This window comes from Parus major, chromosome 3, assembly GCF_001522545.3.
Source record: "Parus major isolate Abel chromosome 3, Parus_major1.1, whole genome shotgun sequence".
In the NCBI taxonomy this organism is placed as follows: Eukaryota; Metazoa; Chordata; class Aves; order Passeriformes; family Paridae; genus Parus; species Parus major.
The window spans coordinates 97,401,031-97,473,119 of NC_031770.1; positions in this window are offsets into that span (position 1 = coordinate 97,401,031).

The following is a 72,089-nucleotide window of genomic DNA, read 5'->3' on the forward strand; positions in this document are numbered from 1 at the left end:
TGTGAGGAACAGTAAACCAGTCTTACTGTTCTGAAAATGAATGGGTAGACCCACTAACATTTGACAGACCTTGGCTAATGTAGACCAGAAACAATAAAAGTCCACGCAATTTACTGCTGCTTTAATGAAACATATTCACACTGAAGAAACGTTACTTCTCTTTTACCGGCTCCACTCACTTTATTACAATCTTCTGTGCCTGTGTCATTAAATCCACCAACTTTCTGGACCATAGCCTCTACAGACATCTTCCCTTGGTTAATGAATATCTTCCAGACAACATTCATTTTATTGACATCCATAAAAGTCCAGGGTTATTTGCCTTGCAAAAGTTAGATTTTATTGGCTTTGTATGCTTCAGTTAGTTAATTAAGAAGTAACCAGCAACAGCCTTGGCTTATCTTGCTTTTAAGAACTTTGTCTGGGTCAATTTCCAGTGCTTTAACACGTCAGTTTAGCATGATTTTTTTCCTGCACATTTTCCCACAGCCTAAAACAATGGCTAAAAATCATTTACTATTAATTCTTTCTATTCTAGTCATACCTGAAGGTTCATACTCTACTGTGTATCTCAGATGTCTTCCAATATGAATTGGAAATGACAAAAAAAGGTCTATGCTTTCCAGAAGCTCACAATACAAAAAAGTGGCAGTAAAAGTTATATTATTAATGAAATATTGACTGATAAAATGACCTACTCATAAATAAAATTTAGAGTCCTTAATCAGAAAACGTTTAAGGGCTTTTCATCATCCAAATGTTGCATGGATTTTAAATCCTGTGAAGAAAGTTCATAATACTGTATCTAAAAAACAGCAAGCATGTTTTAGGCATTAAATATAATTTGTTTGGTGAGGTTTTTTCCTCCCATATTGGGTTTATTCACACCTCTGAGTATTCACATATTGATGATCAAACAAACCTAGTAACAAAGCTCAGCCTTATTGAGTCTTCATGGTGTTCATTCAGTGATCAAGAGACTGAACTAAACAGTCATTTTTGATGGTCTCTCATAATTACAATGTGATGTCATTGCAGGATCAGGCCTCAAGAAAGGTCACCCCTTTCCTTCAGGTGCAGTGCAGGTGATTAGCAGGGATTTTTGCATCAGCCAAGGGCCAGGTCCAGTGTCTGAAGACAGAAAACCTGTTCGTGGCAGGGACGTTTGCTAGCAAACCTACAGTGAGACACAGCACATAGCCATGAAGGATGAGAGCTCATCTATTCATCAAGTGCTTCCAAAGGGTACAGGTGAACAGGAAAGTATTTGTGATTCAAAAATGTTTTCTGACAGTGCAGAAGAAAATACTCCTGGACATCTCTGACCACACATTTTTTAGCAGCTTTTCTATTAGTAACTCCCATCCATATGTGAAATGAAGGACCACTTTCTATCCCTATAAAGTACATAATGAAATATTTGTCTGTTAGGCAGGTGACCCTTTTGCAGATAGCTCTTGAACAAGAGTATTATTTACTGCATGAAATCCTTCGTACTTTGCACATAGTGATCTTTTTACAATACAGATTTTGTACAAGGCTCATGGAGTAAAATAGAGGACATGGGACACATTCAAAGCTCTCCACTAAAACATGTGGTCCATGGTATTCTGCACAGTGTCTACAGCACCATCTTCCCCGGCCCATTTTACCCTGATGATCTTTGCAATGTAGAAAGAATCTAAAGTTTTCCATTGTATCAATCTTGCTCTTATTATTACCTCTTTATAAGAAAAAAGTACATTTGCTGACCATAATCAAAAATCTCCATGCCTCTCCTCCTTGACTTGTTTTTGGAAAGAAGGAACAAAATCAAGCAACTGATTTTCTTGACTATTTTGCATTACTCTAATTTAGAATATTTTGTTGAAATACTGCGCTGAACAGGAAGCCTCTCCCTGTCCCCTGTGGGCATTTGTGATGCATTGATATACATGCTAAAGAAAGATTTGTGTTCCACATGGACCACAGCTTCAAAAATAGCAGCATCTCTTCAGTACAAAAGGTGCATTGCTCTGAGGGAATGTTCTACAGTCAATCTGATGACTTCTGTGACCTTTTTCAACGAGATGAGGAAGATCATAAGACCTATGCATTGCCCTCTCAGTCCCCAGCCTCAAAGCTGTCAATGCCTTGGTGAAAGCTGTAGCTGTACATACTTCCCTTGCAGCAGCTGCTATCTGACACAAAAGATGACTTTGAAGACAGAGCCAGACCAGCCACAGTGCCAAATCAGCACAGGGCTGAATAAAAGTTTTAGACTGATAGCTGTGTTCTAATAATTACAACTATTAAAATATTTCCTGAATTTATCATTAGAAAAAGTAAGGCTAAAAATAATGATTCCTGTGTGCAGTGGTCCAGAATTTTAAAAGGTAACATAAAAATCCCAGTAATCATTGATTGCACATTGAGAGTGAAAGCTGTTTAATGTCTAGGAAGAACAGCAAAGACATCTGGGGTTTCTTCTAAGCTCTGCCACAGATTTTTTGCATCTCCTGGGGCTGGCTACTTAAACTGTAGAAAACTGCTCAGCAGCTGCAGCCTGCAGCATGCTTTGGAGCCCTGGACCTTCACTTACTAAGAATGGGGATCCAGCTGGGACACTCTGGGCTCTCTCATGGCCTTCGGGGAAGAGGAGATTTCATCATCCCACACAGCTTGGAGTGAAAGCAAAGAAATCATCCAGAACCTGGGCAAAGTGTGCCTCAGCTTCTCCAGTACTGATCTCATCTGAGAATACAAGGATAGAGGAAAGGGAAGGCAATATAAGAAAAAATGATAGAAGAAGGAAAGACGGGAAAATCTCCAGCTCCAGTAGGTCCTAAAGAACTTAAAGACTTCACATTAAAATGACTGTAAAAGTGTAAAGAATTATTGTCTCCATATACACAAGTTTAAAATGTCTCATGGCTTATCTGGTTCTTCTCCTCAAGGTCAGGATTAATGAGCGAGAGACAATATTCCTGTTTGGACTCAGACGTTTATTATTTCTTATCTATATTACAGTCTCACAGACCCTGAGTGCCTCAGCACACTAAGCTAACAGATTGGAGCTAACGAAATGGAGCCCCAGGTCTCTCTCTACAAGGCCTTTTAAGTGCAAACTACCTAATTATAAAATTCCAAGTAATTTATTTTTATTTTTAACCCAATAACCAAACATCTGTGTTTTGCATTACGGACCTTTCCACCCAATCACACAATATCCCCCAAACCCACGAAGAAGGAGGTGAAAAAGCAAGACAAGCCCACGCCCTAAAAACTCCATCTTGCTACATAAATATTACTGTCTCCCAAAACCTTAAACTCTAAATTTTCCACTATGTGACATAACACACTTCAATTCAAACTACACACCCACAATCCCAGTTCTACCATTCAATTTTGGAAGCCTTTTCCATGGTGTCAGGTCAAATACAGTGTTCGCCTGTGGGTCAGTGCCTGTCAGCACAGAAAGCCTGAAATTCTCTGTGCCCAGGGTTCCAACACACAAGGTCTTACTGTGTCTTTGTGCTTTATTCTAAGGGAAGAATGTGTTGCCTGAAACACATCAGGAACCAATGCTAAACAGTGGCTTGCCTAATTTGGGAAGCTGGAAAATATAATAAGCAATAATACACCCTCAGAAAATTCCCTTCCTTCACTTGCTTGTTTGAACCGTGCCCCCCAAAACCTGTACAGAGGTCTGAGTAGTGTCTTGGATTCTGACATTTCCAAAGTTTTAACTGACAGAGAGCAGAAATGCCACTGGAAAAAGGAGCATCAACAAATGAGAGAGGAATATGGGCAATTAGGCCTTCACCCTGACACATTTCCTCAGGGAAGCAGGCTCTGGGAAGTCAGAAATGTTGCTTGAGCAGGGTCTAAGACCCCAGTGCAGAAAGCATTTAAACAGGTGCTTTTGATTTGAACAAGACTTGACCAGATACTTAAGCACAGTTTGATGAACTGACACTTGATGAATGAATGCAGAATCAGACCTTTACATTATTCAGTTCAAACCTGCTTTTAAAGACCCTTCACTTCGATGTTTATAATGCTCACTTCTAGAAACATCACTATTTAATAAAAACCTTTCTTTTTTTCTTTTCTTGACAGTGGCATTAACTCCTGAAATTAAATTAATTAGTTGCTAATTTTTACTCTGTAAAAATGTGTTGACACAAGGAGCATAATAAACAGTGGTTGGGTCAGATAAATAGTGAAGCATTTACCTGACCCCAAGCCATTATTATAATTAGCTTCCTCTGACACATGAAAGTGTGTTCTTCAATCTACCACTCACCAAACATCCTAAAGGACATCCACACAAACAGCACCCGTTCGCAGTTCCTGGCATACTGAGGAGAAGTGCTTTCTGTCCCAAACAGCACAGCAGAACGCAGTGCTGTCTTTCCAAGGCTTTAAGCACTGTGGGCAAGGCTGTTCTTTCAAGTTTTACTGTTTTTCTATTTTATTTTTTTTTTTAAGCATCATTTTACAGGAGAGTTGGACATTCAATTTTCTGTCAGAACAAATAAAAAATTTCAACACCTCAGGAGCAACAACAGCAACAAATATGCAGTACTCATACAGAACTGCACCCACAGTGGAATCCTACAAGCCAACTGTGTATCGTGCTTATTGCCCTTTGTCATGAATTTCCTCTTATTTGAATATCTGGCAGTATTGTGGATGAAAAAAAAAAGATTCAATTTAAAGAAGATTATCAGCTGTTCTGAGTTTTTGAGTCAAATGCCAGATCATTCCAGTTTTCCCTATAAAATACAAACAGGTTATTTTTATAATCTGAAGAATTCTAGATTGGTTTTTTCTTTTTTTTTTAACAAAGGAATACATGATGTCATGGACAAACAAATATTGTGTTAGTTTGTTTCTAATAACGGACACATTTTTTAAAGTAAGGATAACAGGAAAAAAACAAGATAAAAGGAAAAAAAGATGAAGTTAGTGTTGAATGAATTAATAGCAGGCAGGTGGCTGGGTGGGTGTCATGGCAGATAAACACTGAGATGAAGCCAAGGTAATTATAATTATAATCTGGCTAGTAATGCTGTCAGCTGAGGGTGTATAAAAACCTCGGTAAGTTAATACAGAGATGATCAGATCAACCTCCTTCCTGCCTGATCCCAGAAAACACAATCTTATATATTCAAACTGACATTTTATGCATTTTTATTTTCTGCATATTTCATGTATGTTTTAAGAGAGCTATTCTGTTGTAACCAGAGTTTAACCAACTTTCCACTCTCCTCATGAAATCCTGGAAAACATGAGTATGTAACCAGCTGAGTCTCTCCTGACCTCCATGTTTTGCTGGACAGAATTCACCACTTTCTATCATTCTCCTTCGCAGGCTTTCTCTCCCCACTGTGCTATTCACGGGGGTATAAAATGCTCAGGCAAACAGAAGTCAATGGCAGATGTGTCGGCAGCACTTCTTTCTGCAATTTTACTAAATGGATGAAGTCCATAAAAGCAGCCTTAATTAATGGAAACATTTTAAAGGCACTTATAATAAGCCGGGAAAACAACAGTTACCAATAGCAAACTTTATTAACACAGAATGTTTAAAAATTATGTTACTGAAGGTGACAAAAGATTTGTGGCGGGTTGACCTTGGCTGGGTGCCAGATGCCCACCAAAGCTGCTTTATAACTGGCTCCTCAGCTGGGCACAGGAGAGAAAGTATAATGAAAGGCACATAGGTCAAGATAAGGGCGGGGACAGATCACTCACCAGTGACCATCATTGGCAAAACAGATTCCACTTGGGGAAATTTGTTTAATTTATTACAAATTACAAAATCAAACCATGGAGAAATAAACCCGTATCTTACAACACCCTTCCCCCAACCCTCCCTTTTTCCCAGGATCAGCTTCTCTCCCAGTTTCTCTGCCTCCTCCATCCCAACAGCCTAGGGGGAGGGGAAATGGTGCTGTGATCAGTTCATCACATGGTGTCCTTTCTGCCCCTTCCTCCTCAGCAGGAGGACTCCTCACGCTCTTCTCCTGCTCCAGCATGAGGTCCACCCCACAGGAGACAGCACCCACAGACTTCTCCAGTATAGGTCTTTCCCATGGGCTATAGTTCTTTATGAACTGCTCCAGCATGGGTCCCTTTCATGGGGTGCGCTCCTGCAGGAAGTCCCAAGTCCTGCCAGCAAACCTGTTCCGACATGGACTCCTTTCTCCACAGGGACACAGGTCCTGGCAGGAGCCTGCTCCAGTGCAGGCTTCCCATGGGGTCACACCCTCCTTCAGGCATCCCCTTCTTCCCATGGGCTGCAGGTGGATCTGTGCTCCACCCTGGGCCTCCATGGGCAGCAGGGGCACAGCCTGTCTCACTCAGCACCTAGAGCAGCCCATCCCCCTCCTGCACTGACCTTGGGGCATGTAGGGTTGATCCTCACATATTCTCACTCCTTCCTCCAGCAGCTGTTGCACCACAATTTGGTGGGGTTTTCTCCCACTTCTTGACTATGTCATCCCCGAGGCTCCACCACCATCACTGATGGGCCCAGCCTCAGCCAGCAGTGGGTCTGTCTTGGAGACAGCTGTCATTGGCTTTGCCTGACATGGGGAAGCTGCTGGCAGCTTCTCACAGAAGCCACCCCTGTAGCCTCCTCCTCTACCTCTACCCTGGCATGCAAACCCAATACAAGATTTTATGTGAGCAGTATTTTAAAAAGGTATTTCTTTATTCAAATACCTTAAAAATCTTATGGGACTTGTGTTTGGGACATGGCATGTTTTCTGGAGAATGACAGTGAGACAGGACAGCTTTCCTGCTCCTGTGTGACAAGCAAGAAATGCTTTTACAGTGTCTCAAGAGTCATTAATTATTTAGAGACCTGAACCTGAAAGGTGCTGAGTGCTCTCAGCTCTCACCAACTTCAGTGTCACCCAGTCCACAATTAGCTTCAATGGGACCTGAGGGAACACCACATCTCAAAGCAGATGTTTACCCCACAGAACCTCTTCTCCATCGCACCCCTAATACAAAAACACCAAGGCCACAATTCAGATCCAACAGAGCTCTTAGATATATGCTTAAGTCTCTCCTTAGCCTAACACAATTCAGCAGGATTTAGCTACATGTCTAAAAATTAGTATGTGTTTAAACATCTTGCATTCTTGAAAGAAGATGGCAGGCTTTTTATTTTCCATGAAAGATGTGACAATATGTCCTTTTAAACAAGTCATATTTTTTAAAAATGCAAAAGAAACCCACATAGTAAAATATATTTTCAGCAGGTAAATAACTTCTTGTCATTTTCTAAAGCCATCACAATCCATTTTTTTTGACATACAGTTTGCTTTGTTTTATTGTGGCATGGATTGTCATGAAGAAAATGAATAAGCCCCATGTTCTTGCTGCACCAAAGGAAAATGCCCCCTCACACACCATCTGACACTGGCTTTCCAATCAAATACAAAAAGTAAAAGCACACTGTCCCCACCATCTGTGACAAAGTCCCTTTAATTCTTCAAACACTTCTCTGTAAAATGTGGCTATTAGTAATAGCCACACATTTTGCTGCATTTGTATATTAGAGCTGTTTTCTTTCATTCCTGATTGAGACAGAATCATTGTATTATTAACCCAGAGAAGTTCTCTGTGCTTTTTAATTCCAGAATAATGAAACTCATTGGAACTTGGCGGCATTGAGTCTTGCTGACTAATCATTGGCATTGGCTAATGGCAATTTTTAATCAAATCTTATTATTAAATCAGAATATAAAAGATTTAGAAAATGCAAGGTTGCAGCTAAAGGTCATTAGTCATGAGCACAAGAAGTAATCAATACAATTATGGTTGCTCAAATTGTGTTGGATGGGCCAGGTGGTGCAGTGTGATAATGCGTTACCCTTTCACCCCGGCTGTCCTGCTTGCACCGCAGATAACAGCGAGTCTGCTGCCTCCCATCTAATCTCTGGTGGATGCTTGAACGTGCAGAAACCATTAAAAGGAATTCAGCAAAGTGGGCTAAATTCAATTCTTGGTCACACTGGTGTAAATTTTTAGTGGAGTTATTCCAGATTTATTCTTGTCCCTTTACAAGTTTTTTTAGCTGTCTCTTTTAAAACTAAGATAATGTTTTGGATAATAGGAATGAGATGGAAATGCGCATTTTACAATGCTATCAACAGCCTAACCTACTGTTATTCACTGTAGTGCCAATATGAAGTAATAAAAATAAAGTCACTGCAGATTTATATTAAAGCTAACGAGTGCAAAGCTGGTTGTTAAGCAGTTTCTTACAGTTCCTTTCTGTTATGAGAATGTGATACTGAGGTTACCTTATTTCCTTTGTTTTAGGAATGTATTTAAGAAAGGATCCTCAGGGGAATCCTAAGAGGGATTAGGAAAGGCTAACAATTTTGAAATTCTAGGTAGCAGGTGGAACTAGAAGCAATCTGTGAAAAAGCTACACTTCATCCTAATAAATTATTTTATCTCAAAAGGATGAGATGGCACAAGAAAAGTTGCACTACCTGTAAATCTGCCCCTACTGGCAAGCATTCAAGCAAAAATACTATCATCCATAAGCATTTATTTTCCAAAAGACATGCTTTTCTTTATCTCCTTTCAGCAAAATGATTGGCTAAACTCCAATCTTAGGCAATTTTTTGAGGATTTCATACATGCATCTGCATGGACAAGGGGTGCTGGTCTCCCACCCCTTTCATCAGAGAACATTAAAAAATGCTTGGTTACTAGCAGAGATTGATGTCTGGGGCATTCACCCATCAAGGGTATTACCTTCTCTGAGAATTGCAAAGTTTTCCTAAATATTTAGTTTGGAGTCCATTTTCTCTAACAAAAATACCATCAGTTTCACTTTGTGTCATTGTATTCCTTGCATTCATCTATATATCTGCCCTCTAATGCAAACAAAAGAAAATTCCAACACTGTAAAAATCCTGTGTTCATATGAAGGTGAGATTTCCTTACAAAAGCCCAATAGAACAAAATAAGTAGACTACTGGTTTTTTTTAACTTTTTTGCAAACAGTGAAAATATCTCCTTTTTTATACATAATGTTTCATCCTGTGAACCTTCTTATATATATGAATAAGAAATAAAACTTCACACAAGCTAGCTACCAACCATATAGACATAATTGCTTTTGGAAATATTGTACTTGAAGACATTTTCATGTCAGCTGTATGTGTTTGAGTATCATCATAACATGGTGTTTACACCAGATTAATACCATATGCTGTGTGGGAATTATGTCAGGTTATAAATGGAAATACAGTATAATATCTGAAATTCAGGAGTGCTTTAAAATCTGATTTCTGTTAAAGTGCTGCTATTCTAGAAGAACATAAGTTTGAATAACATTACTTTTGATTTACACCAGAATAGTACGGCTAGAACCCCATTCCAGCTGCCTTAAATTCCGTTAAACAAGTGTTAAAATTATCACCAATTAAAACTGTTTCTACACACTGCTAGTGGATTCATGACCTCATTAACACAGCCAGGAGTGCTGCCACAGAATCACGGTGAGACCTCAGATCTGATGAGATTAATTTTTCTAGTTTTTCTTCTCCCAAAATGATGCCACTCTCCCATGTCTCTTCTAGGCCTCTTGTGAGTCCTGTCAACACATTTTAGCTCAAAGCTGAAAGCACTTCTTTAATCTGCATTTTACTCACTGCCTGAGTAATTTAACAGTTGTCGAGCAGGTCGGGAATAGGAATAAAAGTACAAAATACAAAAGTGGGGAAAGGTGAGGGGTGTTTAGAACACAGCAGAAGTGAGCCTAAACAGAAAGCAGTAAGAAACAGAAAAGAAAAGCAAATTTAGGAGCAGAGCCAGAGTACCAAAGCCAGTAAAATCCAAGAGATCTTTCCACTGATTTTAATCAGACCCCTTGGGAATGACAGAGAGGAGAATAACAAAGGACGTTAAGCGAGATGGCATCATTACGGTAAAAGGGCTTAGCAAAAGGACAGTGGATGCTGAGAGCAAGTGAAGTTTTACCAGGGGAGCATCTTCCCACACTGCTGAGGAAGAGGCAGCAGGCTCCTTCCTGGGCTAAGCCAACCAACTTCAGGAGCCAAACTGCCAAATTAAGTCAGCATCGTGTCCCAGTCTGGATGCTGCTCTCCATGGGGCTCATTATCCGCGATGCCAGCACAGCGCTCGGGCTCCCACATGGAGAGGCTTCCCAGCGAGCCAGGGCAGTGCAGGGGCACAGCAGGAGTAGAGCTGGGTCACCCCCATGTCTCTGCAGACCTGACCCACCTTTGTTTCACATCCAGGCTGCTCAAAATTAGGCAAACACATGACCCCTTGGACCACTTCTTAAACTCACACTCAACTTCTTCTGACCAGACCACATTACTCAGGTCAGCAGATCGGAAAAAAGGAAAAATAACAGAAAATGCCCTGAGTTTAAATAAAATTACATTATTAAATGTACAGCATTATATGAGAAGCTTTCAGAAAATTACAGTATCTGAGATCACAAAAATAAAGGTTGTATTTGTTCCTCAGAAAACAAAATTCAGGTATAAAGATAATCTTTTATTTAGAGTGAATATGCATACTAGCATCACAGATTCTCATGTAAGGACTAAAGCATCTTCTAGATATTCTATGGAATGTTTTCTGTGTGCTGCAATAAGTTCTCTCATGCATTTTCCACTAAAACATATTCATGTTATTCACTTAAACATTATTTAAATCTCTTAGGGATGACAGATTGCCATTTTGATTAAAAATTTAAGGGTTTGCTGTTGATTTGACCCTGATTTGTACACTGAGTAGGACGTGATATCTTTTGTGCTAATCTAGTTCCAAGCAGATTTAAATATATATATATAAATATATATATATAAACATATATATATATAAATATATATATATAAAACTATGTTGGAGGATTGAATGTAGAAGGAGAGCATTAACTCTGTCTTTACATGGGACCTATTAATATGAAAATTATTGTAATATGATTAACAGCTCCTCTTAACACCAAAGAGAGGGAGTCTTGAGAGATTATTCTGCAAGATGATAACGTTTCCCTATCCAGTTTGTAACCCTAGGGAAAACTGAAAAAATATGGATTTTGACTTGAACAATAATGAAATGGTAAGTGATATAGCTTTGCTGTCTTATAATGACTGTATTAATTTGCAAGCTGTAGTGCTAAACCAGAATAGAGGTGCTCGAAGAGATATGCCTGTTATCTAGGCAACAGTTAATATGATGAAAATGCTATTTAGAAGCAGTTCTGTATTTTTATCATAAATATAAGTTTAATTCCATGAGAGTCTCCATAAAGTCCTGGTAGAATGTAATAAATGGAACATAATCTAAAAGAGAAGACTGTCATTTATAACCATTCCCAATATTAGTTATGGATCTTTTAAAGTTTAAAAGCACTTTCTGTAAGAGAATCTGTCCTATATATTTCATCCCATATTACTTCCCCAGTTTAGAAAAATGACTTAACTGTGATAAAGAGATTCAATTTTTACCTTTTGCTTGCTTTTTTGAGTTAGCATGGCAGACCTTATCTATTAATTTGCCAGGGAGAATTTCTCTTCAATGATGCTCTTTTCCCCAAAAGTGAAAATCTTTTAAATTTTAATTTTAGTGTGGGAAGGAAGTACTCCACAAGCAAATGACAAAATGCAACTATATACAGACTGATGTTTTATCACCTTTCATCAGGCTGAAAGTGCAAAGCTTCTGTGAATGCAATTCTCTTACAATTGTCAGAATTTTATATTACTGATATTTATATATGACTAGGCTGAATAAGCCTTTTTATTCACTGGTGAGGCTGTCTTGTATAGATTTCATGTCATGTTTACTGAAGCTGAACTTCATTTGACAAGACCATAAACCACAGCTATTTTTTATATGACAATAGCCTAACTTCAGCTTTTGGGAAACAATACTTTTAAAGTTTCCTGGAAGGCAGCATCATGGTCTGAGAGCTGTAGGACTGAACCAAGCAATAAAAACAGGGTCATAACGAGTAACATACAATTACACAATATGCAGCTCAGACCTCAGTCAGAGCCTCTCTTGCCTGGCTTCTGCAAGGAACTCATGTTTTGTCTTGTCTCTCCTTGTATCACAGTGCAAATATGCTGGCACACTCTACACACACCTTTGGGCAGAAGCCACAATGATGAGGCAGGATGAGAAGGAGCAGTGGCCTCTACATGTTGCAGTACATCACCTTGTTGTACGATGCTGCACAGGGCTGCTCCCCTTCACAGGCCTCTGCTCCAAGAGCTTCACCCCTGAGGATCCATTTCACAGTGGTATCTAACATAAGCCAACAGTCTGTTGTTCAGAAAGGGGCTGTATTCAAGACAGCATTGATAGGTGTTTGCTCTTGCCTGGATGCATAAAACAGACAACCAGTTATTTTTTTCTCAGTTTTCCTATGGAGTGCTGAATTGACTTTGGGCCTAGATATTGTGGGATGCTCAGTTCAGAAGCTGCATGTTCCTCATGAGAAAGGTGTCTGCAACAGGCTGAAGGATGTGATGTTGTAACAAACTTTGTAGGTAATTGTGATGTTTCCAAATACTTAGTGGTACAATGGAGTTACCTGAGGACTCTCAAGGATGGGGAACACTTAAATCCTTCTGGATAAGGGACAAAAAGAAACCCTGCTTTTCAAGGCAGGATTGGATGTTCTAATTCTACTTAAAGAGAGCTAGAAAGCTGGGGATGATTTGGTTCAGACCATGTCTTTTGATGTTTACCTGTGCAGTAAATTATCAGGTCTTTTCTCTGTGTTACAGGGCCATCAAAATGTACTGACACATTGAAGCAGGCTTCCATCTCTGAAGGAGAAAAACACTAAGGGAAAAAGTATGGGATATGTATTAAAATGTGTATTCTGTTTAGGTTTTCTTCATCAAATATAAAGCACCTCAAACTGTTCATCAGCCAAACCAGCAGCTGATTTATTATAAATGGGAATATTATGAGACAAGATTCTCTCTGCTTACCAACCACATAAGCAGCTGCTCTAATAACAAGTTGTCTTTCTTTCTATATATTCTACATGTTGATGTGATAGCCACAGATTTCTGTATCACTAAACACAAAAGCCTTCACCGCCTCTTCCTGAGATATAACTGACAGAAATTTATTGGGAATCTGAAGGATATTCTCCCCACACTAGTATTTTCCTTTAAACACTCTCTTTTTAGGGGAGCAGGGAGGAAGTTCTTTCATTCAGCTTTGGTGTGCACAAAGTCCCAGTTTCTGTGCAGATTGCAGGATGTTATGGCATTGTCTATGTCAATTTTATCTGCGTGCATTCTTAAACCCTGTAGCTCTGAGCAGGTAGGATTCTGCCTATACCTAAATGGTAAGACTGTATCTGCAATAAGTATAATAACATCATCCACACACACATACAGATGGCTACAAAAGAGTAATGAGACATCTTGTTTAGCCAAATATACAACCTAATGAAAGAAATCAGAGACTACTTTTTAGCTCTTGAGACTTTTAATCTTTAAACATTTGAGTTCAAGTTCCTCCTGGCTCTGAGAATATTCAGCTTTTTATTATACTATTTTTTCCTTCCCCCACTAAAATCCTAGTGCATGGTTTAATTACAAATAAGAATCTTGGCACAGGTTTCAATTTAAAGAGAATTTTTTTTCTGCTAAATTTATGTCTTTTCTTCAGTGAAGGGATAAGTTTAAATTACAAGAGGGAACACAACCATTCCATAAAGGTTTGGAAAAGCCCTCATTTTCTTCCAAAGCTTAAAATACTTTTCAAAAAACCCACTCCCAGCAAGGTTCTTTCAACAGAGCTATTAAAATATAAGTGACCATTTTCATTTAGGTTTATGCAAAAAATAATCCATTGTCATTTAAGTCTACTGCCAATTTCTCAGCTGGTATAAATCACCATTATTCCAGCTTAGTGGAGTAAAAGTGCTGTACATCCAGTCCAGGATCTGGCTTCTGTTTTCTATTAACTCAGATAAAGAGTACCTGGATGAAATTCTCTAGCCCATGTTTTACAGGTAGTTAGACTCCAAGCTCTAATGATCTCTCTTCTGCCTTTGAAACCGATGAATCTAATGAAAATTATGTGCATGTATCAAGGGGAAAATATACCTGTTTACTGCACAAAATTCTTGTGCCTCATTTCACAAGACATAGAAACTTGGCTATTTCTTAAGCCAGGATTTCTTTTTGCAGTATTGATAATTATATTACAAACAGTAATTAGCACATGAAATTAATAAATCTTTTGCTTCCTCATTTACACCAGTTTCCCATATTGTATTAGTAACCACACATTAGCTAATCAGCAGGTTGGGAGGGAAAGCTGCCAAAAGCAGATCTGATAATTGGCAGCAGTCAACAATCATAGCAGGAAACTTTACACTTCCTGTGGACAAGGCTACTGATGGAGACAATGCCGAGATACAACATCAGGGGGAAAAAAAACCTAGGATGTTTAGTTCTTTCATGTTTCATTATCTCTTGTAAAACTGGATTCATATATCACAGGGAGATACAGGCATTTTGCACAGAAACTATATAGATAACCACCACTGGCTAAGGAGAACTTGGTAATCTAGTGATCACCTAGAAACATTCACAGATTTGTCCTCTGCCAAATTTTACAAGCCATTTAAAACACAGTTCTATCTTTTTAAGTCCATACACATACAGTTATTACTAACACATTTCACTGCCCAACATTGCCCTGAGATAAATATCAACAAATCCATCCTCCAGTAAGAAAATTTAGACACACATCAGCCTAATTTTAGATCTAATCCACCATTTTAGATGCCTCAGATAGTATTTAATTCAATATTCTAAATTTTTCTGCATCTACTGCTTAGCCTTTGCACCATCTGAAGTTCTTCAAGTGTTAAGACTAAAGTTTCCCTAGTCATCTCAGTGATTCTCCTTCTAGACATAGATAGAAACACTTCAATTTTACAGTATAAAGAACCCAGGAATCCAAAATAGCTTTGACTCCAAGCATTATCCACAGCTTGGCATCCTTAATTTATCTTCTTCCTGAAGGCATTCTTGCTAATGTTTTATATCAAATATCCCCAAGATTAAATACAGTAATAGTATCTCAAAAAAGCTGAAGAACACCCACTTCTGCTTATACATAGGTGACTTAGTTCCTCTGGGCCTCTTTCACAAGGAGGAACATTTTCCACAGGAAAACATCAGATTTCCTTACTGCAAAATGGCCTTTATCTGGACAGGCAGGACAATCCCAAGAATTGCCCTACAGGCTTTGGCAGAAATAACTGGTATATATTCACTATATAAAGCAAAGGGGTAGGAGAAGGCACAAGGCTATGAATCCTAAGAATTAGCTTTCTATATCTTAATAAACATTGTGCCTACATACCCACAAGGCCGGTATTTAAGAAACACCCTTGGCACCAGCAGTTTCCACCATTTTTCCCTACTACTGAGAGCTAATCAGTGCCTTTCCTTAAACTGTAGCCCCCCTCATTCCAAGCTGTCAAATTAGGGACCAAATCCTAACAAATTTCTGAATGTACAGGAAGCAAATCTCTTCAGGCATCTTTTATTTTCCTAAAGAAAAAACATGTAATTTCATGAAACAAATGGGGAGTGGGAAGGTTAAAAAAATTCCTGAACTTAAAACCACAGCAAAACACAGAATGAAAGAATTTCAAATGGTGAAGGGAGAGGAGTACTAGGTCATATATCTTGTCTGCCTAAACCCATCTATCCTATTCACTGTTTTTCCTGCGTTGTACATTGGTTTTGGGCTTTGTTTCTAGTCCATGCAGATATGGGGTCCCAAATACAGGGTTCTCATCTATACCACTTTTCAGGCAGGGAAAAAAATAAACAAATACAAATCAATATAAACTAATGACAGAGAGCTAACACCTGAAGAACAGTTAGTGCACTGCACTCATTTTCAAGCACCTTGAGATGATAAAGCTTCAAATAAAATATGAGGAGTCCACTGAGATGTACAAAAAGAGACATACAGAGTAGGAGCCAGAAGAGCAAGATCCAGTCCAATCTTTGAAACCAGATTGTCTTTGCTGACAGTGAGGGTATATACACTCCTTGGAAGGTGTGAGTTTGGGGAAGAGATTTGTAATACTTTTGCTGTGTAGGAATATGATCACCATCTGCTCAAGTCTGTTGAATTTTGCCTCTAAGATTTCCTTTACAGATCTAAGATGGAGCTCTTTGGCCAGCAAATTCTGTGACTGCACATCCTACCCTCACCTGTGGTATCTCAAATATATGGAAAATGAGTCCACAAATTTGCACTGCTTCGTCCTACTAAGTGCTGAATACTTTAAGCCCTCAAGCATAACAAGACTTCAAAGGATATTGTCATTACTACCAAGTATCAAAATCAGAAGGAAAATGCAGGGTAAAATGCCATCCTTGATGTAATCCCTAATCTCCCAAAAAAAATCTCAGCAAGCTTTGCTTTCACTTTCAGTGAGAGCAGATCAGGACCCTCTGGTAAACCATGTGTTTTGTGGATTAAATGATCACATTTCCAAGGTCGCAAAGCAAAAGGGAATGATAGTTTTCCCCTACAAATTTCAGATCTACCATTTAATTAATTGACTTTGGCAGTTGGCACGCAACCTTTTTAAAAAAAAAATTCTGAAATGTCAGCCTTGAGCAGGGAAAAAAATAATTTGATGAATTTAATCTAAGTGCCAACCAAAGCACAAATGTTCCCTGTGGACCCGTTACAACACTGGAGTTCACAACTGATTGCTTGGGAATGAGCAAACTAATGCAGCAAAATATTTACTAGCTAAGTAGATGTCGTTTAATATATACACTCTACTTGCCAGATATTTATACCTGTATCCTGTAAAATGCTGAAATTTTCAGACTTGTTAAATTAATTAATTTGATTAAAGTAAATAAATAGAATTACAGGTTGCTCTTTTCCCAAACAAGAAGCTTCTCTGACTGAGGGTATTCATTTATTACTTCTTTTTTTGCTGTTTTGTTGTTTTACAAATGTAAGAAATGACAAAAAAAAAAAATGTTCTCCTCCTTACTCTACATACTTTTCATGTAAATTATATATAGTTTACTGGATAGTCTTCAGAAATGAACTTCAGGTACCATCTGTATGTTTTTCTGGCACTATTTATTTGCAATTAACCAGGGCCTTATGTTTTATCCTCTGCAACTTAGAGTCTTAAATACTGGAGGAGGTAAGTTTTGCAGAAGGGAATATTGAATTCAGCATCAGGCTTTCTAATGAGCAAAACCTATCCCACTATTCCATATTTAAACCATTGTAACTGAGAAAGCCTGTTCTTCCTAGGTAAAAAATTCTCTTGGTAAAAAACAACAAAAAAACAACAAAAAAAAAACCCCAACTATAAAAACCCCCTAGTTTTAATAGCACCTGCAAGTGCAAATTAAACTATTTGTTACGATTCATTAAACTTGATGGCTCAGATACTACTCCAGTGAGAACAAGCTCCGCTGATTTCACCAGAACACAAGGACTTAACTGATAACTGGGACACTGCAGCAATTTACCCCAAGTGACTCAAGGTGTCCAGTCCCATAATAACCTCATCCTGCAAAGCTTCTCCTGAGGTCGGTGTTTAAAAAGCAGAACCTGCAAGAGAACAAATATTCATGAGGCACCAGAAACTTTAGTGATGCTGGAGACCGTTTCTTTTCTTTCAACCCACCACACTCATCCCACTCCACCCACAGAAACCACACATCCTGAAACTTGCAGATGCACTCATCTATCAGCAGAGACACACAGCTTTGGGAGAACACTTGAGCAAAATGCAGCAGGCTCAGAAAAATCCCTTTATTCATAAAATCACCCAGATTATCTGTGTGCTGCTTCCCATATGAGAAGTAGTAGTCAAAGATACAGCAATGAGGCAGAGCTATGAGCCATACCAACATTTTCCAGAAAGAAATGGGCAGAAAAGCACAGACAACTGCATCACCTATTAGCTAAATCACTTCTCTTCTTCTGAACATGGAGCTAAACCGAGCAGGCAGCAAATACTTTGTCACAACATGGTACACTCCAGCTCTTCATAGCACTGCTTTCACTAATGGTATTTCAGTGTCCTAAATGCTGAGTGTTAGGTGCTTTAGCACCCTTCCCAGAAACACCCACCTGTGATGGTAAGATGAGTGGAAATGACTCGTGATGCTGAAAAGAAAAACTTTTCATCCCAGACATTGGTCACATTCTCCTAAGCTGAGTGAAATTCTCTGAAACCTTATAGTATGCAAGTACATCTGTGTGTGAGCATGTATAAAAGCAAGTGAGGGAGTGGGTGGGGAAAATATGTGTGGTACAGAACAAATAAAGCAGAAAACCCCAACCTTATCTCTTGCCGTGCACAAGGAAAGTCTATTTGTGTCAGTGCAAGTAACTCTGAAGCAAACAAACAAGACAAGAAGGAGTAAATGACCGTGTTTCCCTCGTTTTTTTTTTATATCATCCCTGAACATTGGTATCAACACATTAAGGAGAAGGAACTGGTGCATTTTACAAGCAGGAGAACATGAATAAACATCAACATAAAATGGGGAGCTAAGAAGGGATGAGGCTTATTGAATTTGGAGTGCCTTGTTAAATTAAATCAGGACCTGGGGAAAAAAATTACACAAATGTCAAAATATTGGCCTCTCTATTTCATAAAAATAATATTACCATTTCTTGATACAAATTTACTGGAATCAAGTAAGAAACACAGACAGTCTGAACTCCTCTCTCTTCTCAGGCTCATTAACACCAAAGGGCATGATGAGGAAGCTGTGACTGGAAAGAAGTGGCCCTGCTCTGGGCATCTCCCCACTGTGGTCACAGCAACTGCCATCAGCTACCCCACACATTCACATGTGGGCTTTGCATATCATACAGATTATAAAACAAAACAACAGAAAGTACCCTTCAACATGAGAACAGTTTTGCCACATGAGACCAAGAGAACTTCCAGCCTTTTATCTCATTTCCAGCAATGGAGCTAAGGAAGGGCAAAAGAACAGGGCAAATACATACTCATAGTTTCTTGGTTCACTCACTCATCACTTCATGATGTGTTGTCAAGGACTCTCTGATAAGAAGATATTTTAATAGTTCTCAGTGGATTTTTATTCCACAAACACATTTAACAGCTTTCTGTGCATGTCTAAACTTCTTTTTCACTCATGAAATAATGAGTTGCACAGCTCAGCTATGCACCTGGTATTTGTTTCAAACCTGCCATCCAGTGGTTTACATGTGGGCTATGTCCAGTGTTGCCAGAAGGGTTAAATAATAATTCTGTATTCACCTCTCTCCTCCATGATCTCAGGCATTCCCTTCACTTGTTTCTTTCATACCAAAGACCCACAGTCTATTTTATCTCCATCTGAAGGAACTGTTCCACACACTTAACTACCTCTCTTGCCTTCATCACTGTTGAGATCTGGGCTGATGGTTTTGGAGAACTCAGATATTACTTCTGAGTAATAAGAGCCAGTTCAAAAGCCCTACTGTGTATATAAGTTTACCACCTCTTTACACTTCTAATTACTGAATTGTACCTGACATTTTGTCAGTCAGACAGTCAGTATCATCATACTCTTCTGAAATTCTTTCCAGCATATATTTTTTCCAATAGCTTTATATTATTTGAAAACTAGGTTATTTCAATATTTCTTTTGCCAGATCTTTTACTGACCATCTCTCACTTATATCATTGAGGGGCTTCACTGATTATTTTCTGTTGGAAAAGCTGACTGTTTATTCTTATGCTTTTAACTAGTCCTTATGGAGAAGCAGAGATACAGGAGAATGAGATGAAATAAATATTAAAAAACAGTCTGTTATGATGAAGTGCAATTCAAGTTTCATTATTCAAGCTTCCTGTGGTACCTGTGTTACAAGGTTCACAAAATAAAAGTTCTTCCTAAAACACTCCACACTTCGGAACTAAGGACCTTTGATCAAGCGGCTATGCCATAAAGTTAAATATAATATATCTTAGCTGAGAACCCTTTGTTAAACTTCTCATTAATAGATCTGGAAAGGTTTTTGTGTTGGGATATTGTCAGTTTTCCACAAAAACATCTACTTCTTCTGGAAGTACGATATTCTGAAAAAAAAGTTCCCCAAAACCAAAGTGCTTAAACTTGTAAATTATGCCATGGTGGTGACTAATAGCAGTTGTATATTATTTGCCTAATTGTCTTCTCTCTGGACAGGACACTCTGGCTACTAAGATATTATTTCTCAGTGTGTACCACAGCCACAAATTCAATGATGGAGCTTCAATATTCAGACCCTAACTTGCCCTTCAAAAACAGCTGCAAGATACATGTAGAAAAACTCAATCATCTCCCATTATTTTCAATTCTTGTGTTTTTTAATTTATTATTATTTTTGTTATTGTTATTAATTTTTCTTGAGCTGAGTAATTTTGGAGTTCAGAAGAAATCTAATATCTGGGCTTCAGATGCTACCAAGCATTGAAATTAAAAAATAATTTCAATGTACATTTTTATAAATTCTGAATGTCCTATTTCCCTGCTACAGGACATGCAAGGGAATGTTTATTATCCAGACCTTTTCAACAACAGAATATTGGTAGTTATTGATATTGCAAATGATCATATTCCTTTGGAAGCATTATATTATCAGTAAGCTGCATTGCCCAGCCATAAAATGATGTAACATAGATTGCATTTAAATAAACATTTGTAAATGCAGAGGATGTGCGTACTTTACCAGGTTGTTTTGTATTTTACAATATCATTATTCTGTTTTCCTTTTCATTTACAAGGCTAATGATCTGTTTTTTCTCTGTATATCATTGCCTGCAAAGGTCCTTGATCCCTCCACGTGCAAGGATCCTACTCTGCAAAAATCATGGTTCTTCCTCTCCTCATGTCTGTTTTTGAGATGAGCCTAGGTGGCAAGTAGCTGACCAGAAGTTATCTGAAAAAAGGCAAGTTAGAAACATGAAAGAAACTGATCTGTGACTTCTGCCTTCTCTGTACCTTGCTTTTAATTTTATAGTGAAACACTGAATTTGTGTTTGTGGGTTGTTTGGTTTTTCAAGAAACTTTTCTTTTTTATATTGCTGACTTCACAAGATTCTGAGTAGGATATTGCATCCCTCTGACATTTGCATGTCTTTTGCCAGAAAAAAAAAAAAAAAAGAGTAAAGGAAACTTGGTCCTTTTGGAAGTAAGCTTTTTCCTTTTGTTATTCAAAACACACAAATTAGCAGCTCAGTAGAATTCATATTTTCCTAGGTTTTTTTGATTAGCTTTGATCAGAAGTGGTCAAAATGAAAAGGCCTGCTATAGGATTATTCATCTGGTTCATCCATCTCTGAAAAATAGCAATATATATTCATGTTAGGCTATGAGATGACACTATGGCAATCCTTCCATCTTCCCCTTTGTCTATTACACAGAAGGTTTTTGACTTATCATCAATTAAAATTTGACTAATCATCATTATACAATGGCAATCCCTAGGAGCAATGAAGTCCAGGAGCCATGCCTGCTGGTGCCCAAAACTCAGGGTAAAATTAATCCAGACAAAAGGTCAGGTTTTGAGCATATAGTTTCCTTTCATGCATTTCTACCCTAACCATGTCTTTTACATTTGCCTTGCCAATCACTTTCCCAAATTCATGGAAAACATAATAAGAACACATAACATGTCACTGGAAAGCTTCTGGATGAGATGGGTAATTATCAGTTCCTCCTCTGAGTATGTCATGCATAAGATTTATTCGTGAATAAGACTTAATTGGTTGGAGTCTGCATTGCTATCACAGCAGCTACATGTAAGATGCTACATAAGATGCTTTTGCCAGACATGCAGGGTTAAGGAGAGAAAAACTATGGGTAGGTATTGGGCCCAAGAAATCCTTTGTGAAAGGCTATTTGTCTATGGCAGAAAGATATTTTTCCCTTCTGCACATAAAAATGGACAGAATGGACTCAAAAAAGTCTGGAGGTTCTCTCAAAAATTTTATTTATGCTGTCCTGTTATTGGTTTCTTAAGTGGTCCCTTCCATAAAGCATTCTTTTAAAAGCAAGGACTGAACTCAGCAGAGCAAGCACTTAGTCTCTGCCACTTTATGGACTTTACTGCCAAACCATAATGCCATTGATCTGTTAAATAAAGGCAAACTTTGAAAAGAAATAGTACCACTTCCTCTTCATGGTAATTTTTAATGAAATGTACTTTTCATGCAGAGATTTCATTTCAGCAGGACTAGCTCAGTAAGTAAGGTCAAGACCTTGTAAGAACTATAGAGGTTAACGTTGCTGATCTTGACAAATTACGTAGAGTGTCATAGCATTACTCTATGTATTAGTTTAGGAGGCCAATAAAAGCAGTGCAAGAGATGGAGGGTTAGTACATAATATTAAAAGCAGTGTTCCTGTAGTTATACATTTAATACAATATTTGGAGACTTGAACATGCAATTTGGAAATGGGAAGGTACCAACCCCTATTTCTTTCTTGGGCTGCAGTGTTTTATGTGGTCTTGAGGACCATCTGCCCTTACCATAGTCTTACCTATTCCATAGAGGCGCTGTGAGCATTAGCTAATGACTCCTAAGTGCTTTGAATGCATAAAGCTCTATGCCTCATAAATACATATATTATGAAATATAATTACATAGTTATTGGAAAAGTCCCTGATTGTCTCTTAGAAACAACTGTCACGCAGCACCTACTATACATAGGGAGTGACACATAATGATGAAGTAGTTAAAATGATACTCTTGTTTCTAGACAGAGCATTTACATTTTTGGAGAAATTTCTTGTTTCTGTTCAGGGATTGGCATAAGAAGCTTTCAGAAATGCTAAAAATATCTTTTTATATTAACTAGCTTTCCTTTTCTTTGGGCTAAGCACACAGAGGTACAAAACCAGCTTTGATAGCTTCTGAATAATGACACTAAGGTTAGAAAACTGCAAATGATAATACATTATATGAGCCTGTTTTATGTAGTAGTAGGGAATATTCATTAACACAGAATTAATAAACTCTGATATTATGACTATATAAGTTGCCCTTGGGCACAACATATACCCATAGTATTTCACCCAATGATTTCTACATAGACCCTATAATTTCTGGTCAAAGTAGGACAGTTTTTAGAAAAAGATATGTTTTTTGAAATCTTAAAATTATTAAGAATCAAACAGTACCTTAAAAAAAACAAAAAAAAACCTGCTGAAGTCTCTAAAGTTCTACATCTTGTGTGAACTTGTCCAGATTAAGCATTCAAGCACAGGACCTTGCAATGGCTTTTGTCTGCTAAATTAGAGATTCCTCCTGTATTGGAAAACTGTTTCTGTGTTTGGGACTTTGAGACCATGATCAAGCCTCCTCTTAACCTTCTCTCAGATAATCTAAGTACACTGATCTTCTTTAATCTCTCAATGTCAGCCAGCATTTTCAGACGTTCAATTGTTCTTGCTCTTCTTTTCTGCAGCTTTACAAGTTTGCCTTAATCCTTCAGAAGTAAGGATATTCAGCAAAACCATTGCAGGATTTGGGGACAGAAACCCATGGGAAACACCCATAGCTCTGGAGCACCATACTATTGATGGCAATAGTATTAAAATCAGTGTTCATCGGTTTTTTGCATGGCCCCCAGATAAGTCAGGCTGGGAGGCTACTCTTATGATGGAAATTAAAGAATTCTTTCGACCCAGTGGCTGGAAGTGAGAAAAGGCAAAAACTTTTAGAGCCAGAGCCACTATAACTTAGTCTTTAGGAGGAGAATTTATATTTTTGGGATTTTTTTTCTAGTCTGAATTAGAACCAAACTATTATTTTTAAAGGTCAGAAATGTCTAGTAAATAGATTCAATTTTCCTTACACAATTTTATTCAAGATATTAGCTTTTTTTTCATTCTTTATTGACTGCATCCCATGACAGCATTTACAAGATCTGTGATTGGGAAAATACTCTTTAAACTTTAAAGGTTGTTTTGCTAAATCAAGTGGATTTCTATTACAGTCAAGTATTAGCAGACCAGACCCCAATACAGGGCAATTAATGGCCGAGAATGCATGGTTATGAAGCATTCTGAGAATTTAAATTTCACCAGTTAACCAAAACCACCTTGGTGATTTAGACAACAGAAGACTATCACACCTAATTTATATATGTGTGGTCTAGCCAAAATTCTACTGCCTCACCAAATTGAAATTACTGCTAAGCGAATAGAAAAAGAAAACAGAAACAAGTTTTTTTGGGAGAGATCTGTGTACGGGTGATCAAGGGTCCCCTTCCTGGTAGTTCTAACTTCCTGATAGATAAAATAAACAAATTGCCATTAATAGGTTAAAAATAGAATGAATAACTGAAATTATTAATACTGCTATTATCCTTATTCTCTCCTGTGTAATCTGTAAACTGTTGTCTAGGCTAATTCATCATTGCCCTAACACTTGTTTACTTGTTACTGGAATGTGCATATAAATTGAACATAAGAGAGTGCAATGCATTGGTGTAAATCAGGTCAAATGATGCTCAACAACAGTGAATGGGGGTTTGGGTTTCTATTCTTTCTCTCTTCTTCCTGCTCCTCTTGTCAGAGCCCACCTGTGCATGCTCAATCACACCAAAAGGCATTTGGCAGTAACTGTGTCTAATGCTAATGCCATGCCCTCCACTGTGAGCCACGAGTCAGGTGAAATGCTGAAAAAAACCCACTAGGTATCAGTCTTTTTGCTAACATCTTCCTTAACCACCTATCCTGCTCTATCCCTGAGAGCCAATGCAGAAAGCCCAAATCTTTTACAGCAGTATGTGTTCTGCCAGTATAAATTAGTTCTCTGTAAGCCGAGTTCAGTAAGCATAGAAAAATCAGCCAGCACTTGCAGCCATTTCTCTAAGGGAAGAAATGTAACCAATAAAAACAATGCAGGTGTATAGGTCTTCTGAAAAAAAGTAGAAAATCTTGTTATGTCCATTGCTCTGGTGGGCATCCTGGGCAGTGAGGAATGTCTGGGGCAATAAATGCTGGCTTCAAAATACAGTGGCTCATTGTGTGTCTGAAATACTCATTGTTATTACTGTGCACTTAAACACGGCTCTAGGAGAGTTCAAGGTCCCACCTGAGGAAAAGCTGGCTTGGGGTCTTGGCCAAGGTCAGCCTGCACTCAGAGGAAAGCCTAAGACGCTCCTTTGCCCAATGGGAGCATAACCCATCTTTTAAAAGTAACTCTTAATTTTAGACAGAAGCTCTAACACCCATTCTGCTTCTTATATGTCAGAGACCAGGATAAAGGAGAGGAAAAGTAAACTTGTTCCCTTTGTTTTTAATGTATTTCTGTTTATCGCTTTGTTGTATCATTTTGTGAGGCAGTTTCAAAGCTTTGTAGGCAGGCGGAATATTAACCATCCACTGCGATCCTCTCAGTCACTCCTGGCACAGGTTAATCCCTGTATCATAGGCTGCCACCAGTTTGCTAAGCAGCTTAAAAGGACATGTTATAACTTTGACAATGACCTGCTAATGGTTTTACATTTCTCAGAAGTATTATGAGCTATCTTTGTCATTTTTATCTTCTAATGAGATCAATAAATTTAGGAAGCAGACATAGATGGTGCAAACTGCAATGCCACAGCCAAGGACGTGGCATGTATAACTGTTAAACTATAAATAATAATGCAGGAACTATAATCAAACCTTGACTTTTACAGAGGAAAATCAAGTCATAAATGCCACAGCATTAAAAAAAAATCTCCACATTTTTAGGAAAAGTGTAACCCTTTATTTCTTCTTTCATACCACACCATATCAATTCATTAATGAAAAGCTTCACACTGAGAAGTATGTCTCACTTACTGATTTATTTTTTTTTCCAGTGGTAAATACCAGTTCTTGACATTTGAACCCTCTTTCTCCATCTTTGGTGACTCTCCATGAAATAAGCATGTAAGATTAAAACTTTTGCACAGCTGCATGGCAGACCTTACTGTTTCTGACACATGTATCATTAGCTCTCCTTCTTCCTTCCAAACTATGAAAAGTTCTAGGCTTTAAAAAGGCAGAGATTGCAGGTTGCTTCCAGTGCACAGGACCACAGCTTTGGGTGATATGGCTGTTCACATGTCCCACATGTACCTGCTTAAGCCATTCCTTGGGGCTGGAATCTTGGGCCATCTCTAAGCAGCATGAAGGCTCCTTTGCAGAGTCCAAATGCCTGCTGATGGAGTTATTCACCAGAGATTACTGCCCATTCTCAATATGTTTGCCAAAGGGGTAGTGGCACACAGCACCTGAATGGCCTGGGAGCAAGGTATCTTTGCCTTCCTCTGAGCTTTACACCTGTGGTTATCCTCTCCAGTGCATATCTGGTCCAAACAAACACAAAAATAAACTAACATTCAATGACCCTAAGAGCTATATTTGATTTCACTGTGTCTGCAACTTCTGTTGAATGAATCAGTCTAAAGTCAAGCAGCTGTACCACAAGATGTTTCTCCAGTCAATAACTGTCTGCACAGGAAGGTACAAACTGCATGGCAAAAAAGGTCTTGGGAACACATGCCTTCTGGTATAAGAGTCTCAGTCAGAGAAACACCAAGGTATAAGATAGCTAAATATTTAAATGGTCCTCATTTCTGCAGCATGCAAACACTTGTCACACAGTGGTTGTATTTAAGACAGAAAAAGGAAAGTACTATTTTACAGTACATCAGCTGTCTATTGCTTCACATATTAATAAAACAGAGTTTGCATTTATTAAGAGTGGAAGTCTGCTTAGCCTACTATAGTTTTTAATTTTACCAAACTCAATGTGAAAAATATATTGTGGCAAAATCATTACACATCCTACCTGTATTTGTATACAGAATATTCATTCTATTTAATAGGGTTTGGATCTGCATGCTAGTCAAATATAAAAATTCTTTGACAATTCAACTTGATGATTGATTTTTGCCTTGTACAGTAACAATATCTTTAAAGAGATTACTGTTGACAATACTTAGGAGATATTCCAATAAAGCACAGGTACTCCTCTCCATTTTTAAGCACAAAGCAAACTGTGCTACCTGATTACAGAGCCTTGCTCTGGAACACTACTTAAGCTGCAATAACATTAAATGTGGAACGAGATTCATACCAGCTGAATACGTGTCCATAAACAAAGAGAGGGCTATCTACTAATCCAAGTACCCCAGGAATGCATGGCTTGACTTGAAAAAGGTTTTCCTATTGCAAAATAGAATGGTTTGGATTTTCTTTTTTAGCAACTGATCACAGGCAATGAAAATTAAAGCACTGAGCACCTTTGAGACACCAGCAGCTCCTGACTCAGTGCATTGCATTGTTGTGATGTCAGGAATGAGCCCCAGGAAGGCTTTCAGTGGCACTGCAGCCGTGCTGCTCGAAGTGCTTACTGCTGACACTGGCTCAGATGAGCCCAAGATACATGTGAGCAGAAAATCCATTACAGAAACGAGAGATTGGGGGAGGGAGAAAAACAAGTCTCCAGTTAGCAAACACCTTTCAAACAACTGTACACTCACAAACCAGGAACATTTTTTTTTTCCTGCCAGCATTAAAAAAATATTCCTTCTGATTTGGATGACAAAACTGGATTATGTTTCCTACTAGGTGTTCATGGTGCCTAGACATGAGTGCCCAAATTACTAGCTTGTGCCTAAGAAAAAGCAGAGAGTTCAGCACACACATTGTCCCTCAAACATATGTGAGCAGGACTAATGCAAAGATACATGTGCAATATTTAATGTAGGATTTATTTCTCCAGCAACATCTGTATTCTGCTCTTTACCTGTTCCAAAAGGAGGTTAATAAGGGCTCCAAAATGAAAATTCTGGTCCCAACTCTGTACCCTCCCTTGCCAGATGCAGCAGCAAAATCTCTTTGATGTCAATACAAAGAAAATAAACTGCACTGTTTGTTGGGAAGTTCGTGTTGCTGTATTCCAGATACTGTGAAACCCACCTGGCCTTTTGTGGAGGGTTTGTCTCCTTTTTTATTTACAAAAACAAAACAGCTCTTTCAGACCCTCCCTTTGCAGTGGAATGGGTGAAAACCATGTGGTGTGTCTCCAGCACTATCAGAGCACAAATCACCTCACCTGTTTCCGATTGTTTGTGAAGTAGGTGCTCATGTCTGATGCAGCAGACTAGACTCCAGTCATTACATCTGAGGAACAGGAACAGAGGCTTCACTAATCTGAAATCAGATGTCAGCCTCAGGGTGACACCAACCACACCCCAGCAGTCTTTATGTCCCTCTGAGGACTGCTAAGCATATCAAGAAAATGAGCTTAAACTTAGAGCAGTCACAGTGCATTTATCTATGGTCTACCATGTTCTCCACCAATTTTTCTTCCATTTTCATGGACACTGTTGCTGAAGCCCTGGTTTTCTTGCATCCTTACCATTTCTAGCCATGGTTTTAACAACCTTTGACATTATCTATATCCAGGTTCCATTATACATCTAGCTTCCATTTTGCCCAGAACTACCCACTTTTTGAGACATCCCTTCACAAAGGCTGATAGTGGTTAATCTCAGATGTCAGCTTGGAATCTAATTTAATGAGTGCACCATGTCTCAAAGTCCTGAAATGCCAATGAAAATCAGTTACTTTCTGCATGCAGATGAGTAGGCCAGTGGAAGAAATACACTATAACCTGTCTCCATAGCACATCCAGCTTGGCTCTAGCATTTGCAGAGAATGTTAAATCCTACACCAAGAGGATACTATGGGACATCCAAAAAGCTGAGCTAAATGACCCCTACTTCTGATGTAATAGTCTCCAGGAGTGAAGGAGCTGTGAGAGACAGAGCCTCTGAATATTTCTATACCAAAACAGACCCAGGAAACTGAGAGCAAGGAGACAGAAAGGATTAAAAGATTTTACAGCTATTACCTTCTTCTGCTTTCCAACTTGATTCCAATATTTTATCTCACAATACTAATTCTAATTCTAATATACTCATTTCTAATAAGAATGCTGTCCTTGTTAAGTATACATATTTTAATCAATTACTTGCTGAAAAGGCTATGGGATGATGTAAACCAGAAAGCAGAGTAGACAAGCAGTTAATTCATACTGTTGGAGCATCCTTGGTGCATGGAGATTTACGATATGTGAACATTTAACATTTCAACACAAAGATAAGAATTTATGGTTTATTTATGTTTTGCAATTGCTTAGATCATTGCATATGCACTTTCTGGCTTCACTAAAGACAAGCTAAATACAAGGGCCCAATATTATTACAATGGATGGAAACTTAATGTCCACTGAAGCCATTGACCTAATTAAATATATAGAGCTACCTAAATGTATTAACAAAGGTCTACCTTTGAAAACGCTAATGCAATGCCTATTTGAGAATATAAAACATGCTCCCACAAACACGTGGAGTATCAGTGACACTGATGAATGAGTATTAGCATTTCAATGATGAAATGAGAAGACATGAGTGAACACCACCTGATACTGTAAATAAGCGTGATTCAGAGAGAGGAGGAATAATTTTCTATCTCCAGTCTAATCATGACCTCAGTCCTGACCTGAAAAGACCACTTTCCTTAGTGATTAGATCAGAGTTAATCCCACTGTGGCATGCACCCAGGTGTGTTGAACTGTGCTGAAGTGGTTATGTGACAAATGCTGGTTTTTTAATATTCAAAAGCAAGGCCAGGAATATCTTGCAAACTAAACTCAATTTGGGCACAGCAAGAATCCATTATTTTTAACTCTTTTAAGCAACTACACCTGAATTTCACGCAGCATATTTTAATATCTTAACAACTGTTCGAATTTACTCGGTTTTCTGTAAATATTATTCATTACTAGAACTGCTTTGTGATCTTTAAAACTCTGTTTTTTCAAGAAGATATACGTGGTGCTTTATGTGTCCAGAACACTATTGGGCTGCCAAGTATACAGCATTCTGCTGATAAAGGCACTGCAATGGTAATTCACAGTCCCAAGCCAAGCCCTCCAAATACCAAATACCATGGTCACAATGCAACTATGGCTACTGCCTAAACTTGTTCCATATAAAAATACATTTCATCTCTTGATGCAATTATCCATCCCCACCAACTCAGCTAAACTGCCTGACTTGAGACTTTTTTTAAATCCATTAAATTAAATTTTTAATTTTTTTAAATAATCTCTGATCCCTGGCAGTAATACACTTCAGCACCTGAAATGTTTATCCTTAAAGCATGAAGTAGAAAAGAACTAACCACATGCTGCAGCAGTGAATGGAGCAACCTCCTGCAGTCATTCAGGAGGACTGTGTTCTCAAGCAAACAAACTAAAAAAAAGCATCTTTTAAGTCTCAGATCTCAGCCAGACAAGATAACAACATGAATCTGTGGTAATACATACAAGGTCTAAGGTTCATCAGACAGCGTACCCAGGCTCTAAAATCAAGGATAAGCACAACAGTAGCAAATTGTTGCAATATCTTGATCCTACAGCTAACTGATCCCACAGACTTGTGAGTGGATTGCAGATCCTGAATCCCTCTCTATCCTGCACTGACCCACAGGGCCACAGAACTGCCTTCTGCCACATGTAGAATCTGGAAGCCTGGTGTGGCTGCAGGCCTGACATTCATATTCTCATACAGAATCATGGAATCATTAAGGTTGGAAAAGACCTCCAAGACCATCAAGCCCAACCTTTGTCCAAACACCACCAAGCCAACTAAACCACAGTAATAAGTCCAGTCATTACTTGATCACTTCCAGGGGTGTTGACTCCACCACCTCCCTGGGCAACCTCCAATATTTGACCACCCTTTCAGTGAAAAAATTCCTCTTGATGTCCAACCCAAACCTCTGCTGCCACAGCTTAAGGCTATCTTTGGTATTTTTTAGGATTTATTCATTGAGATGTTTCCAGATGTAAATACATGACTATCACAATGGGATTTTGTGTACCCCTATTCTACCAAAACATTTAAAAGTAGTAAGTGCTCTTTGAAGAGCCTCACTCATGCAGCAGCATTCAGGTCTGATGAGAACAGTTTTCACTAAGTGGTCACAAAGTGCTTTTATTTTAAATGTCACTGTCACAGTGGCACAAGACAAATCAATTGTGATGAAGCATCTGCAGTATGAGGGTCAGATTTAAGACACATGACCTCATCTGAGATGAATTAATACATACCTTTTTTAAGTACAGAAATTTCCCCTAATTTTGCACTAGCCATCAATTTTATTTCAATATTACACTTTGTAACTGGATGGGTCCAGTGACAAGTCCACTCTCAAGAAAGAACTGAAGCAAGTGGACTGACTTGTGGTGCAGTTCTGCATACCAGTAAAAACACAGAGCAATAGCAAGCTGAAATTTAGGTACCTAACAAAGTGTACTGAAGTACCATTCTTGTCACTGTAGTTCAGACTTGCCAGGCACAGTATTTCATATAAGAAATATTTCTTTTCACATTGATATAAGAGAGACAAGTCCAGAAGTCCAGAAATATTGATGACATCTGGCGAGGAAGTACTTCTCTCTCCATACCTGAACGCTGCTACTGACCTTCCCTCTGGCCCTGCATCCTTTGAACTACTCTGAATTGTTTGTCAAAATCACAAACAAGAAACAAGTCAATTACACTCTTAGAGCATAAAGTTCTGAGCCCTGATTACATATGCATGAGGAATATTTACTTTTTAATCATGGTTGACTGTGGGGTGTGGAGGTAAGGCTATTTTGAAGATTAATTAGTTAATATTTGTACATTGCTTTGAAGATGCAAGATACTAAGTATTTTTATGGCACCCAGCTAATGTCCTTAACTCTTTCAGCAGTGCTGATGTCAAGGCCTTGAAAGGTGGTTTATATAAAAACATCTGAGTTGTTTTTATATAAGCCTTTGGAGGCTGTATCGATAAAGTGCAAAGACAGAATTTTCAGGTTTGGTCCCAAACCCTCTTCCATTTGTGCCAAATCCTGCCAGCAAATGATACATTTTGAAAACATCAGTAGAAAAGGCAGGTGGTGGGATAACATACACTTTTACATCCTTCTGATTCAGCATTTGGGCTTAACAAAGATGAGTGGCTTACATGTTACAAATGTGGTATATCTGTTCTCGTGACAGCCCGCTGAAGAAAACTATGAGCTTCCAAGTTCATTTTGCAGATGAAGTGTTCTGAAAACCTTAGGTTTTTGAAAATTTGGACCTTTCTCCTATCCAGGTGGCTAAATCCCACAGTGGGATTTAGGTGCATAAGTGTTTTCTGGATCTCGGTCTGTGTGAATTGCACAAGGTCAAGCACAGATCATACCTTTACAGTAAAGGGAGAAAAGAGTTCCAGAGTGCTCTAACCACAGCTTCATTCCTCCTTTCCTATAACAAACAGATGAGCTCCCATGTTTTGCATTAGGACAGTCATTTTAAAATAAGAGTTAAGGAGTTTAGCTTTATTTAGTCTCATCAAAAGTCAAATCCATGCTGAGGATCTGAGGTCATGAGAAGACACAAACACAATCCCTTTCTTAGGCAAGCACAGAATGTAAAATCACAGGGGATATTCAAACCTTGGGATGTACCAACTGCATCCCTTTTGTATACCACACAGCAGCTGGCCAGAGCACAGCATCAAACCCCAGGAGGAAAATGGCTATTCTGACAGCCACAATACTGGTGTGCATCTGCCACTGTGAGAAGGGGAGATTATGAAAGCAGGAAAAACAATAAAAGTGGCACACTGGTGCCAGTCTGATATTCCAAGATCCATCCTCACGAAAGTTAAGAGGCCTCTTGGCATATGGCTTCAGCTGAGACCCTGGGTAAAATAAAACCCCAAGGTCTCCAGCTGAAAATACAAATGACAAATAAAGAGAAATTTCTGGAGGAGAGAGAATGGAATGAGCCACCATGCATGTAACTGGCATTTAAAATCAGAAAACAAATGGAAATCTTGTTATCATCAATTATGACAAAATATAATGTCACATAAAAGCTCAAAAATGTAAGAGACAAGGTCCTTTGACTAAATATGCTCTAGCTGCATCCAGCACAAATTACACAGGCTGGAAAACTAAGCAGATTCTTACAGGATCAGGTATTATGTGAAGTGTTCAGGATTTGGGTTAATGAATAGTGTTCTCCAGATGTTCCATCATTGTTCCAGAGTGGGAGGAAAACTGGCTGCAGACCAAATCAAATTTTTATACTCCTCTTAGATAGTGCCAGACACTAAGATTTCACCAATATAACATCTGAGGCACAGAGACAACGCACCATGGTTGGATAACCCTATATTCAATCCATTTCGCTGAAGACAGGACAAATAAACTAAGAATCAGAACATTCAATGAGTCATATCAAAGGTATAAATTGAAAGTCAACACTTGTACTGCATATAATCTAGCTGAAAAAGAATTTATAGTCTGGAATTTCCCATTTAAACACTGCTGCTGCATCTTGCAGATATAATCCAAATGCTAGCTTTAAGCACTGCCAATCCTTTTGAGTTGGGTTTTCTGCTTCCTTTATAATGTCTTTAGGATGCCCATCCTTCTCCAGAGTAATGGAGAGTTTGAAAAAATAAATTAATTCCTAAAAATGCCTAGTTTGCTTAGAAAAAGTGTACCAGTTAGTGTTTACTAAGGAGCTAAGTTCAGTTTAATTTTTTTAAACATTTCATTCTTTCTTTGTTAACAGAGTTAAACAAGAAAGTTTCTGGAATATGCAGAAACAGAGATCACTAGAGACAAAAAAAGGCAGTCAGCATAACACTAGAAATGCCTAAGAGGTGATGATAGGAATAAAGCGTCAGCATCTACATTGGCCAACAGAAACCCACCACAAGATATAAACCAAGATTTTCAAAAAATACACAGAAATTAATAATCACTTGCAAGTGCATTTTGAGTGCATAGATGATTCATGTGCTGAGCAATAGGAAAACTGATGCCAGGGAAAAGGGTGCACTTGGGCAATGAGTTTCAGTTTTGAGGCTTAAAAGCAGACTGGATGAGGTCTGAGACTGAAAAGCTAAGATCCAGTTCAGTTACACTAATCTGATTTGGTCCACACTTGTGCTTAAACTGATCATTTAGCTTAAAGGATTGAAGGGGGGGCAGTGTGTGTGTGTGTGTGTGTGTGTCTACATGTCTGCTTGCTTCTGGGAACACATCCATAAGACCTAAACACCTGCACAGATGTTTTATACACCCTCTGAAATCAGGTCAGCAATGAACATTCACTGGGCATGAAACAACATTAAACTATAAAACATCCCCTGCCTGGTCTGGTGAGAATTTCAGTTTTGTGGCACAAGCAAGCATCTGGGAGTACTGTAGATATACTCACTATGAGTATTTGATGTGCTTCTTCATAGGTGGGTGGCCTTTCTCTACTGGCACACATCTGGGGGTCATACAACAGAAGATAAAACAAAAAAAAGGAAGAAATTCCATTGGACTGCTGCCCAAGAATAGATCCTGGCTGTGATCCTCTTAAAGCCCAAGGTGCAGTAAAAACTTCTTTGGCTTCAGGGACAGAACAGAACCTGGAGGCAGGAAGCTGCTGCACCATGGTGGATAGGGAGATGAGACAGGAGGTGTGGGACAGCTGACTGAACACCATGCATGGAGCACATACCAAACTTAGCTTGTGCTAATCCTAGGACTTCATCTTCTCTGGATTCAGCAACAACCTGCATCAGGACAGTAAGAACTAAAATATTGTCACACCATTGAGAATTCGTGGAAATGTATCTTGTTTGAGTATATCAACACTGAAATTCACCCATAACATAGTGCTTAGATGATATTCCCTTATAAACCAAATCTAAGCAAACAAAACAAAATAAAACAAATTTAAAGAAACACACCCAAAATTTTTAAACTTTAAGGAGACCAAGAAATTCTCACCTTTCACTTCTCCAGTTGCAGAAACATGTCATGTAAGTGAAACAGTATTGACTGTTTCCTAAAAGGAAAGATCATTTGCATAATACAAAATAAGAGTTTCAGAAAGCCTATTTTTATGTGAGTAACAATGTAGAAATGTAGCAAGATGATAAAGAAGGTGCTGTAGGCTTAGAAACTCAGACTTCAGGTCTTGTTGACCTGTAGGTGAAAGATTTTAACTATATGTATTCACCTGGGGAATATCTTGCCTTTTAAACATAAAGCATGTTGTCTTCTGCCTTCATTTGCCTAAACAGATCTTGAACTTCCATTCAGCTCTAGCTTGTTGGTTTATTTCTTTTTAAGTAATTATTTACAAATTATACTTCTTGAGAGTAAACTATCTGAGGACTTACACTCCCCTCTCTTCAAATATATGTGATAGATCTAATTATTTTTCTGTAAAACTACAACCAACATTCTAAATAATGACAATCATTAGAAAACATTAGGGTCTGTCACTTGTAATCTTTGCCAACTGCTGATAACATTTTATTACTGCTTAGAAAGGTTGATTAAAGCTTGTAATAGATTTAGCGAGGGTGAAAGATTAACAAAAAGGTATTTATGATAGAAACACTAAAACATAAAATGTTCTCAGTAAACACTTGAAAAAAAAACATCCCTGTGTCATTTATAGAGATTGCTCAAGATATAGTTTTTCATCTGCACAATGAAACCGATTACAAGTTCCTACACGCTAGGGGAAAAAAAAAAAGACAGAAAGGGAGAGGAGCACATTACCTTTGCATGTCTCGTGTCAAAGCAAATGAGAAAGTGTTCTTCAAAAATAAACCCCTGAAGGAGCTCCTGGGAGTGCTCTTTGACCATTTGGACAAGCTCCTTTGAAACTACAGCAATGAAAATTAAAACCAGGCTGGATAAGAAGGTAGTGTCTGAGGGGTATATCTTTAAGCCTGGCCTTGGCCTCAGCCCAGTCCCACACCTCAGCATGGGGCAGCAGACCCTGGTGGGGCTGGGCACTGCAGAGCACAGCAACTGAACACAGCCTGGCTGGCACTCTGTGACAGGCTGGCAAGATGGACAGCCAGGTTTTCCCCCTGCTCATCATTCACTGGGAGAACCTGCTGCCAACAACAGCCCAGCACATTTCAGTATGGAGAGGTTACTAAGGATTGAGAGAACCACAAGAGCATTTGGAAGTAACCACATCCCTCACCAGCACTGATCTGCTGAGAGATCCCATCATCCTCTGGAGATGCTGACCTTGCAGTGCACAGCAAAGACTGAGTGCTGGTGCCTCAGGTGAGAACATGCATTCCTGTGGCATATTGCTGTCTCACTCAAACATCTGGTCATTTAGCCAGTCATAGGGGCTACTTGCACTTACTAATTCAATGGACAGCAGGATCAGCTTGCTCCTCTCTTCAGAACAGCTTCTGCTGAGGTCAGTGTGAAAGACCTATTGCAGATGAGAAACAAGGACCCAAACTCAGCAGTTACAACCCCAAGCCAAGGATGTGAATGCTTGAGAGCATTCAGATGAGAGCTTCAGCTGTCCTAGCCCAGTCCTGACCTTCTGCTGCCTGCTCTACCTCTTTCTATGTCCCTAGCCAAGGAGATGGAGCAGGAGGGTTCATCTGGTTTCCACAAGCCTGTGGCTCACCTTTGTGAAATAAACAGAGGTCCCTTCCAATAAGATGGAGTCACAGCATGCTGAGCAGGACAAGATACCAGAAATGACATTGGGAGGACTAACTGGTCCAGACTACCTACCTTAAGTCAACAGAGCAGGACTAGATGACCTGGCAAGGTCTTTTCTGACCTGATTCTGTAACACTCTCCACAAATAATCTTCTGGTTTTTTTAAAACAATGGACCAATATTTAACAGCACTCCACAACTGACTGACACCACAAAAATCATTTACCAGGAATAAACGACCAGCCAGATCACAGTCAAAACCAAACACATTTAAAAATAAAAACAATTTCTGTGCTATGCATGCCTTGACACATCTATAGCCAAATATACATACACAGTCTGCAAACACATTAATGTGTAGCCACATTCACATCAGAGAGGTCAAACTGTGGTGAAGCAGAATGAGCTTGTGGTTAATCTGAGCAGAGAGCCACTGTCTTCAGCCTGTGAAAATGTTAGTACATTAAAGCACTGCAAAGTGGATGATAGATTATAGAACCAAGTTAACCTGCCCCAAACCATTCCTCAAATGCACCACACAGGCAATACTCATTTCAGGGATGACTCACAGCTTTCATGTTGAAAAGTGGAAAATTATTTTTAATGTCAAGTGATGGTCAAAGCTAAGGTTGTTAGTTGTACCAGAAGCTGTAAACCCAAACCTGCCTCAGGTTTAACTGTATCCTCCTGTGCCACAGCCAACATATTGTTCAAATACAACTTCTGAGATTAGGTTATGTAGTGGGACTTTTTTCCCTCATTCTTTCATATACTGGAAATGAATAAAGCCTTGACAAAAATATTTCCAGGCTATATAAAGATACACAAAGAGTAATAAATGTAAACAAAAATCTCATGTTTATGTGTTGATGTACTGAGTCAGAATAAACATGACAGCTTTACCTGAGAAGTTAGAGTCTGAAAACAAACATCTTATGTTTGGCAACAGGCACAGAAGATTTTTAAAAGAAACACCAAAAATAAACTTAGCAACATACTTTACAACTCCCACAGGTAAGCCTCATTCACCCAGGCAGACTCACCAAAGACAAGAAAAAGGCAGAATCCTGTAATGCTGGGTGCTGAGCATCCCTCAGGCCCTGTATTCCACATGCTGCATTTATACCACATTGCTGCCACTTGAAACCTGTCCCTGCAGGGCTTGACAGCAATAATTGTCCTGAAAACAATAACAAATTTGAAGTTCAGCATAGTGAACTAAACCCACAGAGCCCACATAGGAAAGAAAGAGACTGGGATATGTGCAGTTATTTATTTCCAGCTTTTATACACCGGACATCAGCTCAGGCAGGATGTGACATACAACACTATGGTGAGGACTTGAACCTCATCAGGGAGGGCTGTTAGCCTCCTCTATCTCTTTGGTAATTCTGTTCCGACCTCTGTGACACCTGAATTCCTTGTATATGATCCATAAAGATGATTTTCTTCCAGGGGAACAAGGAAGACAAGGGGATTGTGAAAGACACTGCTAACCCTGGATTGTGATAATGGAAAGTTAATTCCACATAGTCTAAACCATTTTGGAGTAGACAATGGGCAGAGTACTTCCACCTGGCAGAAATTCCAGTTTGACTATGACAAACCATGGAAGAAATAGGGAAAATTTTGAAAGCTGGGTATTATGAGTAACATACTTTTAATCAAAGAATAGATAAAAGATCAGAAATCCCATGAAAGCCACAAAAACTTCCATACTGTCAGTGTCTGAACAAAGCTAAATATCCTGAGTTGTAGTTCATCAGATGCAAAAGCATAGGATTAGCAGAGAAATCTGGGTAGGTTAGATTTAGTAGGATGTCTGGCCCCAACCTCAGATAGAAGCAATATTTCACTTTTTACCTCCCATTTAGAAAGTACAACACAAATTCACATCAAAAACATTGGTCTTTTGTCTGTGTCTGCTTGATTCAATAGAACTATAATGGTAAAGTATTTCCCCTTTACATTTAAAACCAAAGGTTAGCAAGCCAGAGGTAAAACCATGAGTTTTTTAATCAAAACTCTTTGCTCTTGAGTGACGAAGCACAGTTTTTTTCTAGCTTGGGACACAGCTACATAGGCAGAACTATGGCTTGTATTAACCACAGCCAGAGAAACTGCATCCTGTCTCTTTTTTTTTTTTTTTTTTTTTCCATTAGTACAGTCATTTTAGGAAAATATGCTGAAATAAATACATTTAAGAAGCAACAGAATAATTGCCCTTCCCAGGGCTGTGAACTCTAATTTTTGCCTCTTCTACTGTAGTATCATTTCTTACACCTCAAGTATCACACATTCACACATTCATTAATGGTGTGTTTCAAGCTGAGGAAAGGGGAGTTGTAACATGGTTCTCTGTGTGTTATATCTGGTGGGTTTTATTAGAAAATAAACCCACTCTCTGACTCTGTGTGTTATACCTGGTGGTTTTTGTTAGAAAGCAAATTAAACCTTAATTCTCCAAATTTACTGCTAAATGACATGGGCATATTTTTTATCCTTCACTGAGTTCAGTTTGGCATCTTCTGAGGTCAGTGAGAGTTTTTTCACTGAATGTTGAAATACATCGTAATGAATCAATAATTTTCCACAATTGTTTGATAGATGGAACGTCTGTTTTGTTCCACAGATATTAAGAGAATTTTCTGCTATGTTACTCACTTTCATTTTTTCCTATTGCCCTATGTAGACACTCTCTGCTTGTATCCAGGTTTCCAGCAGATTTTTTTTTGTTTTGTTTAATGAAAATGATCATTCTTTTAAAGAGGTTTTCTTTCTCTTGGTGGCATCTTAGCTGTTAACAACGTCAGTGGTCTTTGAGGAGTCAGGGCTCCACACATGCTACTCTTAGGGTGGGAATAAGCTTCCTAGAAGGAATCACTACTAGAGGTGATGGGACAAGCCCTGGAAGGCAAAACTCTTTCATTCCCAGCCTAGGGAGTCCCCTGCTACTTCTGGGCCCATTCCCTATTGTGTCCTTGCAGCATCATCTCTCAGTATTACTCACCATTAATCTTCTTCCACTTCTGCTTGAAATGCCAAAAAGCTGAAAAAAAATTGGTGACCCTATTACATTTTATGAGGAAAAATCATTTAATTTGAAACAATCCCTCATTATTACTTACTTTCTTTCTCTAAGTTCTTTCAATTTAATGAGTTAAGAGTACATAACTTTAGTTCCTGGCCTTGAAAGAAATCTGATCCATCATCAGAAATTTTATCTCCCTCTTGCAGACACATAGTACAGAAACATATTGGTCAGAAAAGAACAGAAGAATGCATATGCCTATCAAATATGCTCAGGCTTGCAGGAGCTACCAAATATCCTTCTATATACAAGAGGCAGAGCTCTTCAAGGAAAGCTAGAGCATGTCAACTGCTTTTTCTGTGCTCCCCCAAAGCCCTGGAAAGGAACACAAAACTTGAGGTTAAATGTCCTTTTTGTCCCTCTGTGTGTGCACAAGACCCCCCTGCCTTGTGCTGATCAACAAAATATTTTACATTAGTATAGTTTTCCTGCTTTAATAGCTGCTTTTCTGTCCCACAGTATGTATAGTTGGCAATTTCTGTTGATATGGGAGATCATGAGGACTTAGATTTTACTACATTGTGCCCATATTCCAGTTTTCAGAATAGGTTTTTTATGCTAGCCAACATTAGAAATCATCCTCAGCACAAGCCAAGTCAAAAGCAAGGAAAAATACTTATTTATAAAATCCAAAATAAGCAACAGAGTTGTAGAGATTTTTAACATATGGCTTGCAAAAGGAAAGAAAACTTTCTCTAAAATCAAGTCCAAGAGGCCCCACCATCATCTCTTTCCTTCTTGTCTCACTTTGTATCTAACTGCCAAACAAGATCTAAACCACATCTGACCCACGGGGACAGTGTCTCAGAGCTGGTGTACACACTCCACTACAAATATATATTTGCAGAAGGGACCTCACAGCCAAGGAAGAAGGTTAACTTAAAACCCTGTACTCCTTCTTGGAGTTTTGCATGAAGGTTCATTCAAATTCATCTCCCCTCCTTCATTCAGGTGTTGGCTTCAGTGTCATCTCCCTGGATTATTTACTGGCCTAACATTTTCAAATGCAAATCTCCCTTCAATAGGCCAGGTGCAAATATCTCTTATCCTTTACTGAGCTATCAGTAAATCATTAATCCACAGAGGAGCAAAACACTCCTACTTATCAAGACAAATCTCAGTGTGAAGCTTTTCCAGGCTCCAAATTTCTTATTTCAAATCTGCATATAGATAGACAATCACAGCTGATGCTAACATTAAAGCATGATCTGTGCTTTTGGGGTAGAGGTCTGTGGGATGATTAACGCACTCCAGCTTCTCCCTGAACATTACCTTGAGCCCGACGTGACATGGCCACCAGGCCTGGAGCAAAAGCAGAAAGAGTCCTTGCTGTCAAGTGTGAGAAGGACAAGTGTTGCATAGTTTTCAGGATATTTAGGCTACAGAAATCCATGGCACCTGCAAGAGAGGATTTGATGTATTCTTCCAGTAGATTCTGACATATATTTATAATACAACATGAATAAAAGGGAGAAAGCCAGAGCAGAATCTAAGCCTAAGAATGTCTTAAGCCTCAGCAACTCCAAGTCACCTTATAAAAAATACCAGAAAGTTAGATGGGACACTGACTTGCAGGCAACCCTTGGACACCCCGGGAGCACAGCTCCTGCCTGAAGCTGACCCAGAGCAGGTGTACTGAGTATCAAAAAGCAAACCCCGCTCAGCTGTGCCTGCATCAGCACCTCAGCCCCCACACATCAGCCAGCCCGCTCCAGAGACCAGTCATCTGAAACCAGACCCTGCACCAAGGCCTGCTGAATGTGGAGCTGCGGTGCTGAGTCACCCTGTTTGGGGCTGCCCCCACATTTAAAAACATTTTGGTTATTGATCTAAAGATTCATGACTCACAGGCTCAATATAGTGCTGGGTTTAAAAGACTGCTTTGTTCTTGGAAGTGACACATATGGTCTCCTCAGGGCAGCCACCCTCCTCTGCGACACCAGCTTCCTCAGAAGAAACTCCACAAGGAGTTGAAGAGATGCACAAAAATTAAGTAACAGGGGAAGTGGGTTGTACAGCTATCACTCCATCCATACTATTTATCATCCATCCAAACTCTTTTCTAGCCTGCAAGGCTTGGATGTGGCAACCTTATCCATTCTGTGGTGCATCACAGAGGATTACCATAATGTCTCTTCTCACTTCCCAGGGGATGAAAACAGATCTCCAGGACCATAAGGGATCATTCACTATGTGAAATTGTCTAATTGAACAGCTTTAAGGCAAAAGAAGAAATCAAATTGGACTCTATACACCTTGACCTGAAGAAGCACTCTCTAAAGCCACAGAAATAATTAGGGCCAAACTTCAAGGATCTCATCAAATTCATACTTGGAAGCAGCTGCTAGTGACCTTGTTGGTGCTCAGTCATGTTCAGAAAATACAAGAGCATACTCTTTCATTGTGCTCTAGCACACTTTCCTTGCCTGGGGAAATTCATTTTGAATGTGTGATGTCTCTTTGAATTAAATGGCACAAGTTTTGTAATCAAGCATTGTTGAGCCAACAGAAGGACAAGGACTTATGGTATTTTAGTGTGGAATACACAAAAAAAGCCAAAAAAACTGGCCCAATATGCTGTAAAAGACCACAATACTTGGATTCATTCATACAAAAATTAAGTATATAATCACACGATGAGCAAAGGACTTCATATGATGGTATACAAATTTAAAACACATACAACCCTATTTAAATAAACTGCACACTCTGCTAGATTCCAAAAAAGATGAAGTTACAGTAATTGTCACTTTCAGTTTTATATAATTTTCCAAATAAAAATGTGAGAGTTGCCATTAACTAGTACTGACAATGCACATACAGTACACACATTTGTCAATTTCATTAACCTTCCAAATTAGGTATTCACGGGGAGCTAATGGCAGCATAACACATCATTACAATATTCAATGCAATTTCATGGATATTATGTATAGGGAGAAATTTTAGGCTCTCTTGTTCTTACAGCTGTTAGAAAATATTATACTTTGCAAATATCACATTAGTGATCGGCAAATGCTAAATAGCAGAATCTGAATAGCTTGAATTATGTCCCACTCTCCCGCCTCTCCTCATCAGGAATTGGGGTTGCCTCTATTTGTGTCATATTTGGCCGTAAGTATGAAGTGCAAATCATCTGCCTGGACTTTCTACCCTCCTCACCATTGCTAATACAGCTTCCACAGCCCAAATTAGGATCCACGAGATTTGCTCTTAATTTATCCATTAACTTTCTTAATGACCTTGGGCAAATCACTTAATTTCTTGCATCTGCAACAATTTCTTTTTAACAGGGCCCAGTGCAGATAAAATCTATTACAGACCATAAAGGTCTGAGGTACTGGTGGAAGGGTTAATTTCCTCCTCATAACTCTTAAGGGAGTTTTACTATAATGGGAAGAGGAGGTCTTCCAGCTGGAAATGAGAGTGGGAAGGCACTGGATATGAGAAGTAGAATGTTGGTAGGTATGGGAATAAGAAGGAAACAGCAGATAGTTTGAATTATCTAAATTAAGGTTTATTTGATGGTGAGCTGGGAGAAGGCGAGTGCCTCTTCAGAAGAGAAGCAAAATGGAAAGGATTTTAAATAAAAGGAGTATTCTTAGGAAGTCAGAACGTGCAGGAAAGTAACTTTGTGGTGCACAAAATGGAGAGGTGGATCGCAGGATTGTGCATCTCAAAAAATAACATGTTCTTACTATCAGCAAAGGAATATGAAAGGAAAAGATTGTCCTGCAAGGCCAAAAGTGGACATGAATTACAAAAAACAGATTTTTCAACTTTGATGCACTTTAAACAGTTTTCTTTTCTAGACCTCTTTGAATTCCTCAAACCGGTCATATTTGAATAAATTCAGCAGGACTGAACCTCACGGAAATTGCTCTAGCTTGAGCAGAAAATCTTTGATTCTAAGACTTTTTCCTCTTTTGAATTAGAAGTGTTTAGAAAACAAATCATAGGAAATTCTCAATATTTTTCCTTATGATCAGCATTAAAGGGTTTAAAAAATAAAAACCATTGGCAGTTATGGCAAAATAAACAAATTCCCTTGGAAGCCATCCCCTAATGAAATGGTCAAGGTTACCCAAAGCAATTTAATTGAGATTTGCCTTCCTGCTTGATGCTGTTTTCCCTGCAGGCCCTACATAGAGATCAATATGAGACCTGTTTACCTTGTCAAACAGGTCTAGAGCTAAATGTCCCTGTAGAGTTCCTTACCAAAGGAAAGTGGAGTTCTCCATAGGTGGAAGCATGGTGGGCAGCACCAGCACAGTGCTTCTAACCCAGTTCACTATGTTGAATCTTAAAATATCTGAGGTTCTCTGTTCATGGGAAATGCTTTGGATGGACCAGCTTCGCAACAGCCAGCTCGTGTTAATTTGAATCACTTTGGTTTGCTTTTCTCACTGTTGCTCTCCCTGCCAAGGGCTGTCAAAACACATTGTCCTGCTTTCAGAAAAGAGCCACATACTGTGTCATGGAGAAATACAAAACACAGCTGATAAAACTGCACAGAAGAGTTCAGCTGTCTTCCCAGTCTACGTATTTAAATAGCATTCTCCTATAGAAATGAAGCAGTTTGTACATTAATTTGCCTTTCTTCCCCTCCATATGGAGCACCTGCTTCACTTAGCCACCTCATTTTGTATTTAGTTTTTTTCTTTTAGTTCAGTTTTCCATTTTGAAGACTTGAGTACTAGGAAAGTGAGCTTTTAGCCTTCTTCCTCTCAGAAGAGTTAAAATTATCCATCCAATCAGTTCTGGGGGTTTAAAAAAGTGCTGCATTGGCAGACTTTTATTGCTCATTGTCTCAACTTCTTAATGTAACATACAGAGGAAATATAAAACAAGATGGGTGACTCTGCATCTCCAATAATACGCAGAAAAAGACAAAGTAATGTTCCAGCTTCTTTAAATTCTGGCCAGCACAAAACTGTCTGATAACTAGGGGAAAAAAATTAAAATAGCAAACTATATAAAAATAGCAAAATAAATAGCAACACTTTTTTCTTATAGTTGGAGATTTACTACAGACAGAAAAAGAGCAATCTTTGACACAGGAGAGAGGGAATATTTTTAATAACATGCCGTGCCAATTTGGCTTGTTCTTCCTATGCATAAAGTATCCTGGTGTCCTTTAAATTAAAAAAAAAAAAAAAAAAAAAAAGTTCAAGCCGGACAGAAGTGCCAGCAAATGTTATAAGCCAGTGGATAGTGGGTGGGTGGTGTGAAAACGTTTCATAAATGCTAACAGCAACCCTGTTGTGAACCAAACAGCTGTGCACAGAACACAGGTGTGCTGCACAACAAGGGCTATTCATGCCTTCCCACAGGGCGCTGGCCAGGTTTGCAGAGCCACAGCTGACCACATAAAGCATTGAGGATGGAAAAGGCTGGGAGTGAAATGTCCACTGAAAGTGTAAACACCGGACACCACACACACACACACACACACACACGTACATTTTTAGCACGTTTTACTCACTGCTGTAATGAAAAGAGGTAAGAAAAGCCTATTCTCCTGTGGGAAGCAGAGAATATAATGACATCAGAAGTTAATAGGAATGTTGTATGCATGAAAAAATAGGTAAATAAAACAGAATTGGGATTCGGCACAAGCCAAAATATTCATAATTTAACTGAACATATTGTTCCAATAAATTCTTTCTTCAATGTATCAAAGACATTTGTAATTATAGAAAATATAGAAGATATTCCAAATAATGCTGGCATAGGGGGTTACAGATTCTCTTTCCTTCTACAAACCTCCAAGAGAGAAGACAAATTTCAGGAAAGTAAAATATTATGGTTAAAAATTAAAACCATTTCCCTTTCATATGCTCTGCACAAAGTGTTTTTGCAGCTTTTCTTCCACAAATATTAGCGCAGTAAAGGTTGGGGGGATGGTTGGGTTTTGTTTCCTTTTCTTTTTTTAAACAGGATTTTAGGAAATGGTTTAAAAAACAAGTGAAAAAATAATGATATTCAGGAATCCCTAAATTCTAATTCTGGGTATAGAAATCCTGCCTAGGGCATTTCACTTGAACACACAAGCAAATACTATGATTCAGTTACAAAAGGTAGAACACCTCTGTGTAAAAGCAAAGGACTGCCTGCCCAAGCAGATCTTCTCTATCTATTGCACCTATTACAAAAAGTAAATTATTTGTTAAAAATACAGTCTCCAGATACAATATTTGTAGCCACATGGTATACATGAGGAATGAATGCTTGTTGTAGGTACAGAAAAGCCACTTTTCATGAAAAAAAACATGGCAATAAAAATGCAGCATACCATAACCATGATGATGACATTTAAAATTCTCACCAGGCAGTTCAAGGTGAAATGTCAGACAACACCAGCTTTGACACAGCAAAGCCCTGTCTGATTCCTACCACTGCTGGTATTCCTGGCTTCATTTCTGCTTTCAAAACAGGCTACAATTTATTGAGACTGAACAGGGTTGGCGTGTCAGCTAATAAAGTGACTCTATGATACAAATATGATATATCCATAATAAAGTGAATAAGTGACCCACTAAACATAGAAAATCTTCCAATTCTCCAAGTACCCTTTTGCATGAACACAGTGAAGAGCCCTAGTTCCTCCTTGCATGATAGCCCCATTTCAAAGACATCTAAATATTGAACCAAAAATCCTGTTTGTTGCAGATGTAGGGCCTCAGTACAACTGTTAGAGATGAGCAGAGCAGCATCAGAGATAGGTTCAGCGGGTGCTGCAGCCACACATTTGTCTCCTGGTGGAGGAGGCCTAGATGTGTATCTGCCCAACGCTCGGAGTGTGGCTGTCCCACCCCATGAGCAGCAGCTGGTGGTCAGCCTCCTGAACCACACATCAGAAAACAGCACACACGAGCCCTGCTGTTTGTGCATTATGGCCACTATGTGGGTTAAACTGAACATCCTCTCTCACCAACTACAAAGGTCTAGAGAAACTCTTTTATCGCATTGTTATTTTTGCTTTCTTCTAAGATGGCCCCAGCTGTCGCAGGAAAATGGGTCCCAAGATCAACCAAGATCAGCAATTTGCATGTTTGTTTTTGATGCTATTTGAAAAGCTGATTAAAAATCCAGTGTTTGATACTATTAAAACACTTGCAACTAAAAAATGGCCTGCAGGTCTTCACTCATCCAGTGAGCACCAGCAGCTGTGCTCCAGCGGGACACGCATTTCTCATTAGTCACAATTTTGCCCATAAACCTCAAGAAATTGAGCTATCTCAGGAAACCTGAGTGTAGTACACACTCTACCTCTATTAAGTCCCTGGCCTCTCTGCCAAGCTGGTAGAAAGTGCCTGAAGTGGCTGATTACCCAGATTTGGCCTGAGATTCCCAATTTATCACCTATAATCCAATAAATATTTAATATATTCAACCAGAGGAATTAGTTCTGCTTCTTCTCACTGTTATTCCTACATGAGTCTACTGATGTTGCAGGTATTTAGTCACACTCTCTTGTCTATAAAATATGCTGTAGAAATTTAAGTAGTGCTAAGGCAAAAATAGTGTAAAGATTGGCTAGCAGCTTGTAATTAGGAACATTTCATTCGTCACAGCTTACTTAGAAGTGATTTACACTTGCCTCAAAATGTTGAGCAAACCTGAAGCACATGCTCACAAAATTCTCAAATTCCTTTTGGAGATCTCCCTGTAACTGACAAACCCAGCTTCCTTCCAAAAGTACCAGAATTTGATGTCTAACAACTAAACTATATCTATCTGTCTTGCAGCACTGCTGTAAGCCAGCATCCTGGATTTAAAGAGCAACTGAGTAAATTACAGGACCATTGGATCTACTGTCCCTCAGCAAGTGCTGGTACTACACTGGAACCAACATATTTGGCTTATATAGGATGTAAATTGTTACAATGATAAAAACCTTGAGAAAGGTTTTCAAATACTAGAGCAGCTGAGGTTCTGGACTGTCATATTTGCCAAAAAATTGTTTAAACAATGGCGCTGGCTCTCCATTTATTTAATTGCTACAGGTTTACTCTAGCTATGCTTGAGCAAAACCAAGACAAATTCCAACCCAAGCAGACTTAACACCTTTAAAAGGAAACCTTCACATTGACATTCTCATATTAAACCTCCCAATTAGTCTTACAGAAACCCTATTTTTATGCTTTTTCATGTGGAAATGAATGACTTGCTGGTTTTTTGTGTGATAATTGAGCTAAGCAACAATTATTACTTTGTGTCCTCAGCTGTGGAAAGGACAGAGTTGAGTTACTTCATTTCATTCCCTTTCCTTTCTCTTTGGAATTATAAGTTATATATTTCTGTCTTTAGAAGAAGTTTGCAACCAGAAATAAATCAAATTAATCTAATATTTGCCTCACCTAAATATTAATATAGAAATTCAATTTCTAACCTCAAACAGAGATAAAACTTTGCACTCATATTGTTTCTTCAAAATTGTTGATACATTTTTCAAATCCAGATCAAAATTTGCCCTTAAGTTTCTTAGAGAGATCTGTACATAAGGGTTAAGAACAAAAAATGAACAGAACAACTGCTGTGGAAAGGAGAGATACAGCATGTAAAAAATAAAATCCTTGTTCAAAAGTTGCATTTATTAAAGAACAGTGATTTTATAAAGTTCTTAGAGCAAGCTTCCAGATAAATAAAATCATGAATTAATATAAATTATACAAGTTATCTTTACAACAATAGATTAGTATACTATTAAGTCACACATATTATCTTCTCATTATTTATTACAGTGGTGATCCCAATAGCACTGGTATAACTAATGCCACAGCAAAAATTCAAAGCCCAGCAAAGCCTTCCATGTACAAATCACACTAATCACTTCTTAGAAGCAGATTACCTTCAAATGAGAAAATGTGAAGAAATTGCACCAACTGCAGCAAACAAAAAACCCACTAGTTATTTAAAGAAAATTGCACACAGCAATGTTGCCAAGATGTTACAGTGTCTCCATCACAGCTGGAGGTGGATGGCTTCTGCAGGCTCGGGCAATTCACATTTCAGATTCTTTTCCCACTGCCCACATGTTCAATTTTACTCAACAGCAAGCCCTATTTCTCCCTTATTTACCTTCTAAAGCAAAGCCTACATTGGTGGGAATGAACACCGAAGTGACACTTAGAAAAAGCAACATCATTTGAACAGCTGTAGACAGTCTGTTATTTATCAGAAATTTTAACAAAGGCCAAAGGAAAAAAAGCAGCAGTTCAGCAGAGAGCGAGTCCTGCCCTAGCACAGCTGTTACACAAGATGCGAAAATTTCAAAATGAGAAAGTAAACATCACTCTATATTCTAGAAAAGAGGGAAGAGATGTTTCTTCCCAATCCTTGGAAATAGCAAACTTAACACTAATGAAATGCAAACATCCCCCCACCCCCGAATACAAAAGCTGAGATCCAGTTGTGATTCTTTCCTGTGGAATTACTTTGCCAGTACCCACAGGGTAAAAAGCTAGGGGTGCTGGACCAACCCTCAGCAGCAGTAAACCAGGCCTGCTTCATTGATGTCCATGTTCACTGTTCTCAGGGGTTGCTGGAAAGGCACAGAGTTCACAGACAGACTCTGCCAACAGATCCTCACTTGGTGTACTGCAGTTTGGGAAAACACACAGGGGTAAACTCTGCCTCCACTAACCAGATTTGTTAAAAGCAGCACAGAGAAATCCTTTCAAGGGTCTTTTCAAGAGTTCTTTTACTGAGGGCAGGAACTAATGCTCCTGTGATATTAGTATTAAGAATTCCAAACCATCCCCATTCTGTAGATGGAGACAAACTGATGGTAGCTCTAGCATGAGGGCTTGATTTGGCTGCTCTGTTATTTAGAGGCTTTCACTCCTCAGCGCTGTCATTTGCAGCTAAGAAGGCAAATGTACAGAAGAAAGAAAACCCCAATTGAATGAAAGTGGTACTTAAAAACACCCTTCTCTGAGCAAAAGGCAAGCCAAGCACAGCCCAACTTTGCATCAATAATGCAGGTACTATATAGGCCTGCACTATTGGAGCCTGACATACAAAACAGCCCTAAATGGAATGGTGTGGTCCTCAAAACACACACCCAACATATCAGAGAGGTGAAGAGTGCCCCACTGCTCACTCACATGGATGCAGGGCTGAAACTTATGCCTGCAGACATTGCAGGAGTTGAGCAGGCATGGAAGGAGACAGAAGCAGAAGGTCCCACCATCTGTGCTTTGGTTGTCTTTACAGGGTTCTCTCAGCACCTGTCACCATCTTTCCTCAGAGCTGGTTCCTAAAAATTAGAAAAGGCCAGTTTTCCCAAGATAAAACAAACACCTGGAAAGCTGTTCAGAGTTACATACCCTGATTTACCAAAGGCAACATCTAATGCTGACAGGATGCTAAGTGGAAAGAGGCCATCTTTATGTCCTGATCTCTGTAAAGAGAGGTTAGGGACATAAGAAGGACAGATGCCTGACCTAAGGTTAAAAAACCCTGCTGTGGGAATCAGACACCTTATCTCCACTGAAGAGGATGACGGGCAGGTCCAAATCTGCCCTATTTCAGATCTCAGACAGGCAACAGCTTCAAGAGACAGAGATGGCCAAGATCTGTATCAGGCACATCTACTATGAGGTAATCTTCCAGCAAGAGTGGTGCTGGCCACCCCTGCAGTGGCCAGAGGTCCACATGCCTCCAATGGTACCACAGAGCAAACTACCCAGTAATGCAGGAGATAATACAAGGGTGGCAGGGCGGGCATTTCTTTGTTTAATTGTACTATTGGCAGTTTTCTTCTCTTATTGTTATGTCTGGGGAAATCAGGGAAACAAGGTCTGGCCATCTGAGCATCTACAAGAGCAGCTGTGCTGTACAGACACCTGTGCCTTGCAGGGCTGACACCAAAAACCAGGCACAGAGCAACACAGGCTCTGTATTTCTCAGCACCACTAATATACTTGGAATATTCTTCATACGAAAGAAAAGAAAAAGGCAGCACACCATGGGAAAACCTGTATTTGAGGCATCTAGAAGTCAGATACAGGCTGGGTATTAAATCTTAATCTTCTACCATCCTTTGAATGTCTGAATTGCTAGTACAGGGGTATTCTGGGATAAGTGCTATCCATCTCCCTTGTTGGAATAACTTCATTTTGTGTAAGCAATAACATATTAACTGGAAAGGGAGTACCAGTCATAATCTTCTACCTACTATGGAGTTCTTCATTATATAAAGTCCCTATTTTTCTCCCTGATTCCTAAGGAAAAATTTCCATTCAGGGAAGTGAGAGGCCCATGAAAAAAAGGCTTAGGGGTCACTTCAGAGAACTACATTTCTTGCCTGCCTATAAGCACTGAGCTGTGGTTTGTCTGGGGTACAGGCTGGGGTATGTGACCAGAAACTCATCACAGTTAAGGCATCCTGGGGTTACAGCAATCTGACATTTGCCAGTGAAAAACTGTGCAGTCAGAATTATTGCTGACCATCATTCTCCTTGACTCCATTCTACAGCTATTTCCCCTGGTTATTCAGTAAGCAGAAAGCTGCTGCAGTGCTCTGAATGCTCTGTGCCTTATATCATACCCCAAAGGTCCAGAGCAATACGCCAAAGAAATAACATTCTAGCTGTGCTCAGTTATAACACCACGGACAATGGAAAAACCTCCGTTTTCCAGTTATTAATAGAAAATTAGAAACTTCTGAATTTTTAATAATTTTCTTGCAGGATTTTCCTTTTTAAAATAAATATTCACTTTTCTAGGAATTGCTGACTACTGTGTTTATAAAACAGAGCCCATTTTTGCTGTGTCTAGGGAAGGATGAGGAAAACATGATGCACAAACTAGGAAAACTGTAGAAAAAATATTGGCTGCAAAGTCTGTGCTCCTGAAGACAACCAAGGATAACATTTAACCAGAAACAGGTTTAGGCATTCAGCTGTCAGTATTTCCCTTAAGCACTGGAGACTCTCAGTCTGCATATAAAATCCTGATTCATACAAATGCATATGCTAAATAAATGTATGAATAAACCAAATCTTTTCAGAAAATTTAATGAGAAATGACCATTCAAAAACTGATGTGCATGAAAATTGATATATATTTTTATGACATATAATGCATGGCTTCATATGCATCATTTCACTTTCAAAGTAAAATGTAATTGTTATTAGGAGAGCAGGATTAGTGCATACCCATTAGCCAGGTGTTTACAGAACTGCATGAAACACAGTAAGCTAAAACACATTTATACTCCTCACATCCAAAGCAGCGTTTCCACATACAACCTCATATGTGTTTCAGCTTTGATATTTAAAGCACATTAGCTCAGTGTTAACTTAGGACATCAATGTCTTTATCTGGAATAAGCTGAAATACTTTTTTTTACTTTTTCTTATCTATCAACTGTTCACTAGAAATCCAACATGTTTTTTCATGTTCACAAATTACACCAATTGAAATATAAAAGCTGCAAAATGTAAGAGGGAGAAACAAAGACCATAAAAATAATTTATAAGAATTTTTTTTCAAAAATAATATCAAAATAATTCATAATAATTTATGTAACCTTTTCACTCAAATTTAACAGTCTTCAGTGGCATTTTAACATGTGTTTTCTGAAAAAATGTTGTTTAGCAAAAAATATAGCCTCTGCTAAAATAACTTCTAGGTTTTCTTTTCAAAGGACTCTCCTATTGCTGGTAGGTAACTCTGTGTAGTTAATATGTTTTCGACAGCAGAAAAGATATGTAAATATTTTTGCTCTCATACAATATACTGACAAAACTCTACAATCCAGTTCTGCTAATATTTTAAAGGATTCAAAACGTAGGACAAAAAAAAAAAGGTTTTCTCTTTTCTGAAATCCAAAATCTAAATTTTAGCTAAGGTATAACTAGGGGCAGTCAACCAAAGGGATGAAGCTACAACAACACAAGTTTTCCAGTTTAGGAAAAGAAAAAACAAATGCCACTGTCACAGTTAATTTGAATTGATAATAATAGGGGCACAGCGGTTGTGAGTCAAATCCTACCTAAGGCAGCAAAAAGATATGTAATGGCTGCAGTGGTGCTTTGGATCAGAACTAATATTTCTATCCAATTGAAGCTAAAGCAATAAAGCAACTTAGCTCGCTTAGATTCAGTGAGTCTTACATTTTGCAAATGTGTGATGAATGCCTTTGAATAAGCAATGCTCTGAATCAGGTGAATTTTAGGAAGACATTTAAATGGATAACAATAGCTTTCCCTTGAAGAGCACATTACTGATGTGAAATGCCCCAGCTGTACATTGCTGGAGGCTGAGACTGCACACTGTGAGAGTGCCCTGCTCCACCAGCATCTCCTGTCACCCTCTGTCAAAAACAGGACACCAACCTGGTAACCTTTGTCTAAAATGGCCTTTGAACCTTCTTATGTACTATACAGAAAATCAAACAGGTATCTTTGAAAAAATTCTCCCTTCTCCTCTCATACTCACAACTCTCTCACAGTTACAGTACTCACAGTCATCATTACATAGATTTTATTTTCAAAACTTTTTCATTCTAAATCACTGTCAAATTAAAACCAGGCTCAGAGGAACAGTTATAGCCAAGTGCAGCAAGTGGCTTAAACTTATTTCTTCTGATAACAGAGTAGTACTGTAGGGCTCTCCCTACCTAGCATTTTACTAGAGCATCTTTCAGAAGCATTAGCTGAAGATTACACAGTCCTTCTTGATTATCTCAGACCTTAAATTTATTATGCCCCTATCACACACAGCTATTATAGTAAACTGCAGGTTTGTAATTGCTCTCAGTGGGAGAAGGTTCAAGCCCTTTATTTCTTCCTCAGAAGGATATTGGGCCTGATCCAATTCAGATTCATACTGTTCTCTTCTCTAAAAAATCTATTTCCTTTTTTTTTAGATTAATTCAGGCTACAAGCTACTGTCTTTCTCTCTGGCCCTTGACCTTCTAGATAACCTTTCTTTACACCAGAAGACTATATGTAGGAGAATATAGTATTAATTAAAAGGCAGCATACTTTTGATTTACTATCAAATAAAAATATAATATAATCGCTGAGAAAAAAAATCTTAACTGTAGCTCATCATCTAGACAGCAAGTAAAATCAAAGTATAGCTGTGAGCCAGTATTAGCAACATAAACATACTCCCCTCTGATGCAGATGCAGTCACTCAGTTGTGTTATCACTTAAATGCAGGGGTGGGATCCTTGCCCACTCATAAGCGGTTTTTGTTTGCCCCAAAATCCCCCTGAAGTTCTGCCAACAAGCTGAGAAGGAAAAGAGCCACTCACTCTGGGGTTCCCCTCCATGACAAGCCTGTTGCACAAGTGACATGAGACACCCATCCCTCATCCCTACACACACCTATAAATCACCTGCAATTGTACTCTGGTGAGTCTGTGCCTGGAGGTTCTCCTAAAGTAAGAGGTGTTTGTCTTTCCTGTTAGTTGTTCTCTGTGAAAATGCAAACTTTGATGCCCTTTTTTTTCCCAAGGCAATAACAAATATTGTCCATCATGAATGAATATGCATGAGAAAAAATGCAGCTCAAAGGTTTTGTAGGAGACCAAAATAAATAATAGTGTTTGCAGGGGAAGTTGGTATATCCAGTAATTCTGAGTTTAACAGTAGCTCAATAGGGCAAGCAGTCCACACATAAGCTTCACACTGTCACCCATTATGAGTCTACAAAACCTCCCCCTCCCAGAAGATTTACTTGCTGCTCAAGCTCCTCCGCTCGAGAATCCCCCACAAAAATTGCTTCCAAAGAGAAAAATCAATATAATTCTTCATCGGACAGAAATATGCTATAATCAGATTCAGAAAGTGATTAGCATTGAAAAGATTGCTGATTTAGGAACATTAGTGACAATTCCCCTAGCATTTAATTTTGTTTGTAATCTGCACCACAAAGGCTACTACTCTTCCCAGATCCTCCCTTTAGGAAAGGACTAAAACCAGCTTACAATATTTGCCAATTCCAGCTGCTGGTTTTGTCTTCTGTTTAAAAGCTATCCACTTCTCTTTACTACATTTTCAGCAGAAATCATTCCACCCTATGAAACTTAGATTTGGGACCAGTTCTATATTGGGAAATATTTCAAATCTGAGAGCTTTTAGATAAGGAATTCTCATTTAATGAAGGATTAGAAAGTAACAAAATGGTCATGTACCTATATTTTATAAAGTAACTAACCAAGCTAAGCTGGAAGATGAATACTGAAATGCCTGACTTTAATTGATGAATTAAAATGCTTAACAGTCAGAATCCAATTGCATGATATATAGCACTATTGAGCAAAGTTAATATCCTTTGGATGGATGTCATAATTATGTATTTTCATAGCCTAAAATGTTTCATTTTACTACTAAATTTCCTGTGTTACGTACTTATGTAATGTAGGGTTAATTTCAATACATGTACAATGTATGCTCTGCTTATGTTACTAGAACCTACTGTCACTTTTAATTGAAATTTAACATTTTTTTTCTACTTCAGAGTACAAATCAATCATTTTCTCTCAGTCTCTCCAGTCAGCCGCATAATAAAATACCCTTAAGACCCCACATATTGTTGCCTCATAAGGCAAGTGCTATAATATTTTGGTTTATATGTATTGGTGACACACCTGAGTTTTTATATTTAAGAACTTCTACATTAGCAATGCACTGAAATTTGAACAATTTATGTGCTGAACTGTCAGAGAAGGCAAAGCTCAGCAGCGATGCTGTGGCACGACACAAGATCCAAACTACGGATGTTTGTGAAACGGCTTTCATTGAACCAAAGAGATTTTGTGAGACTTCAGCACAGTAAAGCATTATTGTGGCAGGACTATTAGGGCAGCTCACTGTTTACCCAGCACAGTGAATCCTATTTCTGGTGTATGCAAAAACAAGTGTGAAAATAAAGACTACTTAGGCTACAAATACGAAATCTATTATCCCCAGAAATGTAGGGACTTCTCACTGTTTCTCATAACAACCTTGTCACACTTTTTAAGAATTGTCATAATAAGGAAACAGTTACAGCATTGATTTACTTAAAACTTTGCTACTGAGAACAGTCCACTTTGCAAATTGCCAATTAGTCATGTTCAAGTAGTTGCTACTACAAATCTGATGGAATAAATAAGTAAAATAACAACTGCTTTGATTTTTTCATTTTTAATCTACTGGAACTTGACCTTTGGGAAATTGAGATTTTAAAAATGCTCTACATGCTGATTTAAAATATGGAACCTGGAATTTGCCCAAAATGATGATATCCTCATAAAAAGGCATGCTGGTCAAATTTGTTAGTATAAAGCATAGACATCCAGGCTTTAAAGACCCATGTGCTGAGAGAGTCTCACATTGACATGGCTTTAAAGGTCACATACATACTCTGCCTCAATTGAACCCCAAGGGATGCTGTGGCTAAGCACACAAGATGTTCAGACAGTACAATCAGGTTTAAATGGGCATATGGCAGAAGAAATCTGTTCCCATAGGAGGAGGAAAAGGAGAAGTAATATCACAAGCAAAATTAAGAAAAATCAGGATGACAGCATATTACTAAACTAATAGAAAGGGTGATACAAAAGGGAGGAGGTTGAGTTGCAGAGAGACACTAGAAATTAAGAAGGTAATTCTGGGAGCATGGCAATGTACTCGGTGTTCTTGCTGACCTTCAGCTGGACGTAATGTCATTCCTTTTGATTCATTTGGATTTTGGTATATTTCATATTTATCTAATGTTTTCAGTACAAAGCAATCTAATCTAAAAAAAAAAAAAAAAAGCTTGGTTTGAAAGCTTAATAAATGAGGGAGTTCACACAGAACAAAGAAGTAAATGAGGGATTATGGAATGATGTTTTGTTTCAACCTGTTTAAAGACAAACTGCTTTCATATACTGGCATCTGAACCCTTCAGACACTACTGCCTCTGTCTGGCAGGCCTCACTTACAGAGCAGTGGCCAACCTTGGTGAAAAGTTTGGACCCAAATCTGTCTATGATACTTCTCCTTGGGTTTCCTTTCCTTGGGCTAATAAGACAGAAATCAGCCTCAGAAAGAATGAATGTTTTGTGAAATAGTTTATCTTCCTCCACGTCTGAGCCCAGCTCTAAACATGAAGCTGCAAATGCAGAAAAGCTCATTTGCCCTCCAAAATACATTTTTTGTACTTAGCCCTGCAGTATCAATAAAAGTGTAAGGGGCAGGTCTGTGAACACCTCTGGTCTATAGGCACAGGAGTGAAATGCATCATACTCATTTTTCACGTAAGAAATTATGCAGAGGAACACAGATTCTTTTAAAAAAACTTATAACTTTACAATCATGCATATTTTTTAAAATTGATAAAGCATGAAAAAAATCACAAGACCTTCAATTTAAAAAACTCAGGTCTACAAAGTCCTTTCTCCACCTGCCTGGAACAACATCATTTTGGGGAAGACTTTTCCACATGGACATATGACAAATGATGCAAAAATTCTCTTCTGGCACCTTCTCTATTGTAGCCAAACAAGGCAGGAGCCTTCAGTAGCCCCCATCAGTCTGGGAGCTGGCTGCTGCTGGAGCTGAATACAGAATGGAAGGAAAGCAGTCCAAAAGAGGCACCACCAGAGGACTGAGCAAGAGAGGCAAATACCTCCTGGACCTGGCCCCCAGTTCAAGCTCTCACTCAGATGTGGACTCCTCCTGAACACAGCACAGATGGCAAGTGTCTTTGCAGTGACTGGAAGAACTGGAGAGGGTCCTTTTTTTCCATATTTCAGTTTCTTGTGGCTCATTTGTTTCCTTTGTTTTCCTTAACAGTACATTCTAACAATATTTTAATTAAAGTCATATCTATATCCAAGTTTGACTGCATCTTAATGAAGGTTTTTTTGTTGATAGTTTGGGGTTGGGCTTTTTTGCTTTGGGTTTTTTTGGTCTGGTATTTTTCATTTATAGTTAAAATATCTAATTACTAAGGAAACTATAATGAAATCCACTAAATGTGAAACAACAAATAGAAATTCCAATTAGCAGGGGGACTGATAAAAGAATTTACATTTCCAAAGCTGTAGCTAGATACTTTTTCTTATTATGTTACCTGTTATTCATTTCATGCTATCAAAGTTCCTTTGAACAACAGAGAAGCATTTATAAATTCCAGCCATGATTCGTCACCCAGATAAGCAGCATGTGAGGGAAGGAAGGAGTCAGCAGCAACAAAAGAAACCTGGGAAGTTTCAGTGAGAGTTTGTGGTGAGAAAATTATGAGATTTTTGTCCCTTTCTATTTTTCCCACTTGCCTAAATCCCATATAACTGTTTCACCCACAGGAGCACACTTAAATCCTTCAGACATTTCTGCAAATTTTGACTTTAGAGCTAGTAGAAAATAACAACAGCTCCTAAGACTCCTGTAAAATACCCCACCTGCACACAGGAAAAATTATGTCAGAGGACATCTGACTAACTGCTGCTTTCATTGATTTTGCTCCCAAGAAGTCTAATCATCTACCTCAATGTCATTCCACATTACTCTGCTGAGAAGCTGCACCTCAGCTTCTGTTTACAGACTTTTTTAATTACCAAGCATGTCTCCCACAAATGAAGGAACTATTATGCACAGAGTAACAGCGCTGTCACCATCACTGCATTCAGGCAGACTCTGAAAATGATTAGCCCAACATAATGTCTACAAAAGTGAATTGCAAGCTATCCATTAAAAATAGAACAAAAAAAAAATACCCCACTAAACCTCTTTTCAACACAACATTTAACAGAATTTAAGTGGGAAACAGCAGTTGTAATGACAATACTTCAGTGTTATAACAGGAAACCCCTGTCTCAAAACTCAGATGTATGGCAAATTTTAGCACTGTCAAAAAAAATTTTCAGCTGATGAAAAATCAGACAGATTGAAGGATTTTTCATGTTTCACTTTTCAATGCTAATAGGCTGAGGAAAAGAAAAGATACCCTTTTCTAAACTTTTACAAAAAATCCAAAACATTTTGTTTAAAGAAATAGAAAAATGTAGGATCTTGGAGGACTGTTGACTTTTGTTGAACTGTTTTTGTAGGAAATCCATTTCTTTTTCTCTCTCCATCCTTTCTTTTGGTCCCTCCTCCTCTGGAGGGACTCTGGCTGGAGCAGTGGCAGCCAGGAGATTGCCCCTGCTAATGGCAGCAGTGAAGGTCAAGCCAGGATCCAGTTCCATAAGTCAATCCTATTGTTTGACACTGGGGTGGTTGGGAGTGGAGAGGGTGGCACAAGGAGCCAAACTGGCCCCTTGTTTCAGGAAAACCAAGTGCATTCTCTGAAGTAATCACATCTGGCCTGGGCATAGGTAGCCCTGCACCCTTATACTAAGAGGCCTCTTTGTGGAACCTCAGACACACAGGTGGAAGGGCTGCAGGGAGAAATGGTCCATGAGCCAGAATCAAGAAGCAGTGCCCAGATGCCCTTGACCAAGTCCTGGGAACCAGGATCTTGACAAATATTGTTGTGAAAGTCAGCTATAGTTATCAATAACAATATGCATCACCAGCTCTGAAGATAGCATCAAAGAAAAATGTGGAGCTGATTTTATCCTTTTACTCAGTCCTCTTTGAATTTTAATTTCAATATCTGCTTCATCTTTTCCTATTTTTTTGTTTTGCCTCCTTTGTATTTTCTGCTTGCCACTATAAAATACTGAGTAATGCCTCTGTGTATTTGTAGGAAGATGTTCTGCTCCCCAGAGCTGGCTGTAACTCAGTGGTGTGGGAACTAATTCATGTGGCCACATGTAATTTGTATAGCACTTTGGGACCCTTTTGGAAGAAAGACGCTATAGAACAGTCAGATAATTTGCATTATAAAGGTTCTGGTGCCTGTTTCTTGGATTAGACACTTTAGGTTTGTATAATGTTTCTATATCAGAAGAAATAGCAGCCAAATTGGGGGAAAAAGTATTTTCCCTGAAGTTAGATATACATTCCATATATTAAGTAATTCTATATTCATTAGGTTTCTGATTTTCCTTTTAAATTCCAAAACACACTTCTTTTCCAGATTCTCTCTCATTGTTTAAAAACAAACCTTTGGAACATTCAAATTAAGGTGTTGCTTTTTCAGTTTAATATAAACATTGCTCTTTTCCAGCAGTAAACCCAACTGCAGAGGCAATTCCAGCACCCAGCTTCCCAGATCTTTAGATGAAATAGCACAGCCACTCTCTTTGATGGGAGAGTCCTCCTCTCATATCAGCCAGCATCAGTGCTTCCTACAAACCAGTATCCAGTTAGGGCCAATAAGAATTGTTCTGAGGCAAAATGTTGTATTGCCTCTTCCAACAGAAAAAGTGCCTGGAGAAAAGGGGGGCTGAGGTAAATGGGAATATCTGAATGAAGGAAACAACATAAGTAAAAGAGGTCTTAATATAAAATGAACTGTAAAAAATAATTTCTGAATCCTCTGCCCTGTATTACCGATAAAAAATAAGATTAGCTTCATTGACTTCAAACCCCAATTTATGCCAGGTAAGAATCTGCCTGACTTCATTTTGCCCATTACCTTTTTAAACAAGCAAATGACAGTCTCTATAGCCTCACCTTCAGCAGCAGGTGAGCAGAATAGATTCTGTACCAATAATAAAAATCCATACTTTTTATATAGCTTTTAGCTTCTCTCAATAGTTTAAAAATGCCCCATAGAGTGTTTTTTACCCATAGTGTAACACCAACTACTTCCCTGTACAATAGGCTTATTCCAGACTTTGTTGGAATTACTCCAGATACATTCAAATGAATGTACAATCTCTCAGTATCCCTCTGACCAAAATTATATATGCGTACCATACGGTCCTGTGCCAGCACAACACTTAATGGTCACACTTTCATGTCATTCCATATAAACAGACCCTTTTCCTTTTTTAACTAATATTTTATACTGAAGAAGCTATTCAACATGATATTTCCAAGTGGGGGACACAGTCAGAACTTACACTTTAACCTGTACAAAAAGAGATCCTATTTTAAGCTGTTCTGAAGAATTCCTGCAGTTTATATACTTGCAGTGTTAGGACTGACTGGATCTGCTTCTTTATTGCATGAAAATCTAATTATTCTGCACTTTCTCCCACTTGGAGATGGACCAAAAGTCCACTGCAGTTACCACAAGTCTAGCTTTGGGTCAGGACCTTATTTCATAAGAAATTGTCTGCAGTAGGACTTAGTGGTGGTGCAAGCAGCTATTCAGTGTGGGTATGAATGTCACAGTCTTGTTCTGAGAATTTTTTTAACAATTCTTCCCTAACTTATTGTGCATGTTCTAAAAGTTTGAGCAAAGCCTATAAAAAAGATGATGCTACAGCAAACTGCCCTAAGGAAATACCCCAGTAGAGAATGTGACAATGTTATCAAATAAAACAAGATAGACATCTGTTATTCAAGTTATTACAAAGCATTTGGTGTCATACTCAATAAATAATATTCCAGGAAGTTTAAATGTAATCCTGATGGACACTTAGCAAAAATAATTTTAAAATGAATAGCATATGTGGTGCGTATCTGATGGTTTTCCACTCTAAAAAATGAAAGAGAGCTATTTGTGCCAGAAATTGACACTCTTCCAGTTATCGCTGTGCTCCAATACAGTATACTGTGTGCATAAAATATCCTCCAGTTTAATGTGCACCAGAAGTGGGGGGGAAGGGGGCAGGGGGAGTGAAAAGGAAGAGAAAAAACCCACCACTGCTGTGGTTAGGAATTCCAGGCTGCTGTTATTAAAGTGCCCTTCGTTCACCTGCTACATCCAAATCAACAGTGCGGTGATTGGCGCTTGCTCTCGTAAGCGGGTATTGTGTGAGCAGTGGGCAGCTGGAACCCTCCGAGAATCTTCACTTGTCAGAGATGAATCAATCATCTCAAAAGATGTCAGCATCTGCCCAAACCATTTTATATTAGAATAAATGGCAGATGGTGGTGTTTTTATATTTAATCAGTTCCACCAAATGCAGTTTCATCTCTTATAAAACTAAACCATCTGCAGTGTGTAGGTGTACAAATCTAGCTAAATGCCCACTGCAGAGCCTTTCCTCTTAAAGGTAAACTGTACATGTTTAATATTTGTCAATGCTAATTTCACTAAATTTCAAAAGCTTTAACAAACCACCCTAGTTTTAAAAACACTTTTATTTTCATTTTATATTTCAAATATTTAATATGAATGGTCCTTGCCTAACTTTTACTTTTGAATCCTATTATGTAAACCAATCATACTTGACAGTATTAAAATACTTTCTATGCAAGATCATTCCTTCCTTCTTTCTATATAACTCCAGGCCCAGCTACATAAAGCATAGCACAGAAAGAGGCTTAGTGACTTGTACAAGACAGAAGATCTCAACAGCAGTATAACTCAGGAAAAAAAGGTCTCACCTGGCAGAATCAGACCTGAAAGTCTTTCTCTTGATTTTAGTCTGGCTTTTAATACTAACTCCTGTAACACCTCATAGGCAATCTGATCAAGCACAGACTAGATTAAATGGACAGGAATGTGGACTGAGAACTGACAAACTTTTGAGATCAAAGGGCTCTGGTCAGCAGCACAAAGTCTAGTTGGAAACCAGCCGTTAGTGGGATATCATGGCTTTGATATCTGCACCTATACTGCTTAATTTCTTCACTAAGGACCTGGATGATGGGGTCACAGTGCACACACAGCGAGTTTGCTACCAATGAGAGTGGTTGATGAATCAGGTATTTCTGCTGCTGCCCAGGGGGACCTCAACAGGCTTGAGAAATGGGCCAACAAGAAAGTCATGATGCTTAAACAAAGGGAAATTCTGAGTCCTGCAGCTGAGGAAGAACAACCTCATGTGCCAAGATATGCTGGGGGCTGACCAGACTGAAAGTAGATTGGCAGAAAAACATCTTGATGAGGACACAAAATTGAACACACACCCACAGTGCACTCTTGCATCAAGGAAGGTGAACAACTTCTTGGGCTGCATCAGGAGGGAGTTTTGCCAGCAGGTCAAGAGAGACGATCCTTCTCTGCTCAGCACTGGTGAAAAAATATCCGATGTGCTGGATCCAGTCCTGGGCTCCCCACTTCAAGAGAAACAGACATACTGGTGCACATCCAATAGAGTCACAAGGATGGTGAAGTGACTGGAGTCCAGTTTTGCAGAAACTACTGTTCTTTATAATTTTTTTGTTTATTTTGCCCCAGCTTTTCCCTTTGTGGCTTTGCTGACAGTAGCATGGAAACACATACAAATTTCAAACAATTTCTTCAACAAAACCTTTGCTATGCCATAAACTTGCAGTACAAGATACAATTTTCCTTAGCACCATGGCAATAAACATGTTATGGCATTGTTAAATTACCCTTACTTTTCAATCCAAGAGTGGCTGTGCACTGGGGAATGGCTACAGACTACAAGAAATCAGCTGGCGTGGGAAGCACTTTGTAACCTTTCTACTTTTTCTAAAAAAAGTGAAGATGTGAAAAAATGAAATGAGACTGAAATATCCTTGAAAAGGTACTCCCAGGGAGCCTCTAGAAATAGGGGCAGAGAAGATATGAGTGAGGTCTACCAAGTGAGGTCAAGCCAATGGCCCACATAGGCTGCACAACCCAACAGCATCAGCAGGATGGGAACAAGATATGCCAAGCACACCTTCCAGACAAAAGAAAGAAAAGAACAGTTTACACTTTCCCTGTCTCCCATCCCACAGCAGAGAGGATCAAAAAGTGGTTTATGCTTGAAGGATAGTTCCTGCCCAGGGTTTTATCAGAGGCAGAGCCCTTTGCTCAAGGTCATCTATCCTGCTAACACAGGGAGTAAGCAGACAAGTGCCCCAGCTGGGAAGTAGGGCACCCATCTAGGTTAACACAGTGGTTTCCACTTATAGCCATTCATGGAAAGCTTTTCTTCAGTTTCAGCCCAAGTGCATTCACAAACAGTCCACTCTGGTTTCAGTTTGAGTTATTCTGTCAAATACAGCTCATTTGAAACCAAGAGACTCCTGAAACTGCTGTTTACTGCATGAAAATGAAAACTATCCCTATGCTGTATTGTTTAAGACTCCGGGGATTTTAGTAACTTGAGAGCTCAATACTCAAAACTCAGAGTATTTTTCTGAGTTACTAATTTAGTTTGGGCCTTTCAGTCCCCCTAGATCAACCTCTTTTCCAAAAACTTCATATCTGTCTCTAAGGAGTTATTCAGGACATGTCTACACACTGTACAAAAGCCTAGCTTCAGTGTAGGCATCACTTGTACTTTTATGTCCATCTGTCTTCACCATACCTTGGTTCATTACAGTTTGTATTAATAAGCAGGGAAGTGGGGCCAAAAAATCTATCACTGAAAAAGTCTCTTGTAAGGGTTATTGTCTGGGCACAAGGTCAGGGCACTGAGAAGACTCAAATCTAGGAAAAGGCAGAATGCCTGTACTGGCTGCCAGAGCTAGAGCCTGGGAATTTTCATACAGGCAGAAGAATGAAATGAAGCATTGATACAGTCCTACAGAAGCACATACTTTGCCTTGATAAAATCTCACAGATTAAGAAACTGGGAGGGGCAAATTGAATAAGAAAGAAATAAAGACAGAAAAATGGAGAGGGCAGTGGGCCAAATAAGGAAGTAAGAACCAAATGACACCAAGCCCATGAAGAGCTGTGCAGCACAGGAAGGCTTGGACATAGACAGCTCCTAAAAGAGGGAAACAAAAAGCAAGGAGCATATATATTCTTCATTTTAGGAATATACACATTCACAGTTTTGTGCATAATTACATATTTTTGTATTCAGTAACATGCATGTACACTTATATCTCCTTACATGTATAGGAGTGCATGTGTTATTTCTTGTGCTATTTCAGAAAAAAAGTGACTGGTGTGCAAAGAGTGTTTGTCTGTTTGCTATCAGCTGTCATGTGCCCAAAGAATAAATTGTAAACTGACTTTTCCAGTAGGACCAACATTCTCAGAGAAGATGAGCTGACACTAGTCAGGGGCTTGGTGGGGAGGCCAAAGGGGCTAATACAGCTGTGAAAGCATAACAGGCTGCCAGACTGTTTATTGGAAAACTGCCAGGGAAGCCAAAAGAAGAGACCATGTTTCAAACCACCCAGTCAAAACGGAGTTTGGAAATTCACCGTAAGTCTGAAAGCCGAGTTTAGCACCAGCTCAGAGGTGCACTACCAATGCTGTGACACATTTTAAATAACAGCTTGGTATTTGTATAAAATTCTTACTTGATTCATTCTAAGCTACTGACAAATCGTCATTCCAAAGGGAAAGTCTCTGCAACACTAGTTTAATCAAAACTGTTATTCAAATTTCCCAAATACATATTTCTCCCAGAATCACACAAATGCATAAACACTCTAGCTACAATATCTACATGTTTAGCTGCAAAGGACTAGCTGCAGATCATGCCACAAAGTACTGGTCTCAGGCCCTGTCCTCACATCACTGATATTAAGATACATTCAGAGCTTTTTTATTATGGTCTACACGGATCCTGTACACAGCTTTCAAAAGCACAATGCTACAAGAATAGTACTGATCTTAGCCCACCCAACATGTATAAATATATAGCACTCATGACAAGCCAAAATAAACTATTTCATTACTCAAAATCCTAATGATATAGGTGATAAAGGCACAAAAGGTATGGTAGAAGAGCAAAGAATTACTGACACACAAGAGCAGGAGGGTTTTCTGGGGAAAATTTGTATCAGGGATAGAAAGTACATGTGAGAAAGAATAAAGGTGTAGGCAGGGGATAGATATGAAGCTGCTAAACTAGTACAGGAAGGTGACCTGGCAGTGTAGGCAACATCTGCCTATGGGGTTAGGAATAATTCATGCGGGGCAGCTAAGCAGGAAGACAATGAGCAACAGAGAAGTAAAACAAAACTACTACTGGATCACTTAATCTACATGTCAAGACTCAACGCAATTCACAGCTTACAGATTTACCAGCTAACACACCCCTCACTGCAAATTCATAACTGAGCCAACTGTACAGAAGTTTTCAATTTGGCTGCACCAAGAACGCAGTTTTGTTCGCAGCACAGCGCAATGCGCGAGAAGAGGGCTCTCATTCTCTGTCACTGTCATTCTGCAACGCTCAGCACACCGATGGTGGCACCCCGACCAAAATGCTCCTGCTTTGTGCAACCCTGTGAGAGACCCAGACGGAGAAACAACGACATGGTCACGCTCCCCAGGTAACCGAGACCAATTGTGTCCTGGTCATCAAGCAGTTTGCCACTGGGGAGAGGAAAAGGGACTCTGCCAATTGCTTTGTTCCAACAATATTTCTTCCCAGCCTATTTTTAATGCAGTTTTAACAGCCATGGAGGACACATTATTTGGCTGCCCAACTTGGGGAACACAACCAGCAATGAAGAAGGAGGAGGAAGAACTGCAGAAGTAATGGGTATCATAAAATATATGCTGCATCATCTTAAGCAGTCTCTTTTGTAACTCAGAGCAGAAAATAGGGGTAGAAAGTGTGAATTTTGGGGCTCAGAGTATTAATATGGACTTAGTCTCACCCACCAAATGCAAATAAATTTCTCTTGGAGAAGTGGAGCTGTTCTGCATTTATACCAAAAATAAATGTGAGCAGAGCCTCATCCAACATGATAACTACTTCTTCTGCTGATTTCTTTTGGCTTGTTTCTTTCTCACCCCACAAAACACTCTGTAATGGGGAAATGAACATGGAGCTCTCCTGCAATACATTGGATGAGTGAACTGGGGGAAATCAGTTTCTTTATGATGGGTCCTAGTATGAACAAAACCAGAATGCCTAATGAGTCCTGGAATGATGAAGTTTGAGGCCAGTCTATTAAATTATGTTGAACTAAAACAGCTTGGTTGACTTTGGTACATTTATTCCAAATTTTGCACAGATAGAAACTGTGACTAGAATATACAGAGTCTATGAAGCTGTGGAGCAGGCCCTGGAAAGTTAGAGGGATTTCTGCTTCTTCTGATAATTAGAACTAAGCTGGATCAATCTCCAATTACACAATGCATAAGGAAAAAGGATGAGTACTACTAACATGGGATATGACTGAAAAATTAATAGGAAGTTTCTCTAATTTATGAGGTTTAAAAAATAAATTCTTACCAGGGTTGGAACTAAAGACAGAGAAATCAAATTTACAAGGACTTTTTAAACAAATCATATAAAAATAGCAAAACATGCTCTTTCCCACAGTATGAGGGTGACCAGCAGAACAGATATGTGGAAGATATTCTCTAGCTCAGAGTTTAATTAGAAATTAAAATGTCATACACAATAATTAGAACAGGTGTTCTCAAACTTTTTCTAAATAATTCCCTTTGAAGCAATAGTTTGCTTACCTTGCCTTATACTCTTCATACCTATTAAACTAAAAATATATGTACATAATCATGAACAAATTCAGACTCTTACTTCCAGCAACTTATGAGACTTGAGATGGAGTGTCCAGTGGGATTCTCCATGCCTCTTACAGTCCCCACCAGAGAGCCTACTTTAAACCTTCTAAATCACTGGACTATGGTAATAATTTACCAGAGGTACATTAAAGACAGGAAGAATCATCCTGTTGCCACACAGTGATGTTCCCTGACAAATCTGAAAATAGTCACCAGGCCAGGAAGTTCTCTTATCTGGAGCACAAATTACTATAATGCTGTAAAACAACTATAATGCTGTTCATTAGTTGAACAGTACACTGTTCAACTAATCAGCTTTTGTAAGAGAACCCCTTACACACCAATGCTAAAGAAAAGTGTACAAATGCTTAAAAATTCAGGTGCCATCTGCAGATGTCAGGTTGGAGTATTTGAGTCACTTCAGCAAGTTACAATTCTGTGACATTCTTCACAGTGCCCATTTTTGAGAGCAGATAAGGATGACCAGGCTCTCCAGTTTGCTCCTGGCTAGGAGCTAGTGATGACTCTGGTCTGCAGGTGTCAGGGGTGGTAAGCAAGATACTGCTGCTGCCAATGGCACATTGAAGCAAAATGAGGTCCTGTGCTCAGCTGGCAAACAACTTTTGGGAGCAGACTTTGCAGAACTCCACTAGCAGCAGAGCTGAAGATGGCATTTCTATCTTGCATTAGGGCCCAACAACATGACACCTTCCAAAGCACTGATTCAGGTCTATACTTCTAACAAAAAATAAAAGAAAGACTTTACTGCTGATATTTCAGATCACTTTAGTCTGATTCCATGTCTTTATTGCATCCTACAGGGCAATACCACAAAAAGAGTGAAGCATATCAAACCACACTTGTGCCTTTATTTGTTCATTTATTTTATATTTTTACAAGCCCAGGATTTTGGAAAAATTACTTTTAAAAGGAGTGTCTGTCTGCAGGCATATGGACCCTGAGGGCTGCAAATGACAGCACACTTTCTGAATTACAAATTTTTTGCTTAATTTTGAAACTGAAATGTCAGTCTTCAAAAAAATTTCTTTTAATATACACATGTTAAAGAAAAAAAAAATGTTTCTGCTTAATTTATACCTACTCACATGTTTAGATTTTATTTCAAAAGGAATGCTAAAACATCCTGCTAACTGTTCACCAGTAGCCGTGGTTTCCAGCAACACCTCTTATGCCAGTTCCATCATGAGTAAGAAAGGAGAAATCTCACACTATGAACCAAACTTTCATGACTAATTTTCCCATTCAGAAACTCAAAGTCGAACCCCGGTTTTGCAACGCATGTAAGCCCATATTTAACTTTAAGCTCCGTTCCCACAGAATGTATTTAAAGTTTAAAATTCTGCTGAATGGTGATTGCCATAAGTACATCTTTAGTGCTCCGTTGAATCAAGTCACAAATGCTGATTAAGTTGGAAAACTAATTTGTATCACAAGGAGCTTGAATACAATCTTTAAAGGCATCTACTTTTTAAGGTCAGATTGTAAGTTCTGATACACAGTTTCTCTCTGCAACATCTCAGAAAATGTATAAACACATCTGCCAAACTGGGATGCACATCTGTGGCCACTCCTGGTTACTACACAGGCTATCAGATTCACATCACATATGCATGCACATTTCCTGGCTCCCTTCAGTACATGACCTACTTGAGCTTCCTCTGTGGAAGGGTATGGTTTAAGAAGCAAAGGTCACGAATTGCCCTCTTTATACTACACACCCTGCCCACAGACAGCAGGTGTATCTATGTAAGCTCCCCTGGAACATTCTGTGCTTACAGCCATTGCAGCAGACATTTTGAAATAGGTTGTGCAAGCCAACACTTACCAGAAATTATAACCACAACATTAGAATAAATTCTAAATGTCCAGGACATTCCCTTTGTCAGCTACAGAACACAAAAAACTCTCCTGTGATTCTACCTCGGTGCCATTCCCATCGGCTTAATGAGATTATACAGCAAGCAAAACACATCAAGGCTGGACTCAAGATTTGTAGGAGGCACTCAATGTGTCAGCCCCCACAACAGGAAAAAGTATTCATCAGCTTTGCAGGAGACCTTTGTGTGTATCACAATGCCTCCTACATCAGTGAACAAGCCTCTCCTATCACCTACCGCATGTATGTAAAATATACACTGCCTCCCATCCTCTGAGCACAATATGAGGAGCAAAATCATCTTGCCTTCTGTCAACCCCAACTGGGCAATGAAACCTCTTATTGCCTCACTCCTCCCTTGGCCTCCTCAGACAGCAGTGTTCAGATTTCTCTGTGGTACTACATCAGTCACCATTATCTGCCTTCAACCTTTGCTAGATCTATTACACATCATCCTCTTAATATGTTCACAAAAATTACTTTCCATCCCTGGTCAGAATTCAATGCATATCAAAAAGTCCTATAAAAGGAATAGAGCCATCAGACATCACGTCATTCTGAAACAACCCAAAAAAAACAAGTTGGCTTTTTAGAGGAGACAATAGCCTTTGAACTTGGTAATTACCATCTATTCCTGATGATTCTACATAGGAAAAGCCACAACCTCCCCTGTTCATAGAGGCTGCAGATATAAACCCTTCATTATCACTTCTGCTATATAAATGTTCTTTTGCTTTTTCATGTATTTAACCTTTATAATGGTAAAGAAACTCAGTGTTTAAACCAGCTTTAATTATATATTTTCTTGAGTGTGTTGAGTGACTAACTTGTCTAAAAGGCAGAAAAGTTTGCACAAATGGGTTTCAAAACACTACTTCTGACCCACAGAACTATTTCTCTCATGGGGCACAGTAGACAAAGAAAGAAGACAGAGTGTTTTGCTCACAAAAAAGAAAAAAACACCAAAAAAACCCCAAAAACAACAAAATACCAAAACACAAACACACAAAAAAACCACCAAAGATAGATAGAGTTTTCAGGAATCCAGTCACCAAGCTAATTTTTGTAAAGATTACCCATGGCATTGCATCCTGAGAGGACTACATAACTGGGCCAGGCTCCTTTCAAGGCTATGCATCCAAACTGACCCTAGTGTCCAGGACAATGTAAGATTCATAAAACACAAAGCCACTTTTGCTCAACTCCTACATAATGTGCTTTTTGCAGTGCATGAGATTTTACATGTAAAATTACTGTCTTTTTAAAGACACTTAAGCACTTTAATCTTCATCAAGCCAAATACCTTTAAAAGTCTGGCCCATTATCAGCTGGAAGGAAATTGGTAAAAGCAATTTTAGTAATTTGTTTCTTTTCTCTGTTCATTATCAATATATTTTTTTCATATATCAGCCTAATTTAGACTGCATGGTCTACTGAGCTGGGAATATGTTTTCACATTTATAGGGTGCCCCATAAATTTGTGGCATTAGATGTGTTTTTATAATCATAAGTAAGGAAAAAAATAAATTATTTCAGCAAAATTATACTTTCTTCTCTCAAGGAATTGATATTAAGGCCTCCAGCAATAGCTGATATTTCCTTTATCAACACCAGGACCTCCAAAAAATCCTGGAAATTGTACACGTGTTTCCATAGTGTGTGTAGTTTGGACTCTTGGAAAGTAATAAAACATTTCAATGCAGGATATCTCTTGACTCCTTGCTTACATAAAGGCACTCTGCTTATCAGTGCAACTTCTTACATTCACATGGCTAAATCATTAGTGTATCTCATGAGGTTTAACATCACCAAGGGCAAGGTGCTGCACTTGGGCAAACCCCGGTACCAGCACAGGCTGGGGATGAACAGATGCAGAGCAGCCCTGCTGAGAAGGACCTGGGGGTGCTGTGGGTGAGAGGCTGGACATGACCCAGCCATGTGCCCTTGCAGCCCAGAAAGCCAAATGTGCCCTGGGCTGCACCCAAAGCAGCGTGGGCAGCAGGTGAGGGAGGGGATTCTGCCCCTCTGCTCTGCCCTGCTGAGACCCCACCTGCAGGGCTGCATCCAGCCCTGGGGTCCCAGCACAGGAAGGACATGGACCTGCTGGAGTGAGTCCAGAGAAGGCCACCAAGATGACTAGAAGAATAGAGCTACTCTGCTATGAGGAAAGGCTTTAAGAAATGGGTTTGTTCAGCCTAGAAAAGACAAGGGTTAGGGATGACCTAATTGTGACACTACAGTACCTGAAGAGAGACTACAAGAAAGATGGACTTTTTACAAGGACAAATAGTGACATAACAAGAGGGAATGCCTTCAAACTGATAAAAAAAGTAGGTTTAGATTAGACTGAGGAAGAGATTCTTTACTGTGAGGGTGGTTGAGGTGCTATAACAGGTTGCCTAGAGAAGTTGTGGATGCCTCATTCCTGGAAGTATTTCAAGTCAGTGGGCTCTGAGCAACCTGATCTATTAAAAGGTGTCCCTGCCCATGGCAGGCAGGTTGAAACTGGATCACCTTTAAGGTCCCTTCCAACCCAGGCTATTCAACAGTTCCATGATAAGGCCATTACATCAAATGGTCAGGATATGCACAAGTGCAACGCACAGAACTTTTGTTTCACCATAAATTTCTTTGAAAACTTATATAGCTGCTGTAACTACCTTTATGTAGGCCTTTCATTCTTTCAGCTTTTTTAAGTGCTTCTCTGGCCCACATTGCACAATATATAAAGTGTGGTTTTATGCATATAGCATAGGCTCTAGTGGCATGCATGTAAAATGAATGCAAAATATGCAGCCAAGATAAACTCTGGCAGATCCAGAAAGTGGGGCAGAAGAAATCACTTTGCGCATTATCTTTAAAATCTCTTCCATTAGATAACTATATAACCAACCAAAAGAGGGAGAAAAGCACCTTTCCTTGCCAGACATGCATTTTCCTGTAATTGAGCAGAAATTCACAGGATGCCTACTCTCTATTTGAATCTTTAGGAATTCATTGCTTTATTCACCCATTTCCACAGGACAAGGCCACTAAATAAGGAGACCCACCAACCTTTAGAATTAAGGAAA